At 47.5% G+C, this 72,089-nt stretch overlaps 2 protein-coding genes and 1 long non-coding RNA gene across 3 annotated transcripts in view; all 3 read right to left on the bottom strand.

Moving 5' to 3' along the window:
* Positions 1-9,151, bottom strand: part of LOC139232678 (proteasome subunit beta type-6-like) — a 17,314-nt gene extending 8,163 nt beyond the window's left edge. The window contains exons 1-3 of the mRNA XM_070863147.1: positions 8,989-9,151; positions 6,326-6,393; positions 592-723 (exon numbers count right to left, since the gene is read on the bottom strand). Coding sequence (XP_070719248.1) covers positions 592-723; positions 6,326-6,393; positions 8,989-9,111 — 323 coding nt within the window. The 5' untranslated portion in view covers positions 9,112-9,151. The remainder of the gene's footprint in view (positions 1-591; positions 724-6,325; positions 6,394-8,988) is intronic.
* Positions 9,152-13,499: 4,348 nt separating this feature from the next.
* On the bottom strand, positions 13,500-40,154 carry LOC139232832 (ceramide-1-phosphate transfer protein-like). Its single transcript, XM_070863325.1, has 5 exons — positions 40,091-40,154; positions 29,935-30,075; positions 24,296-24,366; positions 22,309-22,478; positions 13,500-14,025 (listed from the first exon to the last, which is right to left on the bottom strand). The coding sequence occupies exons 1-5, from the start codon at positions 40,152-40,154 to the stop codon at positions 13,500-13,502; spliced, it is 972 nt and encodes a 323-aa protein (XP_070719426.1).
* A 7,850-nt stretch (positions 40,155-48,004) lies between these two features.
* On the bottom strand, positions 48,005-71,596 carry LOC139233006 (uncharacterized). Its single transcript, XR_011588131.1, has 4 exons — positions 71,522-71,596; positions 70,530-70,662; positions 64,722-64,858; positions 48,005-48,024 (listed from the first exon to the last, which is right to left on the bottom strand). It is a non-coding gene; the product is annotated as an uncharacterized lncRNA (long non-coding RNA).
* Positions 71,597-72,089: the final 493 nt, after the last annotated feature.

Below are 72,089 nucleotides of genomic sequence, written 5' to 3' on the forward strand. Positions count from 1 at the left end.
GTGGGGATGTCGCACTTTATCAGGGAGACTTTGAGGGTGTCCCTTGTAACGTTTCCTCTGCCCACCTTTGGCTCGTTTGCCGTGGACGAGTTCCGAGTAGAGCGCTTGCTTTGGGAATCTCGTGTCTGGCATGTGGACTGTGTGGCCCGCCCAGCGGAGCCGAGCGAGTGTGGTCAGTGCTTCAACGCTGGGGATGTTCGCTTGGTCAAGGACGCTAACGTTTGTGCGTCTGTCCTCCCAGGGGATTTGCAAGATTCGACTATATCAGGCAATCCCAAAGTTGGATCCAGAGGAAATGTCCATCTATTCAGAGCCAACCATAGAATTGTATCCCACTCACTACATCAGCATGACAGTGCCACTTCCCATATCAGACCCTTAATGGAGCCACTAAGAATGGAGTGAAGACTGTCCAAGATAAACATTGATTATGTTATTATTACAGCAGGGCAGAGACCGTTCGTCCAGTAGTCTAGATCTGAGCCCTCATCAATTAAAACCCTCGAAACATAAAGTTTCTTTCACTCAGATCCTAGCCTACAGATGATCACATTTACTATGGGACATGAACAATGTTCACATGGGACGGACCTGTGGAAGCCGAGCTGATAAGTCACTGCATCTGCGATTGCCTGGGTGTCTGCGGCAGATCCCGAACGACAACAGAAAATCAGATCGTGAATTGGAGTCAGTTTATCCGTTACCCTATTTGCAATGTATGACCTGAAAAAGAAAAAAATATATATATACCAATCAAGGGAGTAGAACTGACGCTGAATGTCACTGCCACAGATGTGTGGTTATTACATTTGGCGGATTTCACACAGGAACATGTATTGTCTGAAAATTAACATCTCCAGGGAAGCAAGAATGTTCTTATAGCATCTTTCACCACCCCAGGACACCCCAAAACGCTTTACATCCATCGACGTACTTTTGAAGTGTAGTATATAGAGAAACGCAACAGCCATTTGCGTACAGCAAGACACCAGAAAAAGTCATGGCTAGTGTTATGTATGAATAAAGAGTCTGACTGGATACTGTGCGCTCAAAGTAAAGTGTGACCTCAGTCTTTTATTGCAGGTCTCCAGAGTGCCTCTCAGGCCTGTGAGGCCTCCTTAAGTACTTGTGCTCCCAAGGGATTGTGGGATCCCTTGGGACTCCAGGGGGTGAGCCCTCTGGTGGCTATACAAGGTATTTACAGGTTTACATATATAACACCTAGTCGGTTGCTTGTGGTGTTTGTAGGGTTGCCAACTTTGATTGGACTTAATCCTGGAGGTTTGACCACAGGATTGTGATCATGCCGTTTCAATTCTCATTTGGTCTTTTCTCCTCCACCCCTTTTTCTGGAGCGAATGACTCCGTTCCTCCTTATAAACTGTTCACCTGTAATGCCTACATGCAATGCCTGAACACTGGTGTTTCCCTTCCTTACAGATGCTGCCTGACAATGATGAATGTTGCCAGCATTCTCTGCACAGTTGTGTTTATTTGCAGATAGCACTGGATTTGCAGTGATCACGGGATCTCAGAATGAGAGAAAGGGCAACTGTGTCAAAACAGTATCTGCTCCTGTTTAGGAAAGCTGCCCTCCCAGCAATTGATGTTTGCAAGGATATACTTGCTTTGGCAGCAGTTCAGAGAAGGTTCACGAGGTTGATTCCAGAGATGAGGGGATTGACATATGAGGAAAGGTTGAGTAGGTTGGACCTCGAGTTAAGAATGAGAGGTGATCTTATCGAAACGTATAAGATTATAAGGGGGCTTGACAAGGTGGATGCAGAGAGGATGTTTCCACTGATGGGGGAGACTAGAACTAGAGGGCTTAGAATAAGGAGCCGCCCATTTAAAACTGAGAGGAGGAGAAATTTCTTCTCTCGGAGGATTGTAAATCTGTGGAATTTACTGCCTCAGAGAACTGTGGAAGCTGGGTCATTGAATAAACTTAAGACCGAAATAGACAGGTTCTTAAACGATAAGGGAATAAAGGGTTATGGGGAGTGGGCAGAGAAGTGGAGCTGAGTCCATGACCAGATCAGCCATGATCTTATGGCCTACTCCTGCTCCTATTTCTTATGTTCTTATTCCCTATACTGCAAGCCTGCAAAATGGGCAGCAACAGCACAATTTCCCAATGTTGCCCGAGCAGTTCAACATTTGACCTCAAACTCAAAACAATACAGAATGCTCAGACAAGTCTATCATTCTAAATAAAGCAGTTTAATGCTGTGCATTCCTCAGTGCTGGGATTATACAAAGATAGTAATTGATTTTGCTTATTACACATAACTGAAATCACCTCAAGAGTCTCAATCGACTTTAGCAGACCTGGTTTACCAAAGTCACTCCAGAGACTTGAGCACTAAAATCTAAGCTGACACTCCAATGCAGTACCGAGGGAGCACTGCACTGTTGGAGGTGCAGTACCGAGGGAGCGCTACACTGTCAGAGGTGCCATCTTTTGGATGAGACATTAAATGCTCTCAGGTGGATGCAAAAGACCCTGTGGCACGATTGTGAAGAGCAGGACAGTTATCCCCGGTGTCCTGGCCCATATTTATCCCTCAATCATTAAAACAGCCATTATCACACTGCTGTCTGAGAGCTTGCTGTACACAGAATTGGCCGCCGCATTTCCTACATTACAATAGTGACTACACTTCAAAAGGTACTTTATTGGCGGTAAAGCGCTTTGGGATGTTCTATGGTGGTGAAAGGCGCTCGAATACAAGTCGATCTTTCTTTAAATTACAGAACGGCAGACCATCTTCCTCTCTGGTTCCCAGTGATTCATCACAAGAAACACGGAGGAATCCAGCAATGAAGTGTCTAATCTAAATTCAGCAATAAAGTAGAATTGCAGAGTGCATAAAGTAATTAATGCACCAAGCTGCTCCTGCACATCAATTAACATTGAGGCATTTAATAATACACAAGTACCTTTTTTTAAAAAAAGCTCACATGCCTCACTGAAAGCTCACAGATGACACTAAAAGTGGCTGTGTGGTTGATAATGAAGAGGAAAGTCATGGGCTGCAGGAGGGTATCAATCTACTGGTCAGGTGGGCAGAGCAGTGGCAAATGGAATTTAATTCAGAAGTCTGAGGGCTAATAAGGAAAGGGTGTACACATTAAGCGGTAGGCCACTTAATAGTGTAGATGAACAAAGGGACCTTGGAGTGCTTGTCCACAGATCCCTGAAAGTAGGCCAGGTGGATAAGGTGGTTAAGGCAGCATACGGAATGTTTGCCTTTATTGTCCGAGGCATAGAATATAAGAGCAAGGAGGTTATGCTCAAATTGTATAATACTTTGGTTAAGCCATAGCTGGAGTACTGCGTGCAGTTCTGGTCGCCGTATTATAGGAAGGATGTGATTGCACTAAAGAGGGTGCAGAGGAGATTTACTAAGATGCTGCCTGGAATGGAGAATCTTAGTTATGAGGACAGATTGGATAGGCTGGGTTTCTTCTCATTGGAAGAGAGGAGGCTGAGAGGAGACCTCATTGAGGTGTACAAAATATTGAGGGGCCTGGACATAGTGGATAGTAAGGGTCTATTACGAGGGGGCATAGTTTTAAGGTGGTTGGTGGAAGGTTTAGAGGGGATTTGAGGGAGGGGCTTCTTTACGCAGAGGGTTGTGGGGGATCTGGAACTCGCTGCCTGGAAGAGTGGTGGATGCAGAAACCCTCACCACTTTTAAGAGATGGATGGATGGGCACTTGAAGTGCCGTAACCTGCAGGGTTACGGACCTAGAGCTGGTAATTGGGATTATACTGAATGACCTTTTGTTGGACGGCGCAGATATAATGGTAAGTACTGCAGAGAATAGAATACGGCCAGGGTGATCTCCTGGACTAGTTTCAATCGCCTGGATAGGTCGGAGAGGAATTTTCCCAGATTTGTTTTTCCCTAAATTGGTCTGGGTTTGTAATCTGGTTTTTGCCTCTCCCAGAAGATCACATGGCTCCGGTTGCGGTGGAGAGTCGAATGTTTTAGTACAAGGGGTGTTGCAGTGGTGTGTGGTGGACTGGGTGCTCTTTGCCTTTCCGACATTGTTCATAGGTTTGTATGTAACCTTTAGGGCTGCTGATCAAGGACCATGCGACTGTCGGCCGGTGCGGGCACAATGAGCCGAAATGGCCTCCTTCTGCGCCGTAAAATTCTATGTTTCTGTTACTGGAATTTCCATTTTGTTCAATACGCTATACCCTACTAACAAAATACTCAATAGCACAATGCTATTTCATTCAGTTGCAGTCCAGTTACACAAGAAGTGAAGAGAACGTCTCCATTGTTCTGATATTGAATCCCCTCGATCAGGAAGAAACCAAAGCTGGCACAGAATTTCCTGGTGGCTCCACCACAGTAACCTCACTGCAGTGCAGCAAGGCAGGAAGATGCAGCCACAAGGACATTCCAGCAGGGAATAGCTGGATTCAGGAGGCAGGAAGACTGGTGCAAGTCGGGAATTCAGAGTATAGGCTGTGGTGGTGCCCAGAGAGTGCTGGCTGCACCCGGGCGAGCAGGGTGGTCAACCCCTAGTTTGTGAGGGATAGATATTGGCCATGACATGATAACCAGCTGCTATCATTCGAATAGTGACACAGGATATTTTACAACCACCTGAGGGGGCACCGAGGAATGCACAGCACTAAACTGCTTTACTTAAATGATACATGTCTGCGATATGTGTGCGTACTTGGTCTGTGCAACAGAGCTGGTCTCCAGTTAGTCTTGGGTAACCCTTGCCACTGGACCAAGACCTAGCTCTGTCAAGCCCGTGTGGTGGCTGGTGTGCAACGGCCACCCCACGTTAAAAAAATCCACGCACAGGCATCTTCCACCCTTCAGGATGTAGTTCGGGATCCAGTTCGCGATCCGGAATATTAGGTCCTTCATTGAAACAGCTGTGAACTCATCCCTTTTTGGCGTGGAAGCAAGTCATCCTCGATACGAGGGACTGCCGATGATGATGATGACGACATGTCTGAGCATTCGATAATGTTTTGAGATTGAGGTCAAGCTTTGAACCCGAGAGGGCAGACGTGGCCTCAGTTTAATGGCTCATTCAAAAGACGGCACCTCCGACAGTGCAGCACTCCTTCAGTGCTGCACTGGAATGTCAGCCTCAATCATTTGCTCAAGTCACAGGAGTGGGGCGTGATCCCATATCCTTCTGACTCGGGGGCAAGAGCGAAAGGAAAGTACCGGGCAAATGCCAAGATCTTCCCCAAGAGGGATTTAATGCAAACCTCTCCTATGGACGCCACCAAGCCTATACTCTGAATTCCCGACTTGCATCAGTCTTCCTGCCTCCAGCATCCAGACATTCCCTGCTGAATGTCCTCGTGGCTGTCCTGAAGGAGTGCTGCACTGTCGGAGGTGCCGTCTTTTGAATGAGACATTAAACTGAGGTTCAAAGCTTGACCTCAATCTCAAAACATTATAAAGTGCTCAGACATGTCATCATTCTAAGTAAAGCAGTTTAGTGCTGTGCATTCCTGATGCCTGTTACACAGCAAGTCATTTCTTAACTTTTCAACAGGAGACCAAAGCACAGGCACTGGACATGGGGGAAGAAAAGAACTTAACTTGTATTTATATGACGCCTTTAACATAGTAAAACATCTAAGGCACTTCACTGGGGTGCGTTATCAACCAAAATTTTAAATCGAGTCACAGGAGATACAAGAGCCGATTGGTTAAAGAGGTAGGGTTTAAGGAGCAGCTTAAAAGGAGGAGAGGTGGACAGCTTTAGGGAGGGAATTCCAGAGCTTAGGGCCTTAGCAGCTGAAGGCACGGCCGCCAATGGTGGAGCGATTAAAATCAGGGATGCTGAAGAGGCAGGAGGAGCACGGATATTGAAAACAGACGATGGGAGGGAGGGAAAGAAACAAAGGAAGGTGGGACCCTAAAGTAACTCAGCTAGGCTTTGTTCAATATTCAAACAAGAATCTCGGTGCCAGTTTGGTTTCTGAAAAGTTTTCAGTACATTTAATCAGGGATGGGTGATGCCTCCGGGATAGTGTACACGAGTTAAATTAATCACCACAAGATAGATTTTTAACCAATAAGGGAATTAAGGGTTATGGGGAGCAGGCGGGTAAGTGGAGCTGAGCCCATGGCCAGATCAGCCATGATCTTGTTGAATGGCGGAGCAGGCTCGAGGGGCTAGATGGCCTACTCCTGTTCCTAATTCTTATGTTCTTATACAATAAACACTCTGGGTATCTGAACCAGCTTAGAGTAACGAATGCATAAATTCAGCTCCCTGCACCGTCAGTCAGGCTCATTCTGTTCCCTAAACCAAACAGCCTTACCCTGTGGTAGTTCGAGAATCTGCACCAATGACGACTCCACCATCAAATTCCACAGCCATAATGGTTGTCTGTATAGAAAAAAAGATTTTACATAGGAATATATACATGAGCATAATATAAGAAATAGGAGCATAGAAACATAGAAACTAGGTGCAGGAGTAGGCCATTCGGCCCTTCGAGCCTGCACCACCATTCAATGTGATCATGGCTGATCATGCAACTTCAGTACCCCATTCCTGTTTTCTCTCCATACCCCTTGATCCCTTTAGCTGTAAGGGCCACATCTAACTCCCTTTTGCTGTAAGGGCCACATCTAACTCCCTTTTGAATATATCTAACGACCTGGCCTGAACAGCTTTCTGTTGTAGAGAATTCCACAGGTTCAAAATTCTCGGAGTGAAGAAGTTTCTCCTCATCTCGGTCCTAAATGGCTTACCCCCTTATCCTTAGACTGTGACCCCTGGTTCTGGACTTCCCCAACATCGGAAACATTCTTCCTGCATCTAACCTGTCCAGTCCCGTCAGAATTTTATATGTTTCAACGAGATTACCACTAGGAAATATAGGCCTACTATACTGAATGAAATTTATCCACAGCAGGTATGGAGACGGAATCACAGAAATTTACAGCACGGAAAGAAGCCATTTCAGCCCATCCCGTGTTCGTGCTGGCTGACCAAGCGCTATCTAGCCTAATCCCACTTTCCAGCTCTCGGTCCGTAGCCCTGTAGGTTACGGCACTTCAGGTGCACATCCAAGTAGTTTTTAAAATGTGGTGAGGGTTTCTGCCTCTACCACCCTTTCAGGCAGTGAGTTCCAGACCCCCACCACCCTCTGGGTGAAGAAATTTCCCCTCCTATCTCCTCTAAACCTCTCCCCAATTACTTTAAATCGATGCCCCCTGGTTGTTGACCCCTCTGCTAAGGGAAACATGTCTTCCTATCCACTCTATCCAGGCCCCTCATAATTTTATACACCTCAATCAGGTCTCCCCTCAGCCTCCTCTGTTCCAAAGAAAGCAGACCCAGCATCTCCAATCTTTCCTCTTGGCCAAAATTCTCCAGTCCAGGCAACATCCTGGTAAATCTCCTCTGTACCCTCTCTAGTGCAATCACATCTTTCCTGTAATGTGGTGACCAGAACTGCACGCAGTATTCCAGCTGTAGCTTAACCAGTTCAAGCATAACCCCCCCTGCTCTTTTATTCCATGCCTCGACTAATAAAGGCAAGTGTTCTGTATGTCTCCTTAACCACCTTATCTACCAGTCATCTTGGTTAATCCTTGCCATTGGACCAAGGCCTAGCTCTGTCAAGCCCGTGTGGTGGCTGGTGTGCAACGGCCACCCCACGGTAAAAAAATCCACGCACAGGCATCTTCCACCCTACACTATGTAGTTCAGGACCTGGAATATTAGGTCCTTCACCTGTGAACTCATCCTTTTTTGGCGTGGGAGCAAGTCATCCTCACTTCGACGGACCGCATATGATGATCTACCTGGCCTGCTACCTTCAGGGATCTGTGGACCTGCACTCCAAAGTCCCTTTGTTCTGCTACACTCCAGTATCATCCTATTTAATGTGTGTTCCCTTTCCCTTGCCTTGTTGGCCCTCCCCAGATGCATTGCCTCACATCTGAGAATTAGAAGGCAGAGGAAAGCAGAGCTAAATAGACCGAGTAAATATAATCACAGTGCCAATGAATGATATATACTGCCGTTTACCACTTTCAATGCAGATTAAATTTAAACCTAACGGATGTCTGTCACCTTGGGAGGCAAGAATGAGCCTGGTGGCAAATTATGAGTCTGATGAGAATGATTTTAACCACAGACCAAATGTAATATTACACTTGGCAAACACAAGAATTCATTCAAACTTAAAGTACATTCTAAACCAAACCAAAACATTTTCATCGAATTTTCTGCTCTACACCTTCTCGCTGATGCCACTGACAAAAGCTGGGCCACAATTGCTGCCATGGCCGCTTCCCAACGGTCACTAGGGGGTGGGGGAGTCCCAGGGGGTGATGGAGGGGAGAGAGAGAATGGGGCCCGGGAGGGGAGGAGACGGGGGGGGAAAGGGAGGGAGGGAGGAGACGGGGGGGGGGGAAAGGGAGGGAGGGAGGAGACGGGGGGGGGGAAAGGGAGGAGACGGGGGGGGGAAAGGGAGGAGACGGGGGGGGGAAAGGGAGGGAGGGAGGAGACGGGGGGGGGGAAAGGGAGGGAGGGAGGAGACGGGGGGGGGGAAAGGGAGGGAGGGAGGAGACGGGGGGGGGGAAAGGGAGGGAGGGAGGAGACGGGGGGGGGGAAAGGGAGGGAGGGAGGAGACGGGGGGGGGAAAGGGAGGGAGGGAGGAGACGGGGGGGGGAGAAAGGGAGGGAGGGAGGAGACGGGGGGGGAAAGGGAGGAGACGGGGGGGGAAAGGGAGGAGACGGGGGGGGAGAGGGAGGAGACGGGGGGGGAGAGGGAGGAGACGGGGGGAAAGAGAGAGAGGAGATGGGGGGAAGAGAGAGGGCGAGGGGAGAGACTGGGGCCCCGGGGAGATTGAGCCGGGAGCCTGGGGCCCCGGGGGGATTGAGCCGGGAGCCTGTCGCTCAGGCCCCAAACCTGCTGCATGCCCGGGGGCCGGACGCTCCCTCACACGGAGCCGCCTCCCTCACTTACCCCGGTGCTGACTTCTCGGCTCATCCAGTCGGGGTGGAGGCTGCAGTCGCTGGGGACAGGGCCGGGGGCCGGCCCCAACCCCCGGCTCTCAAAGTGCGGCATCACCGGCAACAGCAGCTCCATCTTCAGCGGCCCTCGCACAGAATGCAGGGAAGGTGGAGGAGCGAGTGCGGCGGGGCATGCCGGGATGTTGGAGGAGTGAGTGTGGAGGGAGTCCCTGGGGAGGAGGTGAGTATGTCACCAGCATCATCACAGGCAGTCCCTCGAAATCGAGGAAGACTTGCTTCCACTCTAAAAGTGAGTTCTCAGGTGATTGAACAGTCCAATACGGGAATTACAGTCTCTGTCACAGGTGGGACAGACAGTGGTTGAGGGAAAGGGAGGGTGGGACTGGTTTGCCGCACGCTCCTTCCGCTGCCTGCGCTTGCTTTCTGCACGTTCTCGGCGACGAGACTCGAGGTGCTCAGCGCCCTCCCGGATGCACTTCCTCCACTTGGGGCGGACTGGTCTTTGGCCCAGGGGACACCCAGGTGTCGGTGGGGATGTCGCACTTTATCAAGGGAGGCTTTGAGGATGTCCCTTGTAACGTTTCCTCTGCCCACCGTTGCCTCGTTTGCCGTGTAGGAGCTCTGCGTAGAGCAATTGCTTTGGGAGTCTTGTGCCTGGCATGCAGACGATGTGGCCCGCCCAGCGGAGCTGATCAAATGTGGTCAGTGCTCCGCTGCTGGAGATGTTGGCCTGGACGAGGACGCGAATGTTGGCGCGCCTGTCCTCCCAGGGGATTTGCAGGATCTTGCGGAGACATCGTTGGTGATATCTCTCCAGCGAATTGAGGTGGAGTGGGCAGGTTAGATGCAGGAAGAATGTTCCCGATGTCGGGGAAGTCCAGAACCAGGGGACACAGTCTAAGGATAAGGGGTAAGCCATTTAGGACGGAGATGAGGAGCAACTTCTTCACTCAAAGGGTTGTTAACCTGTGGAATTCGCTACCGCAGAGAGTTGTTGATGCCAGTTCGTTAGATATATTCAAGAGGGAGTTAGATATGGCCCTTATGGCTAAAGGGATCAAGGGGTATGGAGAGAAAACAGGAAAGGGGTACTGAAGTGAATGATCAGCCATGATCATATTGAATGGTGGTGCAGGCTCGAACGGCCGAATGGCCTACTCCTGCACCTATTTTCTATGTTTCTATGTGCCTTCTATACATCGTCCATGCCTCTGATCCATACAGGACTGGGGGAATTACTACAGCCCTGTAGACCATGAGCTTGGTGATAGGTTTGAGGGCCTGGTCTTCGAAAACTCTTTTCCTCAGACGGCATCAAGATTCACGGCAAGGCCCTCGACAACGTGGACCATTTCCCATATCTCGGGAGCCTCCTATCAGCAGACATTGATGCGGAGATTCAACATCGCCTCCAGTGCACCAGTGACTATGTCAGGTTAATGGTGATTTGGGGGCCAGAACTTCCGAGATCGGAAGTGGTCAGGCCACGGAGGGATTTAAACACAGGCTGGACAATTTTAAATTTAAGACATTGGGAGCCACTGACCATCCTCAGTCATCTAAAGTCATTGTTCTCAGTCCCTGCCACAAACTCCATTCCCCAGCCACTGACTCCATCCCTCTCCCAACTCCTGTCTGAGGCTGAACCAGACTGTTCGCAACCTTGGTGTCATATTTGACCCTGAAGTGAGCTTCTGGCCACATATCCGCAGCGTAACCAAGACAGCCTATTTCCGCCTCAGTAACATCACCCATCTCCGCCCCCTGCTTCAGCTCATCCACTGCTGAAGCCCTCATCCATGCCTTTGTTTCCTCCAGACTTGATTATTCCAACGCACTCCTGGCTGGCCTCCCACATTCTATCCTACTTAAACTAGAGAAGATCCAAAGCTCGGCTGCCCCGTGTCCTAACTCGCACCGAGTCTCGTTCACCCATCACCCCCTGTGCTCGCTGACTCCGCGTCCTAACTCGCACCGAGTCCCGCTCACCCATCACCCCCTGTGCTCGCTGACCCCGCGTCCTAACTCGCACCGAGTCTCGTTCACCCATCACCCCCTGTGCTCGCTGACCCCGCGTCCTAACTCGCACCGAGTCCTGCTCACCCATCACCCCCTGTGCTCGCTGCCCCGTGTCCTAACTCACACCGAGTCCCGCTCACCCATCACCCTGTGCTCGCTGCCCCGTGTCCTAACTCGCACCGAGTCCTGCTCACCCATCACCCCCTGTGCTCGCTGACCTACATTGGCTTCTGGTTAAGCAACGCCTCGATTTCAAAATTCTCATCCGGGTTTTCAGATTTCTCCATGGCCTCATCCTTCCCTAGCTCTGTAATCTCCTTTAGCCACACAATTCCCATACCAACCACCCCCCCCGAGATATCTGTGCTCCTTGAATTCTGCCCTCTTTAGCATCCCTGATTATAATCGCGCAATCATTGGTGGCCTTGCCTTCTGTTGCCTGGGTCCTAAGTTCTGGAATTCCCCCCCAAAACCTCTCCGCTTCTCTTTCCTCATTCAAGACGCTCCTTAAAACCTACCTCTTTAACCAAATTTTTGGTCACCTGCCCTACTTTCTTCTTTAGTGGCTCGGTGTCAAAAAAAATTTTTTCAACGCTTGGGACATTTTACTACATTAAAGGAGCTATATAAATACAAGTGGTTGTTGTTGATGGGATTGTTGGATGAGCAGGACATGGGTGTGGGACAGGATACTAACAGCAGTGTAATAATAAGTTCGATAAACAGAGATGCTGCAGCAGATCTGCTGAAGTACAGGACTGGAATATCGGGCCTGTTGTGTCTTGAATAAAGAATTTGACCAGCTACTGTAAGCTCAAAGTAATGTGTGACCGTAGTCCTTTATTGTGGGATCGCTTGGGTCTCCAGGGGATGAGCCCTCTGGTGGTTAAACATGGTATTTACAGGTTTACATATATAACAGGGTCCTTCATTGAAACATCGATTAACTTATTCCTTTTGGTGTGAAGCAAGTAATCCTCATTCGAGGGACCACCTATGATGACCTGCAGCTGGTCAGCGATCGCTATTGGACAATACTGCTCTAAATAAGTCTTTCCCACAAGCCTCAAAATTGTAGAGCTTCATGCTTCTCACAATATTCCTTCCCACCTACAAACTATAGACTTTGAGAATACAATCTTGGTGTTATCCGACCACTCATTCCTAACTTGCTTCTGTTGTGGTGTCTGCATTGGTCTTTGCATACAGTTTTTGTTTCCATATTTAAGAAAGGATATACTTGCTTTGGAGGCAGTTCAGAGAAAGTTCACTCGGTTGATTCCGGGGATGAGGGGGTTGACTTATGAGGAAAGGTTGAGTAGGTTGGGCCTCTACTCATTGGAATTCAGAAGAATGAGAGGTGATCTTATCGAAACGTATAAGATTATGAGGGGGGCTTGACGAGGTGGATGCAGAGAGGATGTTTCCACTGATCAGGGAGACTAGAGCTAGAGGGCATAATCTTAGAATAAGGGGCCGCCCATTTAAAACTGAGGAGAGGAGGAATTTCTTCTCTCAAGAGGGTTGTAAATCTGTGGAATTCGCTGCCTCCGAGAGCGGTGGAAGCCGGGACATTGAATAAATTGAAGACCGAGATAGTCAGTTTCTCAGAAAGTGGACCTCAATCCATGATCGGATCAGCCATAATCGTATTAAGTGGCAGAGCAGTCTCGAGGGGCCGTATGGCCTGCTCCTGCTCCTATTTCTTATGATCCTCTGTTCCTTTGGTCCTTGGGGGAAAAAAATTGTAAAAGTGAGGATACAAAAAGACCAGCTGTGGTGAAGCAGTCACAGTTGGATTGAACGTGGATTGCCAAGAACAGTGGTGTGTGGTGTTGAGACCCAGCAATTGTGTCATGTATTTATATGTGTATATATAGCAACAGTTGGTGTGAGCACTCTGATTCTCCTTGAACACGGGGTAAAAGATGGTCACAGAAATGTAGTCCGTCTGTAAAATGTAAAGCGAGAAGGTGAAATCAGGAAAATTACAAGTCAGTGTGCTGCATCGAGGCGAATTACCTTAAGGCCTGGAAACTCATCTTTGTTGGCTGTGGGACAAGGTAAAAAAAAAATGCAAAATCTGATGGTAAACATGCTGCCTGTGGGGAAATCGGGGCTAATTGTTTATTGCAAATTATTTCTACAGCTGCAATTTCGGAAGTCTGCCTGAATCGGAGCTCTCGCTCAGAGAGCAGACCAGCAAGACTCGCTGAAGCCAATGGGGAGAATTAAACTGGCCACATCACTGCACTGGGACCCCTAATTCCCGAGTAACTCGTTCACTTGCTGCATGTCACTCAGTGCCTCCATGCTGTGCAGCACAATACTTCTCGTATGTTGAGCCAAGGACAAGGTGTATAATATTGCAACCGCTGATTTTTGAAATGTAAACATTTTATTGCCTTTAAAAGCGGTTTCAACGAATGCCATTCAATCGCTGTGCCACACTGCGTTCGTCTTGCCTGACGTAGCACTCTGGGGCTATGGTAATGCAAGCATCCTATGCTGTGCGTACATGCGTTGTGTTATATCGAAAACCCTTTCAATCGCGTTCACGGCGCGCCGCAGTTTGGCTTTGGTTTCCTCGCTGTCTTCCACGCACAGTATATGAAGGAAGCCTGTGCGTGATGGAAGGGCAAGGAATGCAAGTCCAGCAGCTTTCTGCACCAACCAGCTGTGGTGCTTGGCAAGGGACTGCTGGTAGGCATCAGCACACATGGCAGACATGGAGTCATTCTCCGAGCCGGTCCGTAACTTATCAAGGAAGAGCTGCAGCCACTGTAATGCCCGGTGGAGACGCAGTAAAGTGCGGCAGCCTGACGACAGGCGGTCACTGGGAAGCTGACTGAAGTTCACCACGTCGTTTGTCAATTCATAATTAATCATGGACTGCACGGAGGTGTATTCCGTCCCGTGCACGCCCTGCTGATGTTGCATGATTATCTTCGTTTTACTGGTGACCTCTTCCGATATAAAGCCAAAGATGGTGCCAAGCGCATTCATAAATCTGCAAAGACACGATCCAGAATGAGTTACAGTCAGAGACCTGCCTCCCCCGCCACCCCTCGCCAGCATGGTTCTGGAGCGAGGCTATTGCAAGGAGGGTTAGGCCAGTGCATATACCTGTACTTGGAGGGAGTAGCGTTCGGCGGCCCGGCCCGGAAATCGACGCGGTCCCGGCCTGCAAGACCATCAGCAGGCCGGAGCCATCGGAGGGAGCAGCGTGCGGCGGCATACCTCTGCACGGAGCAACCCGTGCTGCTGCAGGAGGGCGACGGCTGCGAAGCCAGGTCGCCGATTGCAGTGCGGGCAGGCACAGCAGGAGGGGCGAAGGAGCGGCAAAAAGTACGTAGAGGGAAGTGACCGGGGCCCCAGGAGAGGCGAGAGTTCGGGGCCCAGAAGAGGCGAGGGGCCCAGGGGCAGCACGGGCCAGCCCCACACACTGCGATATGTGTGCGCACTAGGTCCATGCAGCAGAGCTGGTCTCCACTTAGCCTTGGGTAACCCTTGCCACTGGACCAAGACCTCGCTCTGTCAAGCCCGTGTGGTGGCTGGTGTGCAACGGCCACCCCACGTTAAAATAATCCACGCACAGGCATCTTCCGCCCTTCAGGGTGTAGTTCGGGATCTGGAATATTAGGTCCTTCATTGAAACACCTGTGAACTCATCCCTTTTTGGCGGGGAGCAAGTCAGCCTATAATGATGATAACGATACCTGTACTCATTATGGTGTTGGAAGTAGGAAAGCAGGTGTCTGGAATGTCTTGCTAGGAATTTGCCACATAGAATCATAGAATAGTATAGCTCAGATGGAGGCCATTTGGCCCATCAAGACTGCTCCGACTCTTTGGAAGAGTAACCCAGTTAGACTCACCCTCCTGCTCTTTCCCCATAACCCTGCAACTTTTTCTCCTTCAAGTATTTATCCAACTCCCTTGTAAAGGCTTCTATTAAATCTGTTTCCACCGCCCTATCAGGCAGTGCACTCCAAATCCTAACCACTCGTTGCGTGAAAAATATTTTTCCTCATGTTGTCTCTGGATCTGCGCCCTCTGGTTATCGACCCTGCAGTTTGTCTTACTCTATCCAAACCCTTCATAATTTTAAACACCTCTATCACATCTCCTCTGAGCCTTGTATTCTCTAAAGAGAACAGCCCCAGCTTCTCCAGTCTAGCCACGTAATCCCTCAGCTCTAGAACCATTCTAATAAATCTCTTCTGTACCCTCTTCAAAGCTTTCATGCCTTTCCTAATGTGTGGTGCCCAGAATTAGATACGATACTGCAGTTGGGACTGAACTAGTGTTTTATGTAGGTTGAACTTAACTTCCATAAAATTCTCTTATCTGAGAATCAACTACTGCAGATTGAATCTTTATTTTGTGTATCCAATGTCCGCACAAGTGCTCCCGGGTCAGGTATTACATGGGTTAGATACAGAGTAAAGCTCCCTCTACACTGTCCCATCAAACACTCCCAGGTCAGGTACAGCACGGGGTTAGATACAGAGTAAAACTCTACACTGTCCCATCAAACACTCCCAGGTCAGGTACAGCACGGGGTTAGATACAGAGTAAAGCTCCCTCTACACTGTCCCATCAAACACTCCCAGGTCAGGTACAGCACGGGGTTAGATACAGAGTAAAACTCTACACTGTCCCATCAAACACTCCCAGGCCAGGTACAGCATGGGTTAGATACAGAGTAAAACTCGATTACACTGTCCTACAATGTTCCCAGGCTCAAACTCTGAAGTACCGTTCGTCCTACGCACAACAGTGGTGTGTTTCTCCATTTCACACACCAGCCTCTGAGTCACGCTGTATCTACCCAATCTGCAAATTCGGGGCACTTTTGCTGTGATCTGTATATATGCGAATTGCTCTAGTCACTTTGTATATCAACATCATAGATAAAGATTTGCTTTGTTTGGTGTTAGCTCGTGTAAATATAAATAATATTCTTTTAGGTAATCTTCAAAAGCACATTTATGATCTCAGTATAGAAAGCTCCACGTGGGTTAAGGCTCCTTTAAAATCATTCCATGTACAGCCATCACAACTCACAATGAAAGAGCATCTGCTCTGACGACGACGCCTTACACACTAGTGCCGCTGACATGTCTTCCTTTTTCCTCAACTGCCGTGGTTAACATGGCCCTCGAACATTTCCGTTCTATTCCCCGCACCTCAGCTCTTCTCCCTTCCCCTCCCTCTCAGAACCATGATCGTGTTCCCCTTGTCCTCACCTTTCACCCCACCGGCCTCCACGTTCAACGGATCATCCTCCGCCATTTCCGCCACCTCCAGCGTGACCCCACCACCGATCACGTCTTCCCCTCCCCTCCCCGCTCAGCGTTCCGAAGGGAACGCCCCCTCCGCGGCACCCTGGTCCATTCCGCAGCCACCCCCAGCACCCCCTCCCCCTTCCCTTGGCACAGGAGATGCAACACCTGCCCTTTGACCTCCTCCCTCCCCACTATCCAGGGCCCCAAACACTCCTTCCAGGTGAAACAGCGATCTACTTGTACTTCTTTCAACTTGGTATACTGTATTCGCTGCTCACGATGCAGTCTCCTCTACGTTGGGGAGACCAAGTGTGGATCGGGTGACCGCTTTGCTGAACACCTCTGTTCCGTTCACAAGTGTGACCCCGAGCTTCCGGTTGCCCGTCACTTTAATTCCCCGCTCCACTCCCACTCTGACCTCTCCGTCACTGTTTCAACTTCAACTCAACGAGGAACAGCACCTCATCTTTTGTTTAGGCATTTTACAGCCTTCCGGACTCAACATCGAGTTCAACAATTTCAGAGCATAACCGCTGCCAGTCTTTGGCTCCCCCCCCCCCCCCCCCCGTCTTGTGTCTCCTTTTTTTTCTCTTTGTCTATAATGGCAGCTTGGTCATTACTACCCCATTTAGACCCTATTCGGATTAACCTTTTGCTGACTTCCATAATTTCCTTTTCGATTCGGCCCATCGTCCCCTTTGTCGCTCTAATCTCTCCTGCCTTCCACCCGATCACTGACCTTCCCTCTTGTTCATCCCCTCCCCCTTTCAGTGCTCCTTAAGAATGTGTTCTTTCGGCAGTTCTGACCAGGGGCCGTCGACCCGAAACGTTAACTCTGTTTCCCTCTTCGCAGATGCTGCCCGACCCGCTGAGCACTTCCAGTGTTCTCTGTTTCTTTCAGATTCCAGCAGCCGCAGTATTTTGCTTTTAGGGAAAGGAGATTATTAGCCCACCCACCCCGCCCCCGCCCCAGCTTTTTCCCGCAGGACAATCTCCCCATCCCACATACTCGGGAGAGGTAAGCAGTCAGTGCCCTGAGAAACACTGTCATTGGGAACAAGCTGGCATGTCGCTGGAGTTAATTACACAAGATGGGTGGTCTTAATCAGGAACTAGGGGGGCGTTAAGGAACTTAGAAGGGGGATTAGACGAGGCAAAAGACACTGGCATAGACTTTAGTGGGCCAAATCGCCTGATTTTGTCCGGGAACATACTTTGTATTGCTGGGTACCAGGAGTTTCAGCACTGACGTTACAGCGTCAGTGTCATATCCATCATCATCATCATAGGCGGTCCCTCGAAACGAGGATGACTTGCTTCCACACCAAAAAGGGACGAGTTCACAGGTGTTTCAATGAGCGACCTGACATTCTAGGTCCCAAACTACATCCTGAAGGGTGGAAGATGCCTGTGCGTGGATTTTTTTTGACGTGGGGTGGCCGTTGCACACCAGCCACCACACGGGGCTTGACAGAGCGAGGTCTTGGTCCAGTGGCAAGGGTTACCCAAGACTTAACTGGAGACCAGCTCTGCTGCACGGACCGAGCGCGCGCACATATCGCACAGTGTGGGGCTGGGCCCGTGCTGCCCCTGGGCCCCAGACTCGCTCCTCTCCTGGGGCCCCGATCACTTCCCTCTACGGACTCTTCGCCCCTCCTGCTGTGCCTGCCCGCACTGCAATCTGCACCTGATTTGGCAGCCGTCGCCCTCCTGCAGTGGTATGCCGCCACAAGGCTGCTCCCTCCGATGGCCCCGGCCTGCTGATGGCACCAGCAGAGGGCACCATTGAATTCCATAACCAGGTCAATGAAGAGGAGGGATCTCCTTAAAACGCTCCACAAACGGTGAGAGACTCTCCTTAAAAGGATCCCAATGGCGAAACACACGCCTTAAGGAGGCTTGATGTTGATTTTGGGAAGACCAAAGCTATCGTCTGCAGTCCCTGCCAAAAGTACCATTCCCAAGCCACCGACTCTATCCATCTCCTTGGCCACGGTCTGTGACTGAACCAGACTATTCGCAACCTGGCCATCCTATTTGACCGTGAGCTGAGATTCCAACCCCATAGCCTCTCCATCACCAATACCACCCACTGTCAACTCCGTAACATTTCCTGTCTTCGCTCCTGCCTCAGTCCATCAGCTGCTAAACTACTCGTCCTTTCCATTGTTACCTCTAGACTCGACAATTCCCATTTTCCGCCCTCGATAAATTTGAGCTCATCCAGAATTCTGCTGTATCATAACTCCTGGTTCACCAATCACCCCAGTGCTCACTGATCCGGCTACACCTCCAATTTAAAATTCTCAATCTCGTGCCCATGCCTCGACCCTCCCTATCTCTAACCTCCTCCCGCCCCTACACCCTCCCTATCTCTGTAACCTCCTCCAGCCCCTACACCTCTCCCTATCTCTGTAACCTCCTCCAGCCCCTACACTCGTCACTATCTCTGTAACCTCCTCCAACCCCTACACCCTCCCTATCTCTGTAACCTCCTCCCGCCCTGCACCACACCCTATCTCTGTAACCTCCTCCCGCCCCTACACCCCTCCCTATCTCTGTAACCTCCTCCCGCCCCTACACCCCTCCCTATCTCTGTAACCTCCTCCAGCCCCTACACTCGTCCCTATCTCTGTAACCTCCTCCAACCCCTACACCCTCCCTATCTCTGTAACCTCCTCCCGCCCCTACACCCCTCCCTATCTCTGTAACCTCCTCCAGCCCCTACAATCGTCCCTATCTCTGTAACCTCCTCCAGCCCCTACACCCGTCCCTATCTCTGTAATCTCCTCCCGCCCGACATCCCTCCCTAGCTCTGTAACCACCTCCAGCCCTACAATCCTCCATATCTCTAACCTCCTCCAGCCCCTACACCCGTCCCTATCTCTGTAATCTCCACCAACCCCTACACCCGTCCCTATCGCTGTAACCTCCTCCAGCCCAACACCCCTCCCTATCTCTGTAACCACATCCAGCCCTACACTCCTCCCTATCTCTGTAACCTCCTCCAGCCCTACACCTCTCCCTATCTCTGCAACCTCCTCCAGCTCCTACACCCCTCCCTATCTAACCTGCAGTCCCCAAACCCCTCCCTATCTCTGTAACCTCCCGCCCTGCACCCCTCCCTATCTCTATAACCCCCTCTAGCCCCTACACTCCTCCCTATCTCTGTAACCCCCTCCAGCCATACACACCTCCCTATCTCCTAAACCTCCTCCAGTCCCTACAACACTCCCTATCTCTGTAATCTCCTCCAGCACCTACACCCCTCCCTATCTCTGTAACCTCCTCCAGCCCTCCCTATCCCTGGAATCCTCTCCAGCCCCTACACCCCTCCCTATCTCTGTAACCTCCTCCAGCCCTACAACCGTCTGAGAATTATTATGTTCTCCAATTGAAGCCTCTTACACATCCCCATTCCCTTCGTCCCCCCATTGGCTGCCATACCTTCAACTGCCTAGGACCCAAGCTCTGGAATTCTCTCGATAAATCTCTCTTCTTTCAATAGCCCCTTAAAATTTACCACTTCAACCAAACTTTTGGTTACCTGTCCTAATATCCCCTTATTTGGTGTTAATATTTGGCTAGTTATGCCTCTGTCTTGTATGTTAATAGCAATGCAAATGAAATGTCAATATCTCAATCCAATATTCAGGCCAAAGCTTCCGGTGTAACAGCGTGGATATCCTGTCGGCTGCCTGCGAATTCCCTCTGAGGGCAGTGCTCGATGCTGTGCTCCAGGGTCTGATTAGGAGCTCCGCAGTCGCATAATGGGGAGGCTTTAACCTTCCATCTATGGAGAAGGTGGCAGCATAAGAAATAGGAGCAGGAGTAGGCCATACGGCCCCTCGAGCCTGCTCCACCATTTAATACGATCGTGGCTGATCTGATCACGGACTCAGCTCCATTTCCCTGCCCTATCCCCTTATCGTTTAACAAATTTCTGTCTTAAATTTATTCAATGTCCCAGCTTCCACAGCTCTCTGAGGCAGCGAACATCTACCATGACCAGTTGTGAGACGGTCGATGGTTGTCCACTGTTTGCAAGGAAAGGTTGATCCTTCTGAAGCGCCTTGGGACTTTTCCCTATGTCACAGGTGCTAAATAAATGTAAATTGTTGCGGTTGCAATTCTACTCCTTGATTCAGAGTTGATCTTCCTCCCCCACATTCGCTGTGTTGACAAGACTCTTCTTGTTGAGCTGGTGCTGTGCATGTGGTGACCACATGATAGATTGAGTAGACTGGGTCTTTACTCGTTGGAGTTCAGAAGGATGAGGGGGTGATCTTATAGAAACATTTAAAATCATGAAAGGTATAGACAAGATAGAGGCGGAGAGATTGTTTCCACTGGTCGGGGAGACTAGAACTAGGGGGCACATACGGGGGAGCCAATTTAAAACCGAGTTGAGAAGGAATTTCTTCTCCCAGAGGGTTGTGAATCTGTGGAATTCTCTGCCCAAGGAAGCAGTTGAGGCTAGCTCATTGAATGTATTCCAGTCACAGATGGATAGATTTTTAACCAATAATGGAATTAAGTGTTACGGGGAGAGGGCGGGTAAGTGGAGCTGAGTCCACAGCCAGATCAGCCATGATCTCGTTGAATGGCGGAGCAGTCTCGAGGGGCTAGATGGCCTCCTCCTAATTCTTATGTTCTTATGTTCTTCCATTTCCACAATGATACCCGCCTCCATTGCTATTTCTGTCCTAATCTACTGCTGAAACCCTGGTCCATACGTGATCACTTGAGTATTGACTTTTCTAACGATCTCCTAGCTAGCACCTCTCTGCCTCGATTCAACACAAACATGGTGTTCTCACGCCCCTCCCCCCCTCCCTCCTGGATCCACTAGCTCCCCTTGGCCCTGCATGTTGACTTCAGAATATTTGTCCTTTGAAATTCCACCAGAGTCTTGTCCATACTACTTCAGTGATCTTTCCTGCCTTACATCCCATAGATAATCTTGACTTCCATAGAGGGAAGTGACCGGGGCCCAGGAGAGGCGTAAATCTGGAGCCCAGAAGAGGCGAGGGCCCAGGGGCAGCACGGGCCCAGCCCACACTGCGATATGTGCGCACGCTCGGTCTGTGCAGCAGAGCTGGTCTCCAGTCGTCTTGGGTAATCCTTGCCACTGGACCAAGACTTCGCTCTGTCAAGCCCGTGTGGTGGCTGGTGTGCAACGGTCACCCCACGTTAAAAAAATCCACGCACTGGCATCTTCCACCCTTCACGATGGAGTTCGGGATCTGGAATATTAGTTCCTTCATTGAAACACCTGTAAACTCATCCCATTTTGGCACGGAAGCAAGTCATCCTCGCTTCGAGGGACTGCCTATGATAGAAGCATAGAAAGTAGGTGCAGGAGTAGGCCATTCGGCCCTTTGAGCCTGCACCACCATTCAATATGATCGTGGCTGATCATTCAACCTCAGTACCCCTTTCCTGCTTTCTCTCCATACCCCTTGATCCTTTTAGCCGTAAGGGCCATATCTAACTCTCTTTTGAATATATCCAACGAACTGGCCTCAACAACCTTCTGCGGTAGAAAATTCCACAGGTTCACAACTCTCTGAGTGAAGAAGTTTCTCCTCATCTCGGTCCTAATTGGCTTACCCCTTATCCTTAGACTGTGTCCCCTGGTTCTGGACTTCCCCAACATCAGGAACATTCTTCCTGCAGCTAACCTGTCCAATCCCGTCAGAATTTTATATGTTTCTATGAGATCCCCTCTCATTCTTCTAAACTCCAGTGAATACAGGCCCAGTCGATCCAGTCTCTCCTTATATGTCAGTCCCGGGAATCAGTCTGGTGAACCTTCCCTCAAATCCCCTATGATGACCCTTGACTCCTCTAACCCCAGGCTTCTTGTCCCGTGCTCTCGCTCTCCATCACTGGTACTCTCCTGTCCTCTCGAGTTCCCTGCCCAGTTCCCTCTGAGTTGTCAACTCCACCTTTATTGTCAAATGAAGATGATTTGCATCATTTTTTTTTTGCTTGCTTACTTTTGGAGTTCCGCCCATCCTTCAAGGTAACTTTTAAGTAAAATATCTTCATCCTTTGTCACGCAAGCCTGGAACGCAGCTTGGACCCGCTTGAACTGGAAATTGCTGCTGTCACACTCCTCTCCTTGATTTTGATCCACAGGATTCACTGTGTCTGAAGCATCAATGAGCTATTCCCATTCACAAAGGACACAAGAAACAGGAGAAAGCAATTAAAACGGAGTCAGTTATCCTTAACACCAGATATCTCCTGGAATGTATTATCCACAGCAGTATGCTCTTTCCCTCCTTCCTCATTTTCCTTTATATCTCTACTCCCGTGTCCATTTGAAGAAGATCTTTGGTGTGTGAGTTGTGGAAAACTTGTTGTATCCAGGTCACAGTTATAGATACAAGGCTGTAGTAATACCCGCCCTCCTGTATGGCTCAGAGACGTGGACCATGTACAGTAGACACCTCAAGTCGCTGGAGAAATATCACCAACGATGTCTCCGCAAGATCCTACAAATCTCCTGGGAGGACAGGCGCACCAACGTAGGCGTCCTCGTCCAGGCCAACATCCCCAGCATTGAAGCACTGACCACACTCGATCAGCTCCGTTGGGCAGGCCACACAGTTCGCATTGCCAGACGCGAGACTCCCAAAGCAAGTGCTCTATGCAGAGCTCCTTCATGGCAAACGAACCAAAGGTGGGCAGCGGAAACGTTACAAGGACACCCTCAAAGCCTCTCTGATAAAGTGCGACATTCCCACCGACACCTGGGAGTCCCTGGCCAAAAACCGCCCGAGGTGGAGAAAGTGCATCCAGGAGGGCGCTGAGCACCTCGAGTCTCGTCGCCAAAAGCGTGCAGAAATCAAGCGCAGGCAGCGGAAGGAGCGTGCGGCAAACCAGTCCCACCCTCCCTTTCCCTCAACGACTATCTGTCCCACCTGTGACAGGGACTGTGGCTCTCGTATCGGACTGTTCAGCCACCAAAGAACTCACTTCAGGAGTGGAAGCAAGTCTTCCTCGATCCCGAGGGACTGCCTATGATGATGATGGAGACACTCACACTGACATGGCTTGTACTGCCTGGGCCCCCAGGCCACTTAATTCTGTATCTTATAATGTGGATAGAACAGAAAGACCTAGCTATTCTTTCATGACGCTAGGACATACTAAAGCGTTTCACAGTCAATGAAGCACTTGTGCAGTGTCACCACTTTTGTAATGTAGGGAAACGCAGCAACCAATGTGTGCATAGCAAGATCCCACAAACAGCAACACGATAAATGACTGGTTTTGGTGGTGGTGATTGCGGAATAAATGTTGGCTGGGATATTTGATTTATTAGTGTCTATCTTATATTTATGGACCTTAGTTTTGGTCTCCCGCACAAGTGGAAAAATCTATCAAACCCATTCATAATTTTAAAGACCCCTATTAGGTCACCCCTCTCTGCCTTCTTGTTTCTAGAGAAATGTGAACCCCAGCCTGGTGAATCTTTTCTGATCGTTGTAACCTCTCAGTTATGGTATAATTCTTGTTAATTTTTGTAACCTCTCCAGTGCCTCAATATTCTTTTTACAATATGGCGACCAGAACTATTCACAGTACTCAAGTATCGTCTAACCAAGGATTGAGACAAGTTTAACATAACTGCTCTGCTTTTCAATTCTATTCCGCTAGAAATGAACCCCAATGCTTTATTTGCTTTTTTATGGTCTGGTTAAGCTATAATTAATTTTAGAGTAAATTAAATTCGATCTATGATTCTATAACAGGCTCGAAGGGCTGCATGGCCTTATCCTCTTCCTATGTAAAATGGCATCTCCTCAGGACCCTACAGACACAGACACACACACGCACACGGACACACACACACACGGACACAGACACATGCACACAAGGACACAGACACACACACACACCCATCAGAGGATGGTATTCACTGTGGGTGGGGGTCTGATATCGGAGGATGGTATTCACTGTGGGTGGGGGTCTTACCTTGTTTTCATGATGCTCCTTCTCCCACTTTTCGGTGTCAGATTCCTGACGGTTTATCTGGTGAAATTGGGCTGCAGGAAATAATAAAATACTGAAAACAATTGTTGGACCTGGGTTTGCAGTAGAGTCTGGGTACAACTGGTGCTATTGAGGGAGTGCAGCGAAGGTTCACCAGACTGATTCCCGGGATGGCGGGACTGACATATCAAGAAAGACTGGATCAACTGGGCTTGTATTCACTGGAGTTCAGAAGAATGAGAGGGGATCTCATAGAAACGTTTAAAATTCTGACGGGTTTAGACAGGTTAGATGCAGGAAGAATGTTCCCAATGTTGGGGAAGTCCAGAACCAGGGGTCACAGTCTAAGGATAAGGGGTAAGCCATTTAGGACTGAGATGAGGAGAAACTTCTTCACCCAGAGAGTGGTGAACCTGTGGAATTCTCTACCACAGAAAGTTGTTGAGGCCAATTCACAAAATATATTCAAAATGGAGTTAGATATAGTCCTTACTACTAGGGGGATCAAGGGGTATGGCGAGAAAGCAGGAATGGGGTACTGAGGTTGCATGTTCAGCCATGAACTCATTGAATGGCGGTGCAGGCTCGAAGGGCCGAATGGCCTACTCCTGCACCTTTTTTCTATGTTTCTAAAGTGGGCATTGCTTCACATGGCACTAAGGCCTGCAAACGATTGATGTGGCGTGCTAGTATTTCACATTGAAATGCCAGAGGTACTCTACACAGGTGATTTACAGTAAAAAGCCAGGTCGTGTTCCAACACTTTACACTTTATTAACCTGCAAAAATAATTGTTTTCTGTGGTGACTCATCATTTGCCCTCTGCAAACAGGGCAAACATAGAAAATAGGTGCAGGAGTAGGCCATTTGGCCTTTTGAGCCTGCACCACCATTCAGTAAGATCATGGCTGATCATTCACCTCAGTACCCTTTTCCTGCTTTCTCTCCATACCCCTTGACCCCTTTAGCTGTAAGGGTCATATCTAACTCCCTCTTGAATATATCTAACAAACTGGCATCAACAACTCTGCGGTAGAGAATTCCACAGGTTCACAACTCTGAGTGAAGAAATTTCTCCTCATCTCGGTCCTAAATGGCTTACCCCTTATCCTTAGACTGTGACCCCTGGTTCTGGACTTCCCCAACATCGGGAACATTTTTCCTGCATCTAACCTGTCCAGTCCCGTCAGAATTTTATATGTTTCTATGAGATCCCCTCTCATTCTTTTAAACTCCAGTGAATACAGGCCCAGTCGATCCAGTCTCTCCTCATATGTCAGTCATGCCATCCCGGGAATCAGTCTGGTGAACCTTCGCTGCACTCCCTCAATAGCAAGAACATCCTTCCTCAGATTAGGAGACCAGAACTGTACACAATATTTCAGGTGAGGCCTCACCAAGGGCCCTGTACAATTGTAGTAAGACCTCCCTGCTCCTATATGCAATTTCAATAATTTACAAGTGGTTTTCTTTCGGCTGGGGAATATGATTTACAAGCTGAGGCCTGGAGCTTGCCTCAATCAATGTTAATACTATTTGGACAGTAGGTAAATTACTGTTTCTTGGTAATCCCGGGAGCACTGAGTGAGGTCAATGCCTAAACCTTGCAACATCCTCAAAAGGTCTCAAGAAATTTTTAAGAATCAGTGGGGATTTAGTTGCAAACAGAGAGCAGCCAAATGCTATCCGGCTAAAACATATTTGCTATAATTGTTCATAGGTTAGTTCGTATCCTTTTGCAGTTTTACACTTTCTTGTCAATTAAAATGGCATTGTGTCCAGATAACATGCGTGTTGAATAATGGAGGATATTTGAACTCCTGGCCAGGAAAGCAACCAAATCACATCGACCCGTCCGGAGCAACAGTGGCTCACCTGGAAAGGTCTCTTTGGTCTTCAGATCTGGGTGTAGCTGGTTGGGTGGCCACTGCGAGCACCCCATTCTCTGTTGGGTTAAGATGGCATCGGGATCCTACTGATGCAATAAATGACTTGGGCAAAATAAGAACGAGGAGAAATTTCTTCTCTCAGAGGGTTGCAAATCTGTGGAATTCGCTGCCTCAGAAAGCTGTGGAAGCTGGGACATTGAATAAATTTAAGACAGAAATAGACAGTTTCTTAAACGATAAGGGGTTATGGGGAGCGGGCGGGGAAGTGGAGCTGAGTCCATGATCGGATCAGCCATGATCTTATTAAATGGCAGAGCAGGCTCGAGGGGCCGTATGGCCTACTCTTGCTCCTATTTCTTATGTTCCTTCTAAGTGCCTGATTGTCCACCCAGTTGGGGAGAGTTAAAAGTTCCTCAGTGTATCAGAAGGTAACAGGAATGGGACTCGTAGTTGAGTAGGGGCTAATGGTGATGTAGGTGAAAGTCAGACTAAAGATCAAAGCATGGATTTGTGTAAGATAGGTCATGCCTGACAAAGCTGATTGAATCTTTTGAAGAGGTGACTAAAGTAGTGGACATGCCTATTCAATGTTATTTATATGGACTTCTGGAAAACATTTGATAAATCCCACCTCATCATCATCATAGGCAGTCACTCGGAATCGAGGAAAACTTGCTTCCACTCCTGAAGTGAGTTCTTTGGTGGCTGAACAGTCCACTACGAGAGCCACAGACTCTGTCACAGGTAGGACAGATAGTCGTTGAGGGAAGGGGTGGGTGGGACTGGTTTGCCGCGCGCTCTTTCCGCTGCCTGCGCTTGATTTCTGCATGCTCTCGGCATTGAGACTCGAGGTGCTCAGCGCCCTCCCAGATGCTCTTCCCCCACTTAGGCCGGTCTTTGGCCAGGGACTCCCAGGTGTCGGTGGGGATGTTGCACTTTATCAGGGAGGCTTTGAGGGTGCCCTTGTAATGTTTCCGCTGCCCACCTTTGGCTTGTTTGCTGTGGACGAGTTCCGAGTAGAGCGCTTGCTTTGGGAGTCTCGTGAATGGCATGCGGAATTTGTGACCTGCCCAGCGGAGCTGATCGAGTGTGGTCAGTGCTTCAATGCTGGGGATGTTGGCCTGGACGAGGACGCTAACGTTGGTGTGTCTGTCCTCCCAGGGGATTTGTAGGATCTTGCGGAGATATCGTTGGTGGTATTTCTCCAGCGACTTGAGGGGTCTACTGTACATGGTCCACGTCTCTGAGCCATACAGGAGGGCGGGTATTACTACGGCCCTGTAGACCATGAGCTTGGTGGCAGTATCAGAAGGTAACAGGAATGGCACTCGCAGTTGAGTAGGGGCTAATGGTGATGTAGGTGAAAGACAGGATAAAGATCAAAGCATGGTTTCGTGTAAGATAGGTCATGCCTGACAAAGCTGATTGAAGAGGTGACTAAAGTAGTGGGCATGCCTATTGGATGTTATTTATATGGACTTCCTGAAAGCATGTGATAAATCCCACTTAAGAGCCTGTTAATTAAGGTAGAAGCTGACAGAGCGGCAGGAGACAGAGAGGGCTGGTACTCTAATTGGCAGGATATGACTAGTGGTGTCCCGGGGCCTCATCTATTCACAGTATTTATTAATGATTTAGATGATGGCATAAAAAGTTATATATCCAAATTTGCTGATGGCACAAAGATAGGCAGCATTGTCGATGAAAGCATAAAATCAGAAACAGGCCGTCCCTCGGAATCGAGGAAGACTTGCTTCCATTCTTAAAATGAGTCCTTAGGTGGCTGAACAGTCCAATACGAGAACCACAGTACCCGTCACAGGTGGGATAGATAGTCGTTGAGGGAAAGGGTGGGTGGGACAGGTTTGCCACACGCTCTTTCCGCTGCCGACACTTGATCTCTGTATGCTCTCGGCAATGAGACTCAAGGTGCTCAGCGCCCTCCCGGATGCACTTGCTCCACTTAGGGCGGACTGGTCTTTGGCCAGGGATTCCCAGGTGTCGTTGGGAATGTTGCACTTTATCAGGGAGGCTTTGAGGGTGTCCTTGTAACGTTTCCTCTGCCCACCTTTGGCTCGTTTCCCATGAAGGAGTTCCGAGTAGAGTGCTTGCTTTGGGAGTCTCGTGTCTGGCATGCGAACAATGTGGCCTGCCCAGCGGAGCTGGTCGTGTGTGGTAATGCTGGGGATGTTGGCCTGGACAATGGGCAGAACCCACCCTCACACCACACCACCCTCCACGCCCCATTGTATGGGTTGTGGGAGCCAATAAAACCCTGCCGCAATATAAGTCTAACCTCCTATCAGCTGGTATAAAGATGGCCATGGAAGAAGCGTTGGCCAGTCAGACTGTTAATCAGCCTGCGAATATTCTTCCAAAAGGAACAGCGAGAAGACATAAAAAGAACAACAATGTCACAGAGTCCCTCCACTGAAAATCAGAGAGAGACTGACGGGTAAAACTGGGATGTTCCCTATGGCAATGGAGAGGAAAAAATAAAACAATGGGCAAGTCCCACACAAGAGATTAGTGTGCAAAATTAAGGCACATGGCATTGGGGGTAATGTATTGACATTGATAGAGAACTGGTTGACACACAGGAAGCAAAGAGTAGGAATAAATGGGTCCTTTTCAGAATGGCAGGCAGTGACTAGTGGGGTGCCGCAGGGTTCAGTGCTGGGACCCCAGCTATTTACAATATACATTAATGATGTAGACGGAGGAATTGAATGCAATATCTCCAAGTTTGCAGATGACACTAAGCTGGGTGGTAGTGTGAGCTGTGAGGAGGATGTGAAGAGCCTGCAGGAGGGTGACTTGGACAGGTTAGGTGAGTGGGCAAATGCATGGCAGATGTAGTATAATGTAGATAAATGTGAGGTTATCCACTTTGGTGGTAAAAACAGGAAGGCAGAATATTATCTGAATGGTGACAGATTAGGAAAAGGGGAGGTGCAATGAGACCTGGGTGTCATGGTACATCAGTCATTGAAAGTTGGCATGCAGGTGCAGCAGGCGGTGAAGAAGGCAAATGGCATGTTGGCCTTCATAGCGAGGGGATTTGAGTATAGGAGCAGGGAGGTCTTATTGCAGTTGTACAGGGCCTTGGTGAGACCACACCTTGAATATTGTGTACAGTTTTGGTCTCCTAATCTGAGGAAGGACATTCTTGCTATTGAGGGAGTGCAACGAAGGTTCACCAGACTGATTCCCGGGATGGCAGGACTGACATATGAAGAAAGACTGGATCGACTAGGCTTATATTCACCGGAATTTAGAAGAATGAGAGGAGATCTCATAGAAACATATAAAATACTAACGGGATTGAACAGGTTAGAGGCAGGAAGAATATTCCTGAATGTTGGGGAAGTCCAGAACCATGGGACACAGTCTAAGGATAAGGGGTAGGCCATTTAGGACCGAGATGAGGAGAAACTTCTTCACTCAGAGAATTGTGAACCTGTGGAATTCTCTACCACAGAAAGTTGTTGATGCCAGTTCGTTAGATATATTCCTTTCCTGTTTTCTCTCCATCCCCTTGATCCCTTACGGCTAAAGGGATCAAGGGGTATGGAGAGAAAGCAGGAAAGGGGTACTGAGGTGAATGATCAGCCATGATCTTATTGAATGCTGGTGCAGGCTCGAAGGGCCGATTGGCCTACTCCTGCACCTATTTTCTATGTTCCTATCAGCCCCCAACTAATATGCACTTTGACAATCCTTTGTACTTACAGAGGTGGGAACTGGTTAGGTAGAGAAGCAGCAGCAGAAGCACTAGAAGCGGCAGAAACCGGAGAGTCTTCCCTTTACTGCACGGCAATCCTGCCGTGTTCATTGTGCGTAGATTTCTCGAATACGTATCAGGTTTGCAGACTTAATGTACTGTCAGGCCGTGTCCCATCTTCTCACTGGCTGCGAACAGAGCCCCCATTGACAGCTTTCAAAGTCAAGCCTTTGTTCCCTCTTGTGAAATGTTTAGTCAATGCTGTGGATTATCACTGCAAACACAGAGGTTCCAAAGTACTGTTTCACTCAGCAATCACTCAGACAACAAACCAGAATCTTAAAAGGGAAATATCTCACTGCACCGTTGAAGTAGCAAAGTTGCGCTTTACATAGAATAATGTAGTTCTAGAACTCCTCTGTATGTAGGCTGTGTTACTCAATATTGGTGGTTTATGATATAAATGAACTGTAATCCGGACTTTTCTGGACCAGATCATTGCATGGGGGTTGCTGCCTTAGCCCGTGCAGTTAGAGTGCTGAAGGTGGCTTGGTGGCCGAGATTTTCCTCTTGATGTTTATGCAGTTGTAGGTGTGGTGGGAAATCCGTTTACTTGGCAACCAGTGCAAAGTCTAGTAGTGGAGAACAAATTCATCACCCCATGATCAATCGCACTCCAGGGCTAATCTTCTAGCCACAGTAACATAGAAAATAGGTGCACGAGTAGGCCATTCGGCCCTTCAAGCCTGCAGCACCATTCAATAATATCATGGCTGATCATTCACCTCAGTACCCCTTTCCTGCTTTCTCTCCATACCCCTTGGTCCCTTTAGCCGTAAGGGCCATATCTAACTCCCTCTTGAATATATCCAATGAACTGGCATCAACTACTCTCTGCGGTAGGGAATTCCACAGCTTAACAACTCTCTGAGTGAAGAAGTTTCTCCTCATCTCGGTCCTAAATGGCTTACCCCTTATCCTTAGACTATGTCCCCGGGTTCTGGACTTCCCCAACATTGGGAGCATTCTTCCTGCATCTAACCTGTCCAATCCCGTCAGAATTTTATATGTTTCTATGAGATCCCCTCTCGTTCTTCTAAATTCCAGTGAATATAAGTCTAGTCGATCCAGTCTTTCTTCATATGTCAGTCCTGCCATCCTGGGAATCAGTCTGGTGAACCTTTGCTGCACTCTCTCAATAGTAAGAATGTCCTTCCTCAGATTAGGAGACCAAAACTGAACACAATATTCTAGGTGAGGCCTCACTAAGGCCCTGTACAACTGCAGTAAGACCTCCCTGCTCCTATACTCAAATCCTCTCGCTATGAAGGCCAACATGCCATTTGCCTTCTTCACCGCCTGCTGAACCTGCATGCCAACTTTCAGTGACTGATATACCATGACACCCAGGTCTCATTGCACCTCCCCTTTTCCTAATCTATCACCATTCAAATAATATTCTGCCTTCCTATTTTTGCCACCAATGTGGATAACCTCACATTTATCTACATCATACTGCATCTGCCATGTATTTGCCCACTCACCTAACCTGTCCAAGTGACCCTGCAGCCTCTTCGCATCCTCCTCACAGCTCACACTGCCACCCAGCTTAATGTCATCTGCAAACTTGGAGATATTACATTCAATTCCTTCATCTAAATCATTAATGTATATTGTAAATAGCTGGGGTACCCCACTAGTCACTGCCTGCCATTCTGAAAAGGACCCGTTTATTCCTACTCTTTGCTTCCTGTCTGCAAACCAGTTCTCTATCCACGTCAATACATTACCCCCAATACTATGTGCTTTAATTTTGCACACTAATCTCTTGTGTGAGACCTTGTCAAAGGCCTTTTGAAAGTCCAAATACACCACATCCACTGTTTCTTTCCGTTTATGATATAAAGCAACTGCCTAGTGTAATCTGGACTTTTCTGGAGAAGGACATTGCATGGGGTTTGCTGCGTTAGCCTATGCAGCTAGAGTGCTGGAAGTGGCTTGGTGGCCGAGATTCTCCTCATGATGTTTATGCAGTTATAGGTGTGGTGGGAAATCCGTTTACCTGGCAACCAGTGCAAAGTGTAATAGTGGAGAACAAATTCATCACCCCATGATCAATCGCACTCCAGGGCTAGTCTACTCACCACAGTAACACTCTGGGTCATTAATGGAATGCCTGCCCTGTGATGTTACTGTCTTATTCAATTACACCTGGAATTAATGGCAAAAGGTCGCTATAGGGCCAGAAATGGACAAACCTGAAAGAACTTGTCCACTTCATTTTCCACTTTCGTCCAAATAAATGGCACCGCTAAACTAGCGTAACTCTAGGTGAAAATCTTCTTTTGTATTTCTGGAAGTGAATATTTGCCAGAGTTCCTGCTTCTGATCAATATCCCGTCACCTCTACTGAAAAGAGAATGCGTGAATGTCAAATGACGAGCATATTGGAGAAATGGTAGAACCAGTTTGCATCGATTCATTCATATGCAAAGTAGATCAATCACAGGTGGTCCCTCGAACAAGCATGACTTGCTTCCACATGAGTTCACAGATGTTTCAATGAAGGACCTGATGTTCCAGTCCTGAACTCCAGTTGAGGGGGTGGAAGATGCCTGTGTGTGGATTTTTTAACATGTGGTGACCGTTGCACATCAGCCACCACACGGGCTTGACAGAGCTCGGCCTTTATCCAGTGGCAAGGATTAACTAGGATGACTGGAGACCTGCTCTGCTGCACGGACCTAGTGCAGCGCTAAAGGTTGGTGCAGTCGCCGCAAAGGCACGATGCACGATGGGGAAGGCCCACGGTTTAAAGCCCTTCTGCCACGGTAAACCCAGGGGATGGAATCAGAACCCCCCTCGGGCTGTACTTGTTAATCTGCTTGTATACATAGAGCACCATGTACTGAAAAACACCTGTGTTGTGCCATGTATAATTACAAATTACTAAACAGTGCAGAAATGTCAAGAAATGTAAATGTCTTCCCACCCGTTCTGTGTTCTACTTTAATCTGTAGAGTGCTACATGTAATGTGATTCGTGATCGGTATTGAAATGTATCCTGGAATGTAATGTAAAACTGTTCTTACCTGCTCCATGTAACACCCTTATTTGCACAGTATTACATGTAACGTGATTTGCGGATTGTACTAAACTGTACCTTGAAATGAAATGTACGGAAGTGTATTGTATGGAACTGGTGTCAGCATCCAAATGAATTGTATGGAATTGCTGACTGCTATGTACTGAACTATTTTCCAATGTATTGTGAAAATGTTATGTGTAAAGTATATTTTTGGGGGGAAAAATCAATACAGTGCTATCAAGTGGCACTTATTCACCAAAAACATGCTAACTAATGTCAGAGCCTCATTCCAGCCTTGGTCCAAACATGGACAAAAGAGCTGAATTCCAGAGGTGAGGTGAGAGTGACTGCCCTTGACATCAAGGAAGCATTTGACTGAGTGTGGCATCAAGGAGCCCGAGTAAAATTGAAGTCAATGTGAATCAGAGTGAAAACGCTCTACTGGTTGGAGCCATACCGAGCACAAAGGAAGTTGGTTGTGGTTGTTACAGAGCAATCATCACAGCCCCAGGACATCGCTGCAGGAGTTCCTCAGGACCAAGGCCCAACCATCTTCAACTGCTTCATCAATGACCTTCCCACCACTGGCCTCAGGGATGGGAAAAGTATTGGAAAAAATCTGGAGGGACAGGATAAATCTTCATTTGAAAAGACATGGATTAATCAAGGACAGTCAGCATGGATTTGTTAAGGGAATGTCATGTCTTCACCAGTAGAGGCGAGGGCACAGGGGCAGCACGGGCCAGGCCACACTGCGATATGTGTGCACACTCGGTCGGTGCAGCAGAGCTGGTCTCCAGTCGTCTTGGTTAATCCTTGCTACTGGACCAAAACCTGGCTTTGTCAAGCCCGTGTGGTGGCTGGTGTGCAACGGTCAACCCACGTTAAAAAAATCCATGCACAGGCATCTTCCACCCTTCAAGATTTAGTTCGGGACCTGAAATTTTAGGTCCTTCATTGAAACACCTGTGAACTCATCCTTTTTTGGCATGGAAGCAAGTCATCCTCGATTCGAGGGACTGCCTAGGATGGTCATGTCTGACTAACTTGCTTGAATTTTTTGAGGAGGTGACCAAGAGGGTCGATGAGGGCAGTGCAAATGATGTAGTATACATTGATTTTAGCAAGGCTTTGATAAGGTCCCACATGGCAGCCTGGTCATGAAAGTAAAAGCGCATGGGATCCAGGGCAAAATGGCAAGTTGGATCCAAAATTTGCTCAAAGGCAGGAAGCAAAGAGTAATGGTTGATGGGTGTTTTTGTGACTGGAAGGCTGTTTCCAGTGGGGTTCCGCAGGGCTCAGTGCAGGGGCACTTGCTTTTTGTGGTATATATCAATGACTTGGACTTGAATGTTGGGGGTATGAATAAGAAGTTTGCAGATGACATTAAAATCAGCTGAGTGGTTGATTATGAAGAAGAAAGATTGCAGGAAGATATCAATGTACTGGTCAGGTGGGCAGAACAGTGGCAAATGAAATTCAATCTGGATAAGCATGAGGTGATACATTTGGGGGGGTTTAATAAGTCAAGGGAATACACATTAAATGGTACGACACTGAAAAGTGTAGAGGAACAAAGGGACCTTGGAGTGCAGGGCCACAGATCCCTGAAGGTTGCAGGCCAGGTAGATAAGGTGGTGAAGGCAGCATATGCAATACTTGCCTTTATTAGTCGAGGCATGGACTACAAGAGCAGGGAGGTTATGCTTGAACTGTGTAAAAGACTGGTTAGGCTGCAGCTGGAGTACTGCGTGCAGTTCTGGTCACCACATTACAGGAATGATGTGATTGCACTGGAAAGGGTACAGAGGAGATTTACAAGAATGTTGCCTAGACTGGAGAATTTTGGCTACGAGGAAAGATTGGAGATGCTGGGTCTGTTTTCTTTGGAACAGAGGAGGCTGAGGCTGAGGCTAGACCTGATTGAGCTGCATAAAATTATGAGGGGCCTGGGTAGAATGGGTAGGAAGGACCTGCTTCCATTGGCAGAGGGGGTCAACAACCAGGGGACATAGATTTAAAGTAATTGGGGAGAGGTTTAGAGGAGATAGGAGGGGAAATTTCTTCACCCAGAGGGTGGTGGGGGTCTGGAACTCACTGCCTGAAAGGGTGGTAGAGGCAGAAACCCTCGCCACATTTAAAAAGTACTTGGATGTGCACTTGAAGTGCCGTAACCTACAGGGCTATGGACCAAGAGCTGGAAAGTGGGATTAGGCTGGATAGCTCTTAGTCAACCGGCACGGACATGATGGGCCAAGATAGCCTCCTTCCGTGCTGTAAATTTCTAAGATTCTGTGATTCCCTCCATCATAAGGTCAGAAGTGGGGATCTTCGCTGATAATTGCAGTGTTCAGTGCCATTTGCAACTCCTCAGATAATGAAGCAGTCCATGCCCACATGCAGCAAGACCTGGACGACATTCAGGCTCGGACTGATAAGTGGCAAGTAACATTCATACCACACAAGTGTCAGGCAATGACTATCTCCAGCAAGCGAGAGTCTAACCACCTCCCCTTGATATTCAACGGCGTTATCATCACCGAATTCCCCCACCATCAACATCCTGGGGGTCACCATTGACCAGAAACTTAACTGGACCAGCCACATAAATACCGTGGCAACAAGAACGGGTCACAGGCTGGGCATTCTGCGACAAGTGTCTCACCTCCTGACTCCCTAAAGCCTTTCCACCATCTATAAAAGGCACAAGATAGGAGTGTGATGGAATACCCTACTAGTTGAGTGCAGCTCCAACAAAACTCGACACCATCCAGGAGCTGCCCATCACCTTCAACATTCACTCCCTCCACCACCGGTGACCCTGGCTGCAGTGTGCACCATCGACAAGATGCACTGCAGCAACTCGCCAAGGCTTCTTCGGCAGCACCTCCCAAACCCGCGACCTCTACCACCTAGAAGGGCAGCAGGCGCATGAGAGCACCATCACCTCCAAGTTTCTCTCCAAGTCACACACCATGCTGACTTGGAAATAAATCGCCTTTCATTGTTGCTGGGTCAAAATCCTGAAACTCCCTCCCTAAAAAAAAGCACAGTGGGAGTACCTTCACCATATGGACTGCAACAGTTCAAGAAAGCAGCTCACCACTTGCTTCTCATGGACAATTAGGGAGGGGCAATAAATAGTTGCGTTGCCAGCGATGCCCAAAACCCGGAACAATTTTTTAAGAAATCATAAATAACAGATACAGTATGAGTAATTTGAGACATAACGTGTCGAGTGTAGCGTGCTCGGGAGGAACAGATGATTTTGGACTATGGTTCGGGATAAATGGTTCAATCTCTGGTTGGCAACCAGTAACTAGTGGGGTGCCGCAAGGATCAGTGCTGGGACCCCAACTATTTACAATCTATATTAACGACTTGGAAGAAGGGACTGAGTGTAACGTAGCCAACTTTGCCGACGATACAAAGATGGGAGGAAAAGCAATGTGTGATGAGGACACAACAAATCTGCAAAAGGACATAGACAGGCTAGTGAGTGGGCAAACCTTTGGCAGATGGAGTATAATGTTGGAAAGTGTGAGATCATGCACTTTGGCAGAAAAAAAATCAAAGAGCAAGTTATTATTTAAGTGGAGAAAGATTGCAAAGTGTCGCAGTACAGCGGGACCTGGGGGTGCTTGTGCATGAAGCACAAAAGGATAGTATACAGGTACAGCAAGTGATCAGGAAGGCCAATGGTATCTTGGCGTTTACTGCAAAGGGGATGGAGTATAAAAGCAGTGAAGTCTTACTACAATTGTACAGGGTATTGGTGAGGCCACACCTGGAATACTGCGTGCAGTTTTGCTTTCCATATTTACGAAAGGATATACTTGCTTTGGAGGCAGTTCAAAGAAGATTCACTAAGTTGATTCCGGGGATGAGGGGGTTGACTTATGAGGAAAGGTTGAGTAGGTTGGGCCTCTACTCATTGGAATTCAGGTGATCTTATCGAGACGTATAAGATTATGAGGGGGCTTGACAAGGTGGATGCAGAGAGGATGTTTCCACTGATGGGGGAGACTCGAATTAGAGGGCACGATCTTAGAATAAGGGGCCACCCATTTAAAACAGAGATGAGGAGAAATTTCATCTCTCAGAGGGTTGTAAATCTGTGGAATTCGCTACCTCAGAGAGCTGTGGAAGCTGGGTCATTAAATAAATTTAAGACAGAAATAGATAGATTTTTAACCAATAAGGGAATTAAGGGTTACGGGGAGCGGGCGGGTAAGTGGAGCTGAGTCCACGGCCAGATCAGCCATGATCTTGTTGAATGGCGGAGCAGGCTCGAGGGGCTAGATGGCCTACTCCTGTTCCTAATTCTTATGTTCTTATGATGTTCTTATGTTAATCGATAAGGGGTTATGGGGAGCGGGTGAGGCCATATGGCCTACTCCTACTCCTATTTCTTATGCTGTTATGTTCACAAAGCTCACCACTACTGGGGTTTTTCTCATCTCAACAATTTTTAAATAATACAATTCAACCACTAGAACCGGCAAATTAACAAGTAACGTTAAAGGGAACCTTAAGAAATCAAATTAAAATGCTGTTTCCTGTTGTAATGATGCACTCCGGTGCCCACTGGTCACGGAAGGCCTCGACCGTTTCCTCACCTCAGGTCTCGGACTGTTGTAGACTCATTGATCGAGATTGCTATGATTAGTCAACACTCCATTATCATTGTATCATGTGACTACCAGAATGGTAGAAGGTAAACTACATGGACCTTGGACTTAAGTCATCCTCCACTCGAGGGACTGCCTAGGATGGACTTTCATCATTGAGCAATTCATTTGCTCCCAGCTGATGAGTTCAAAGAATGGAGCATTGTGGGGCGAAGACGATACATTATTCTGCTGCGCAAACAGCCAGCGATTAATCAGACTCTTGTACAACGGGCAACAAACTGACCTTTTGCACCTGCAGTTTATGCAGAACATGATGTGATAGAAAGGCTGACCCCAATTAAAATACGTTATCAAGTTTGTGACATCTTTATCTGGATTCAGCACCTTCACCACGGGCTGCAGCGGTTACATAAGAACATAAGAATTAGGAACAGGAGTAGGCCATCTAGCCCCTCGAGCCTGCTCCGCCATTCAATAAGATCATGGCTGATCAGATTCAGAGCAACAGCTCACCACCACCCTCGAAAGGGCAATTAGGGATGAGCAATAAATTCTGGCTTTGCCAGCGACACCTACACCTCATAATATAACTTTTTAAAAAGTTATATTAACAAAAAAAAAGTGTTTGGAGTTCCTAATACGCCAGCACTGGTCGTCAAAGATTAACAATTTGGCTAATGAATACAAAAACTTTTCTCCAAAGTGGAGTTTAATGAAAGAACCTTTGGAACATATGGAGGTAACTGAACTCCTTTGACGGTGAACAACCCAACAGGTCATTCTCCTCCAGTTATCCACACCACTCAAACTGCTAATTCAAGCACAAGGGGATATTTCACTTGGTAAAATGCTTCTTCTAGGCTATATGAAGAGAACGGATTAGTAGTCTCTCTCGGAGCCTATAGGTTCTCAGTGGAAAGATGCAATACTGAGCCATTTGTACACAGAGAAACTATGCATTATCACATCTCTGGGACAGCCGCTGGGTTATCACAAGGGCTTGAAATGGAAAAATCCATTAGCGTTCCCTGATGGAAGTGCGTGTGTGTGTGGAGATCAGGGGAGAACAAGGCGATGAAAACCCAATGATGGCAAAATCTACCGACATTCCCTGTCAGCTCACACACAGAAACGGGCCATTCGGCCCAACCAATTCACGTTGTTCATCCTCCACAGGAGCAGCATCCCAATCCCATGTCCCCTGCCCTATTCCCAGATCCCTTTATCCCACTTTCCTTCACCCAGCTATGACTCCAATCTGCTGTGAAAACACTCAACGCATTTAAAATCGGGCTCCCATAGTGCAATTGGGAGCCGAGGTTGAAGTTCACTGTTACCAAGGGTTGGGAACCTCGGCACTGAAATGGAGGTGAGAGCTGTTGGCTCCACAGGGTAGGTGGCTGTTTCAGCACTGCTTATAGGTCAGGAGGAGCAGCAATCATCATCATCATAGGCAGTCCCTCAGAATCGAGGAAGACTTGCTTCCATTCTTAAAATGAGTTATTTAATGGCTGAACAGTCCAATACGAGAGCCACAGACCCTGTCACAGGTGGGACAGACATTCGTCGAGGGAAGGGGTGGGTGGGGCTGGTTTGCCGCGCGCTCCTTCCGCTGCCTGCGCCTGACCTCTTCACGCTCTTTGCGCTGAGACTCGAAGAGCTCAACGCCCTCCCGGATGCACTTTCTCCACCTCGGGCGGTCTTCGGCCAGGGTCTCCCAGGTGTCGGTGGTGATGTCGCACTTTACCAGGGAGGCTTTGAGGGTGTCCCGATAACGTTTTCGCTGTCCTCCTTTGGCTCGTTTACCACGAAGGAGCTCCGCATAAAGCATTTGCTTAGGGAGTCTTGTATCTGGCATGCATACTATGTGGCCTGCCCAGCGAAGCTGATCGAGTGTGGTCAGTGCTTCAATACTGGGGATGTTGGCCTGGTCGAGGACACTGATGTTGGTCTGCCTGTCCTCCCAGGGGATTTGCAGGATCTTGCGGAGACATCGTTGGTGATATATCTTCAGTGACTTGAGGTGCCTTCTATACATCGTCCATGCCTCAGTATAGTCAGTCAATGTATTCACTGAGGAACATGAAAGCATGGGCCTTACGCTTAACATCCGTAAGACAAAGGTCCTCCACCAGCCTGTCCTCGCCGCACAGCGCTGCCTTCCAATCATCAAGATTCACGACGCGGCCCACGACAACGTGGACCATTTCCCATATCTCGGGAGCCTCTTAACAAAGGCAGACATTGATGCGGAGATTCAACATCACCTCCAGTGCAGCCTTCGGCCGCCTGAGGAAAAGAGTGTTTGAAGACTATGCCCTCAAATCTACCACCAAGCTCATGGTCTACAGGGCTGTAGTAATACCTGCCCTCCTTCATGGAGCATCAATGCTTCCCCCCGGCCCCTGAAGGAAGCCTTCGGCCTCCCCCAGCCCCGATTACCAACCTCCTCCCTCCCAATCGTGGCCTCTCGCTTCCCGATCACAGGCCTCCAGCTGCTTTCCATCACCGCCCTCCCAATTTCCAGGGACCATCTCCAAGGGTCCCCAGCTGCAGCCTCCTTCCCAGTGACATTCCCACTATTGCTTATTTTCTTTGATGCCTGTAACTGATGGAACTACTCGGGTTCAAATATTCCATACCCATAACAAAGTTATAAAGACCCATCAGGACGCCCTTCATCCTCCCTTTTTCTAGAATTCAGAGTAGTTCATTTTTCTTCTAGCCCTCCTCTGCACCCTCCCCAATAATTCTCTTTCAGTTCTATAATCCAGAACCGTAGACAGGGACAGTCGGTGCATGTGAAACATAGAAAAATAGGTGCAGGAGTAGGCCATTCGGCCCTTAAAGCCTGCACCACCATTCAATATGATCATGGCTGATCAATCACCTCAGTACCCCTTTCCTGCTTTCGCTCCATACCCCTTGATCCCTTTAGCCGTAAGGGCCACATCTAACTCCCTCTTGAATATATCTAACGAACTGGCATCAGCAACTCTACGGTAGAGAATTCCACAGGTTAACAACTCTGAGTGAAGAAGTTTCTCCTCATCTCGGTCCTAAATGGCTTACCCCTTAGCCTTAGACTGTGACCCCGGGTTCTGGACTTCCCCAACATCGGGAACATTCTTCCTGCATCTAGCCTGTCCAGTCCCGTCAGAATTTTATATGTTTCTATGAGATCCCCGCTCGTCCTTCTAAACTCGAGTGAATACAGGCCCAGTCGATCCAGTCTCTCCTCATATGTCAGTTCTGCCATCCTGGGAACCAGTCTGTTGAACCTTCGCTGCACTCCCTCAATAGCAAGAACGTTCTTCCTCTGATGTGAAGAGTCTTGACCTCCATCGACAGGGACTGAACCATGACTGCTCTTGGCCAAAGCTTGAGGATTGGGGGGACCTTGTAAAATATTGGTACTTGGACAAGGTTGGGGTCCTCAAGACTTAACAGTGTCAGGGTGGTGAGTTATTCACTTGTAAATCAGCCTGAACTGATCATGTGGTTTGGTCAACTTCAGTGCTACGTGACCTCTTTTGAGATTAATGAATGGATTTTCAGAACCTACTTACATATTCAATCCTGATCCCTTATGTGAGACACAATTAATGAGCCCGGACTCCATTCTGAAATTATATTTTGAATTAATCGCAATATCAACAAACAAATTTACCTTGAATGAGAGGCGAGGGAGACTGAATGTGAGAGAGAAACAAATGAAAGGGAAAAAAGAGGGTGAGGGAATGATAAAGACAGGGAAGGAGGGACAAGAGAAAAGGGAGAGAATGATGGAATTAGAAGAAGGTGGAAAGATTGAGCAGGGTTAGAGGAATAAGAGGGAACAGAAAGGAACAAGAGATATTTTAACTCCAGTAAAATAGAAACGAGTCACATTACGGCCTAGGTTTAAACATCCTTTCAATGGGCGACGTCATCCTTTTCTGGATTTAGACTGCAAAGATGGCCACACTTGCTCCTCAGTATCGTGCTCCGATCCGGGCAACTGAAGCTACGACTACAGCAATTGTTTAACCTCAGTTCTCTTTGAACCAAACTCTGCCATGCCCCCCCCAGCCTGGCACTAATTCATTCTCCCCAAACAGTAAAATACTTCGTGATTCTTCCAAATTTGATAATGATTCCAAGATTCAGTCAATTCATGATTTCCAGCATTCAGTTCATTTAATTCGAGCAGGAAAGATCCATCTGGGAAAATAAAATCTGGCATCTGTTGCTTGGTGAGGAGAGTCCGAGCACAAACTGGTCGGAACATCAGACTCCAAGCTACTCGACGATAAAATTGATGGAGCAAATTCTCGGAATGGACGAGCTCTGTGAAGTGCCTATGGGCGTTTTACTAGGTTAAAGGCGCTCTATAAATGCAAGTTTGCTTTGTTGATTTATTTTTAAATTGATAGGTTTATTCTCTGGGCCGTATGGCAACATGATTACTGGCGAGGCATGCAGTGTGGACTGGATTGTGACCATCATTTACTATGGCAGGATGACTGGCTTCAGGCTTTAAATGTTCTGTTCAGAGAACAGGGCAGCGTGTCTGAATTTTTTAATCTGTTAAATGAAAAAAAAGAGACAATTTCAGAAGCTTGCAGGCAGTAAAACCAATTATTACTGCACGGATAGATCATACATTTCAGGTTCTTAGTGAGAAAACCCAGGTTAAATTGTGTCATGTGTGTACATGCTGCTTGTAGCCACCAGATGGTGGCATTGTTGGAGGCCACTGAGCAGCACGCACATGGTGCTGCTCTGGTATAAAAGGCCAGCCATTTTGAGAGTCAGGCACTTTGGGCCAAAATAAAGCAAAGCAAGGTTGTACCTTGCTTAGTTAAACAGTACTCAGTTTGAACCTTTATTGCATACATAACAAATTGCAAAGCTGATATCAGGAGACCCCCCCAAGATTCGAGAGTGTCGGTTGCGGTTGTGGGCGCAGGGGAGAGGGGGGAGGTCAGGCTTCTAATAGGATCATGGGAAAGTACAGAACTGGACAAGATTCTGCAGTCTATCTGACCATCTCAGAAACTAATATTTATTAATTGCACACTGCCTCAAATATCAAATTACATTTTTCTACCTCCCTTCCTGGACAATTGGTTAAAGACATTCACCACCCACTGGGTAACAAAACTAAAATCAAAATTATATGAGATGCTTTCCTTCGTTAAGATTGAACCTTTGTCCCTATAGTTCTCGAGTTTAGTAATCTCACATTTATTAGTAGGATCTGTAGATGTTAGGTAAAAGCAAAGACCGAGAGAGGGGAGGGATTCTACAATTTTAAGACAATGATTCTTGACATCAACTCATGATAGTTGTGGTTCAGTGATCATATATTCTGAAAGATCCTTTGCTTGTGAAAGTAGATTTTAAAGTAGTGCATGCAGGACATTTGGAAAAGCAAAATTTGGTCAGGCAGAGTCAGCATGGATTTATGAAGGGGAAATCATGTTTGACAAATATGCTGGAGTTCTTTGGAGGATGTAATGAACAGGGTGGATAAAGGGGAACCAGTGGGTGTGGTGTATTTGAACTTCCAGAAGGCATTTAACAAGTTACTGCACAAGATAAAAGTTCACAGGATTGGGGGTAATATATTAGCATGAATAGAGAGGATTGGCTAACTAACAGAAAACAGTCAGGATAAATGGTTCATTCTCGAGTTGGCAATCAGTAACTAGTGGGGTGCCGCAGGGATCAGTGCTGGGACCTCAACTATTTATAATCTATATTAATGACTTGAAAGAAGGGACTGAGTGTAACGAAGCCAAGTTTTCTGACAATACAAAGATGGGAGGAAAAGCAATGTGTGAGGAGGACACAAAAAATCTGCATAAGGATATAGACAAGCTAAGTGAGTGGGCAAAAATTTGGCAGATGGAATATAATGTTGGAAAGTGTGAGGTCATGCACTTTGGCAGAAAAAAAATCAAAGTATTATTTAAATGGAGAAAGATTGAAAAATGCTGCAGTACAGCAGGACCTGGGGGTTCTTCGAAACATATAAACTAGGTGCAGGAGTAGGTCATTCGGCCCTTCAAGCCTGCACCACCATTCAATAAGATCATGGCTGATCATTCACCTCAGTACCCCTTTCCTGCTTTCCCTCCATACCCCTTAATCCCTTTAGCCGTAAGGGCCATATCTAACTCCCTCTTGAATATATCCAATGAACTGGCATCAGCAACTCTCTGCGGTAGAGAATTCCACAGGTTAATAACTCTCTGAGTGAAGAAGTTTCTCCTCATCTCAGTCCTAAATGGCTTACCCCTTATCCTTAGGCTATGTCCCCTGGTTCTGGACTTCCCCAACATCGGGACCATTCTTCCTGTATCTAACCTGTCCAGTCCCGTCAGAATTTTATATGTTGCTATGCGACCCCCTCTCATCCTTCTAAACTCCAGTGAATACAGGCCCAGTCGATCCAGTCTCTCCTCATATGTCAATCCTGCCATCTCGGGAATCAGTCTGGTGAACCTTCGCTGCACTCCCTCAATAGCAAGAACATCCTTCCTTAGATTAGGAGACCAAAACTGAACACAATATTCCAGGTGAGGACTCACTAAAGCCTTGTACAACTGCAGTAAGACCTCCCTGCTCCTGTACTCAAATCTTGTAGCTATGAAGGCCAACGTACCATTTGCCTTCTTCACCACCTGCTGTACCTGCATGCCAACTTTCAATGACTGATGTACCATGACACACAGGTCTCGTTGCACTTCCCCTTTTCAGATAATATTTTGCCTTCATGTTTTTGCCACCAAAGTGGATAACCTCACATTATACTGCATTTGCCCACTCACGTAACCTGTCCAAGTCACCCTGCAGCCTCTTAGCATCCACCTCACACCGCCAGCCAGCTTAGTGTAATCTGCAAACTTGGAGATATTACACTCAATTCCTTCATCTAAATCATTAATCTATATTGTAAATAGCTGGCGTCCCAGCACTGAGCCCTGCTGCACCCCACTAGTCACTGCCAGCCATTCTGAAAAGGATCCGTTTGTCCCGACTCTCTGCTTCCTGTCTACCAACCAGTTCTCGATCCATGTCAGTACATTATCCCCAATACCATGTGCTTTAATTTTACACATCAATTTCTTGTATGGGACCTTGTCAAAGGCCTTTTGAAAGTCCAAATACACCACATCCACTGGTTCTCCCTTATCTACTCTACCAGTTACATCCTCAAAAAATTCTAGAAGATTTGTCAAGCATGATTTCCCTTTCATAAATCCATGCTGACTTGGACCGATCCTGTCACTGCTTTCCAAATGCGCTGCTATTTCATCTTTAATAATTGATTCCAACATTTTCCCCACTACTGATGTCAGGCTAACCGGTCTATAATTACTTCTTTTCTCTCTCCCAGCTTTCTTAAAAAGTGGTGTTACATTAGCTACCCTCCAGTCCATAGGAACTGATCCAGAGTCGATAGACTGTTGGAAAATGATCACCAATGCATCCACTATTTCTAGGGCCATTTCCTTAAGTACTCTGGGATGCAGACTATCAGGCCTTGGTGATTTATCGGCATTCAATCCCATCAATTTTCCTAACACAATTTCCTGTCCAATAAGGATTTCCTTCAGTTCCTCCTTCTCACTAGATCCTCGGTCCTCTAGTATTTCCGGAAGGTTATTTGTGTCTTCCTTCGTGAAGACAGAACCAAAGTATTTGTTTAACTGGTCCGCCATTTATTTGTTCCCCATTATAAATTCACTTGAATCTGATTGCAAGGGACCTACGTTTGTCTTCACTAATCTTTTTCTCTTCACATATCTATGAAAGCTTTTGCAGTCAGTTTTTATGTTCCCAGCAAGCTTCCTTTTATCTTCTATTTTCCCCCTCCAAATTAAACCCTTTGTCTTCCTCTGCTGAATTATAAAATTCTCCCAGTCCTCAGGTTTGCTGCTTTTTCTGGCTAATTTATATACCTGTTCCATGGATTTAACACCATCCTTAATTTCCCTTGTTAGCCATGGTTGAGCCACCTTTTCCATTTAATTTTTAATCCAGACAGGGATGTACAATTGTTGAAGTTCATCCACGTGATCATTAAATGTTTGCCATTGCCAATTCACCATCAACCCTTTGTGCATGAAACACAAAAGGATAGTATGCAGGTACAGCAAGTGATCAGGAAGGCCAATGGAATCTTGGCCTTTATTGCAAAGGGGATGGAGTATAAAAGCAGAGAAGTCTTACTACAGCTATTCAGGGTATTGGTAAGGCCACACTTGGAATACTGCGTACAGTTTTGGTTTCCATATTTAAGAAAGGATATACTTGCTTTGGAGGCAGTTCAGAGAAGGTTCACGAGGTTGATTCCGGAGATGAGGGGGTTGACTTATGAGGAAAGGTTGAATAGGTTGGGCCTCTACTCATTGGAATTCAGAAGAATGAGGTGTGATCTTATCGAAACGTATAAGGTTAGGAGGGGGCTTGACAAGGTGGATGCAGAGAGGATGTTTCCACTGATGGGGGAGACTAGAACTAGAGGGCATGGTCTTAGTTTTAAATGGGCAGCCCCGTATTCTGAGATGAGGAGAAATTTCTTCTCTGAGGGTTGTAAATCTGTGGAATTCGCTGCCTCAGAGAGCTGTGGAAGTTGGGACATTGAATAAATCTAAGACAGAAATAGACAGTTTCTTGAGTGATAAGGGGATAAGGGGTTATGGGGAGCGGGCGGGGAAGTGGACCCGAGTCCATGATCAGGTCAGCCATGATCTTATTGAATGGTGGAGCAGGCTCGAGGGGCTGTATAGCCTACTCCTGCTCCTATTTCTTATGTTCTTATGATGGTTTTGTTTTATGTCCTCTGCTGATAGTGCTCAAAGAATCATAGAATCCTACAGAGACCATTCAGCCCATCGTGCCAGTGCTCAGCCGGACATTGGATAGATGGCTGACCAGTCATGTCTAACTATAAACAAAATGTCTGAAGTATTTAGCTTGTTTCCCCACTCTGTGATATATCTACAGTCTGAAAGAGAGAGAATTTTATATTAATTGAGGCTGAGTTTACCCATTTTACATCACGAGGGTGGAACTGATTTGCAACTTGCAGTGATTATAGAGCAGTTTCCCCTTCACCCAGCATCAAAGGTACGGTCTGTCTCTATTAACCCGAACTGAACAATCCCATTGTGATGCCGGGAAAGAAACGGACAAGAGAGTCATATATTGAGCTACAAACAAAGCTGGCTGTCACTGTTGTATATGCAGACTATGGATGTACTCTATGTGTAGTCACTGTGAGATTGTATAAGATGGAGACTTGTTTACCTGATGTACTATCAATAAGGTTCACACCGTGTACATACATGCTGGCACCACTAGAGGGTGCAACTGGTGGAGACCAGAGATTTCCTGCCCTGGTGGCAGGGCCCTATATAAAAGGCTGCACACCACACTTGCACAGCACTCTGGAGTTGGAATAAAGGACCAAGGTCACTACAGTTCAAGTACAACACATTGCCTTGTGGAGTCATTCATAAGTACATCATCATAGGCAGTCCCTCGGAATCGAAGAAGACTTGCTTCCACTCCTGAAGAGTTCGTTGGTGACTGAACAGTCCAATACAAGAGCCACAGACTCGGTCGCAGGTGGGACAGATAGTCGTTGAGGGAAGGGGAGGGTGGGAATGGTTTGCCGCACGCTCTTTTCGCTGTCTGCCCTTGATTTCTGCATGCTCTCGGCCATGAGACTCGAGGTGCTCAGCGCCCTCTCGGATGCACTTCCTCCACTTAGGGCAGTCTTGGGCCAGGAACTCCCAGGTGTCAGTGGGAATGTCGCAATTTATCAGGGAGGCTTTGACGGTGTCCTTGTCGCCCACCTTTGGCTCGTTTGCCGTGAGGGAGCTCAGAGTAGAGCACTTGCTTTGGGAGTCTCATGGCCGAGAGCATGCGAATTATGTGGCCTGCCCAGCGGAGCTGATCGAGTGTGGTCAGTGATTCAATGCTGGGGATGTTAGCCTGAATGAGGATGCTGATGTTGCTGCGTCTGTAGACATAACAGTCACAGGCCAGGATAGATGAGCATTGTGATCTATGATAATCCAGTCAGTGATTTCAGCAGACACAACTGGAGCAAAAATCTGAGAATCAGGAATGTAAAGAGTTTGACAAGTAATTCGAAATATTAATTACAATGAAGTTAATAATAAAAGGAAACCTCTAAATATTGGCTCACTTTTGCTGTCCTTTTTCCCCTTTGGTTTTCTTTATATTGAAGACTTGCGATCAGTGCTGAATTTCCCTGCAGCAGTTGCTGCCGATGGATTCGAAGGCTTCCCATGCAGTGATTGCACTCGGCCATGTCGAGCCACATTCTCTTGGCCCGTATTTAACCACTGGTTCTGAAAAAAAGAGAGTGTGTGTAAGTACTAGTTATGTAATAACCCTCGACATGCTATCTGTTGGGGGCCGCTGCGTTCTGATATAAACACCGCCCATTGCACACACATCAGTCAGGTTATACCACTTTTACCTTACTCCCAAGGTGTGAAGAACATTACTGCATCCAGTAGTTGGTACAGCGTGGGTTAGATACAGGATAAAGCTCCCTCTACACTATCCCATCACACTCTCCCAGGGCAGGTACAGCACAGGTTAGATACAGAGTAAAGCTCCCTCTACACTGCCCCATCAAACATTCCCAAGGCAGGTACAGCACAGGTTAGATACAGAGTAAAGCTCCCTCTACACTGTCCCATCAAACACTCCCAGGGCAGGTACAGCACGGGGTTAGATACAGAGTAAAGCTCCCTCTACACTGTCCCATCAAACACTCCCAGGGCAGGTACAGCACGGGTTAGATACAGAGTAAAGCTCTCTCTACACTGTCCCATCAAACACTCCCATGTCCTCAGGAACATCCTTCTATTTTGGCCCAACAAGTGGGATCAGCCTCAAGCTTTGGTGAGGACTGTAATTGTGTACATTCGTTATTTGTTGAGAAAGCTAGGAGGGAGTGATGTCCAAATTTTCAGACAATATTAAAATGGAAGGCAGAGTAAAACTGCAAGGGGACATTGATAAGATGGTGGAATGGATAAAACCACAGCAAATGGAATTCCATGTCAGTAAATAGGAGGTGGCACATTTTGGTAAAAAATTAAAAGTATTTGGTTACGTCTTGAATGGGGGAATGTTGGTTGATGTGGGGAGCAGAGAGATTTGGGGGGTTGAGATTCACAAGACATTAAAAGTGTTATGTATGCATGTTAATGTATGTACTGTAACACTTGACCACTGAATGTACCTTCACCCTGTATACACTATACCTGTACTACCAGAGGGTGCTGCTGCTGGAGACCCAAGGGTCACCTGCACACTGCAGGTAACCCAGTATAAAAGGGAGCTCACCTCTTGGTGTCCTCACTCAAGGAGCTGCAATAAAGGACTAAAGTCACTACAATTCAAGTACTATATCCTCACCTCGTGGAGTCGTTATTAGCGAGATTTAGCATTGTTGTTGCTTATCTAAGGGTTAAGTCATGGCAGGACAGCTCGGTCATGTGTTATGCTCCTCCTGTACCATGTGGGAACTCAGGGACGACACCAATGTTCCTGACAACTACGTGTGCGGAGTTGGAGCTGAGGGTGGATTCACTCTGGAGCATCCACGATGCTGAGAATGACGTGAGTAGCACGTGTAGCGAGTTGGTCTTACTGCAGGAGAAGGGTCCACAGCCAGATAGGGAATGGGAGACCAGCAGGAAGAGCAGTGCAAGGAAGGTAGTGCAGGGGTCCCCTGTGGTCATCCCCCTGCAAAACAGATACACTGCTTTGGGTACTGTTGGGGGGAAATGACTCATCAGGGGAGGGCAGCAGCAGCCAAGTTCATGGCACCGTGGCTGGCTCTGTTGCACAGGAGGGCAGGAAAAAGAGTGGGAGAGCGATAGTGATAGGGGATTCAATTGTAAGGGGAATAGATAGGCGTTTCTGCGGCCGCAACCTAGACTCCAGGATGGTATGTTGTCTCCCTGGTGCAAGGGTCAAGGATGTCTCGGAGCGGGTGCAGGACATTCTAAAAAGGGAGGGAGAACAGCCAGTTGTCGTGGTGCACATTGGTACCAACGATATAGGTAAAAAACGGGATGAGGTCCTACGAAACGAATTTAAGGAGCTAGGAGCTAAATTAAAAAGTAGGACCTCAAAAGTAGTAATCTCGGGATTGCTACCAGTGCCACGTGCTAGTCAGAGTAGGAATCGCAGGATAGCGCAGATGAATACGTGGCTTGAGCAGTGGTGCAGCAGGGAGGGATTCAAATTCCTGGGGCATTGGAACCGGTTCTGGGGGAGGTGGGACCAGTACAAACCGGACAGTCTGCACCTGGGCAAGACCAGAACCAATGTCCTAGGGAGAGTGTTTGCTAGTGCTGTTGGGGAGGAGTTAAACTAATATGGCAGGGGGATGGGAACCAATGCAGGGAGACAGAGGGAAACAAAAAGGAGACAAAAGCAAAAGACAGAAAGGAGATGAGGAAAAGTGGAGGGCAAAGAAACCCAAGGCAAAGAACAAAAAGGGCCACTGTACAGCAAAATTCTAAAAGGAAAAAGGGTGTTAAAAAAACAAGCTTGAAGGCTTTGTGTCTTAATGCAAGGAGTATCCGTAATGAGGTGGATGAATTAACTGTGCAAATAGATGTTAACAAATATGTGATTGGGATTACGGAGACGTGGCTCCAGGATGATCAGGGCTGTGAACTCAACATCCAGGGATATTCAACATTCAGGAAGGATAGAATAAAAGGAAAAGGAGGTGGGGTAGCATTGCTGGTTAAGGAGGAGATTAATGCAATAGTTAGGAAGGACATTAGCTTGGATGATGTAGAATCTATATGGGTAGAGCTGCAGAACACCAAAGGGCAAAAAACGTTAGTGGGAGTTGTGTACAGACCTCCAAACAGTAGTAGTGATGTTGGGGAGGGCATCAAACAGGAAATTAGGGGTGCATGCAATAAAGGTGCAGCAGTTATAATGGGTGACTTTAATATGCACATAGATTGGGCTAACCAAACTGGAAGCAATATGGTGGAGGAGGATTTCCTGGAGTGCATAAGGGATGGTTTTCTAGACCAATATGTCGAGGAACCAACTAGGGGGGAGGCCATCTTAGACTGGGTTTTGTGTAATGAGAGAGGATTAATTAGCAATCTCGTTGTGCGAGGCCCCTTGGGGAAGAGTGACCATAATATGGTGGAATTCTGCATTAGGATGGAGAATGAAACAGTTAATTCAGAGACCATGGTCCAGAACTTAAAGAAGGGTAACTTTGAAGGTATGAGGCATGAATTGGCTAGGATAGATTGGCGAAAGATACTTAAGGGGTTGACTGTGGATGGGCAATGGCAGACATTTAGAGACCGCATGGATGAACTACAACAATTGTACATTCCTGTCTGGCGTAAAAATAAAAAAGGGAAGGTGGCTCAACCGTGGCTATCAAGGGAAATCAGGGATAGTATTAAAGCCAAGGAAGTGGCATACAAATTGGCCAGAAATAGCAGCGAACCTGGGGACTGGGAGAAATTTAGAACTCAGCAGAGGAGGACAAAGGGTTTGATTAGGGCAGGGAAAATGGAGTACGAGAAGAAGCTTGCAGGGAACATTAAGACGGATTGCAAAAGTTTCTATAGATATATAAAGAGAAAAAGGTTAGTAAAGACAAACGTAGGTCCCCTGCGGTCAGAATCAGGGAAAGTCATAACGGGGAACAAAGAAATGGCGGACCAATTGAACAAGTACTTTGGTTCGGTATTCACTAAGGAGGACACAAACAACCTTCTGGATATAAAAGGGGTCAGAGGGTCTAGTAAGGAGGAGGAACTGAGGGAAATCCTTATTAGTCGGGAAATTGTGTTGGGGAAATTGATGGGATTGAAGGCCGATAAATCCCCAGGGCCTGATGGACTGCAGCCCAGAGTACTTAAGGAGGTGGCCTTGGAAATAGCGGATGCATTGGCAATCATTTTCCAACATTCCATTGACTCTGGATCAGTTCCTATCGAGTGGAGGGTAGCCAATGTAACCCCACTTTTTAAAAAAAGGAGGGAGAGAGAAAACAGGGAATTACAGACCAGTCAGCCTGACATCGGTAGTGGGTAAAATGATGGAATCAATTATTAAGGATGTCATAGCAGTGCATTTGGAAAGAGGTGACATGATAGGTCCAAGTCAGCATGGATTTGTGAAAGGGAAATCATGCTTGACAAATCTTCTGGAATTTTTTGAGGATGTTTCCAGTAGAGTGGACAAGGGAGAACCAGTTGATGTGGTGTATTTGGACTTTCAGAAGGCTTTCGACAAGGTCCCACACAAGAAATTAATGTGCAAAGTTAAAGCACATGGGATTGGGTGTAGCGTGTTGACATGGATTGAGAACTGGTTGTCAGACAGGAAGCAAAGAGTAGGAGTAAATGGGGACTTTTCAGAATGGCAGGCAGTGACTAGTGGGGTACCGCAAGGTTCTGTGCTGGGGCCCCAGTTGTTTACACTGTACATTAATGATTTAGACGAGGGGATTAAATGTAGTATCTCCAAATTTGCGGATGACACTAAGTTGGGTGGCAGTGTGAGCTGCGAGGAGGATGCTATGAGGCTGCAGAGCAACTTGGATAGGTTAGGTGAGTGGGCAAATGCATGGCAGATGAAGTATAATGTGGATAAATGTGAGGTTATCCACTTTGGTGGTAAAAACAGAGAGACAGACTATTATCTGAATGGTGACAGATTAGGAAAAGAGGAGGTGCAACGAGACCTGGGTGTCATGGTACATCAGTCATTGAAGGTTGGCATGCAGGTACAGCAGGCGGTTAAGAAAGCAAATGGCATGTTGGCCTTCATAGCGAGGGGATTTGAGTACAGGGGCAGGGAGGTGTTGCTACAGTTGTACAGGGCCTTGGTGAGGCCACACCTGGAGTATTGTGTACAGTTTTGGTCTCCTAACCTGAGGAAGGACATTCTTGCTATTGAGGGAGTGCAGCGAAAGTTCACCAGACTGATTCCTGGGATGGCGGGACTGACCTATCAAGGAAGACTGGATCAACTGGGCTTGTATTCACTGGAGTTCAGAAGAATGAGAGGGGACCTCATAGAAACGTTTAAAATTCTGATGGGTTTAGACAGGTTAGATGCAGGAAGAATGTTCCCAATGTTGGGGAAGTCCAGAACCAGGGGACACAGTCTAAGGATAAGGGGTAAGCCATTTAGGACCGAGATGAGGAGAAACTTCTTCACCCAGAGAGTGGTGAACCTGTGGAATTCTCTACCACAGAAAGTTGTTGAGGCCAATTCACTAAATATATTCAAAAAGGAGTTAGATGAAGTCCTTACTACTAGGGGGGATCAAGGGGTATGGCGAGAAAGCAGGAATGGGGTACTGAAGTTGCATGTTCAGCCATGAACTCATTGAATGGCGGTGCAGGCAAGAAGGGCCGAATGGCCTACTCCTGCACCTATTTTCTATGTTTCTATGTTTCTCAGAGTGCTTGCATATACAACAAAAAGCAGCTTCTCAATTTGGTAAAGCTAATGGAATCCTGAGCTTTATGGCGAGAGATTTAGAATAGAAGGTGAATGTAATGGTGAATCTACATAAAACCGCCGTAAAATCATGGTTGGAGACTGTGTAGTTTGGGATTGACACTACAGGATGTTGAGTTGATGGACAGGGAACAGTACAGAGTCACTTGGATGCTGCCTGGTACGAGGGTGTTGCGTATGCAATAACTCAATAGGCTTAGTACCGTGAACTCTGACTCTACTTTATTAGCTCTCAAAGTGAGGATTAAACATGGAGGCTTTCTTTAAATACAGAAGGGCTGTGCGTGTGTGTCTGTGGCCCAATGACCTCCGACGGTCGCTGCCCCTGGTGGCAGGTAAACCCAGGCATACATACGTTACAGAGGGAAAACAGTCAGAAGGCAAGACTTGAAAATGGGGCTGCTTTTGTTAGAACAGAAGAGATTATGGGATGATTTGATAGGTCCGTGCAGCAGAGCTGGTCTCCAGTTGTCTTGGGTAAACCTTGCCACTGGACCAAGACCTAGCTCTGTCAAGCCCGTGTGGTGACTGATGGCCAAAGGCCATCACACGGTTAAAAAAAATGCACGCGCAGGCATCTTCCACCCTTCAACATGTAGTTCGGGTCCTTCACCTGTGAAGTCGTTCGTTTTTTGGCGTAGAAGCAAGTCATCATTTCGAGGGACCGCCTATGATGAACATTATGAGGAGATGGGACAGAGTAGATAGAAGCATATAGTTTATGGGGTCCAGAATGATGAGGTACAGACCCAGGATTAAATGTACGAGATTTAGGACAGGGAAGAGGAGAATTATTTGAGAGTTGTATTACAAAGTACACGGGCCATTCAGGCCAACATGTCCGTGCCGGTGTTTATGCTCCTCACCAGCCTCCTCCCACCCTCTTTACCTCACCCCATCAGCATATCCCTCTATCCTTTCTCCTTCATTTATGTATCTCGATTCCCCTTAAATGCACCTCTGCGATTCACTTCAACTACGCCCTGGTGGCGGATTCCACATTCGAACCACTGGGTAAAGAAGTTTCTTCTGAATTCCCTGCTGGATTTATTCATTCGTGACTCTCTGATATTTATGGCCCTTAGATCTGGTCGGCCCTGTGAGTGGCAACATCTCATCTACCCTGTCAAACCCTTTCATAACCTTAACGATCTCGATCAGGTTACCCCTCGGCCTTCTCTTTTCTAGATCAAAGTGCCACAGCCTGTTTAACCTTTCCCGATGGGTAAAGCCCCTCAGTTCTGGTATCATTCTAGTACACCTCTTTTGGTGCCTTCTAGATCCTTTTTATAACGTGGAGACCTAACTATTCACAGTACTCCAAAGTGCGGTCTAACCAAGGTTCTGTACAAGTTTAACATAACTTCTCTGCTTTTCAGTTCTATTCCACTAGAAACAAGCCCCAATGCCTGGTTTGCATTTTTTAATGGCGTGGTTACTTTTAGTGAGCTGTGTATCTGTACCCCCAGATCCCTCTGTTCCTCGACCCCATTTAAGACATTTATTTTCCATGCAGTATGTGGCCTCCTTACTCTTCCTGCCAAAATGTACCACCTCACACTTATCTATATTGAAGTTAATTTGCCAATTACACGCCCATTCTGCAAGCTTATAAATGCCTGTGTGTACTAGAGGGAGCAGCGTGCAGCGGCCCGGAAATTGCCACGGTCCCGGCCTGCAAGACCATCAGCAGGCCGGGGCCATCAGAGGGAGCAGCGTGCGGCGACATACCACTGCAGGAAGGAGACGGCTGCAAAGTGAGGTCGCTGATTGCAGTGCGGGCAGGCACAGCAGGAGGGACATAGGAGCGGCAAGAGTTTGTAGAGGGAGGTGACCGGGGCCCAGGAGAGGCGGGAGTCTGGGGCCCAGAAGGGACAAGGGCCCAGGGACAGCATGGACCAGCCCACACTGCGATATCACTAGGGGGGATAGTGCTGGACAGGCTAATGGGACTCAAGGTAGACAAGTCCCCTGGTCCTGATGAAATGCAACCCAGGGTATTAAAAGAGATGGCGGAAGTTATAGCAGATGCATTAATTATTAATCTACCAAAATTCTCTGGACTCTGGGGAGGTACCAGTGGATTGGAAAGCAGCTAATGTAACTCCTCTGTTTAAAAAAGGGGCAGACAAAAGGCAGGTAACTATAGGCCGGTTAGTTTAACATCTGTAGTGGGGAAAATGCTTGAAACTATCATTAAGGAAGAAATAGTGGGACATCTAGATAGGAATAGTGCAATCAAGCAGACGCAACATGGATTCATGAAGGGGAAATCATGTTTAACTAATTTACTGGAATTCTTTGAGGATATAACGAGCATGGTGGATAGAGGTGTACCGATGGATGTGGTGTATTTAGATTTCCAAAAGGCATTCGATAAGGTGCCACACAAAAGATTATTGCAGAAGATAAAGGTTCGCGGAATCAGAGGAAATGTATTAGCATGGATAGAGAATTGGCTGGCTAACAGAAAGCAGAGAGTCGGGATAAATGGGTCCTTTTCGGGTTGGAAATCAGTGGTTAGTGGTGTGCCACAGGGATTGGTGCTGGGACCACAACTGTTTACAATATACATAGATGACCTGGAAGAGGGGACAGAGTGTACTGTAACAAAATTTGCAGATGACACAAAGATTAGTGGGAAAGCGGGTTGTGTAGAGGACAGAGAGAGGCTGCAAAGAGATTTAAATAGGTTAAGCGAATGGGCTAAGGTTTGGCAGATGGAATACAATGTGGGAAAGTGTGATGTCATCCACCTTGGGGGAAAAAAAACCCGTAAAAGTGAATATTATTTGAATGGGGAGAAATTACAACATGCTGCGGTGCAGAGGGACCTGGGGGTCCTTGTGCATGAAACTCTTTTGAGTTTATCTGTGAAAACATAAAATATTAAACGGTGCCACCCGACCTGGGTGACACTCCAGACATTTACAAGGCCCATTTTTTTTTTTTTTTTTTTTTGGTGTTTTTTCTTTTTTTTTGTTTTTTTTTTGGGCACTAAAATCACAATTTTTCCCCAGTGCCCCCTATAAAAGGGAAGGGGACACTAAAAGCACCGGCAATTAAAACAAATTAACTTTAAAACGTAAAATCAAATTAAAATTTGGTTGCCGGGCGTGATGATGCACTCCAGTCCCTCCGGTGCCCACCTCTCGCGGAAGGCCGCGAGCGTACCGGTGGACACCGCGTGCTCCATCTCCAAGGACACCCTGGACCGGATGTAAGAGCGGAAGAGAGGCAGGCAGTCAGGTTGAACGACCCCCTCGACCGCCCGCTGCCTGGACCGGCTGATGGCACCCTTGGCCGTGCCCAGGAGCAGTCCTACGAGGAGGCCTTCGGACCTACCCGCTCCCCTCCGCACAGGGTGCCCAAAGATCAGGAGAGTGGGACTGAAGTGCAGCCAGAATTTCAGGAGCAGCCCCTTCAAATAATGGAACAGGGGCTGCAACCTTGTGCACTCAATAAAAACATGGAACACGGACTCCTCCAGACCGCAGAAATTGCAGGCGGCCTGGGAGTCCGTGAACCGGCTTAAAAATTTGTTGCACGGCACTGCTCCGTGCACCACCCTCCAGGCCAAGTCCCCGATGAATAGTGGGAGGACCCCTGCGTAGAGTGCCCTCCATCGGGGACCCCCGCCTCCTCCGGACGGCAAGATGGTACGCCATGGCGTGTCCGGACGGCCGGCGAGGATGGCAAAGTTGAGGGTGTGCATGAGCAGCCCGTACAGGAAACCCCTCCGCGCGGAACTGAAAGGCACGGAGGGGATTTCCCCGAGGCGGCTCAAGTTGTGAGGCGCCGGCCCCCGAGGGAGGTTCCGGGGTTTGGCGCCGATGAGGAATTCCGTCCGGACGGGGGTCAGTTCGGACGGGATCTCCCCACGTGCTTGAGCCTCCTCGATACACCTAACGGAGTCAGGGCCCAGAGCTGTTTTTAGCGACTCGATGGCATCGGCCGCGTGGCGGACGTTGGCAGAATTTAGACGCCGCGCTCCTTGTGCATGAATCCCAAAAAGTTAGTTTGCAGGTGCAGCAGGTAATCAGGAAGGCGAATGGAATGTTGGCCTTCATTGCGAGAGGGATGGAATACAAAAGCAGGGAGGTCCTGCTGCAACTGTATAGGGTATTGGTGGCCGCACCTGGAGTACTGCGTGCAGTTTTGGTCACCTTACTTAAGGAAGGATATACTAGCTTTGGAGAGGGTACAGAGACGATTCACTAGGCCGATTCCGGAGATGAGGGGGTTACCTTATGATGATAGATTGAGTAGACTGGGTCTTTACTCGTTGGAGTTCAGAAGGATGAGGGGTGATCTTATAGAAACATTTAAAATAATGAAAGGGATAGACAAGATAGAGGCAGAGAGGTTGTTTCCACTGGTCGGAGAGACTAGAACTAGGGGGCACAGCCTCAAAATACGGGGGAGCCAATTTAAAACCGAGTTGAGAAGGAATTTCTTCTCCCAGAGGGTTGTGAATCTGTGGAATTCTCTGCCCAAGAAAGCAGTTGAGGCTAGCTCATTGAATGTATTCAAGTCACGGATAGATAGATTTTTAACCAATAAGGGAATTAAGGGTTACAGGGAGCGGGCGGGTAAATGGAGCTGAGTCCACGGCCAGATCAGCCATGATCTTGTTGAATGGCGGAGCAGGCTCGAGGGGCTAGATGGCCTACTCCTGTTCTTAATTCTTATGTTTCGAGGGACTATCTATGATGATGATGTACTTGTGGGGCCGTGGAATGCAAAACCAGAGTTAGAGATTGAAGCAGAAACCATGCCAACGGTTATGTATGCAACACCTTGTAACCATTCTACCGCCACCAGAGGGTGCATCTGTTGGAGTCCCAAGGAAAAGCAGGCCTCCCATGCTGTGCCAGCACTCTGGAGTTAGAATAAAGAGGCTAAGGTCACACTTACTCAAGTCTACAGTACTCAGTCACATTGCTTTATTTGAGACATAACACCAACCAAATTAAACATCCGTGGTTGATCAGCTACATCTCTCTGGGCCTTATTATGCATTATATCTGCTCTCAGTTTCCCCTGTCTAATGAGGAATCCCAGTTTTTTTTGATTGGATGGTCCTTACTTATTTCCCTCATCATTCTGGGGACTCTTCTAAAACATAAGAAATAGGAGCAGGAGTAGGCCCCTCGAGCCTGCGCTGTGTACCTTTTTCAGCTCAACGACATCCTGTTGAAGATAGAGGAATAAGAATAAAAAACGATAAAATCCTTAGAGTGGATAGAGGGATGAGAATAGAGCTGAGGATACAGGGATGAGTAGGATAGAGAGGAGAGGATCAAATGCCAAGGCCAGAGAGATTATCCGTGGTGTAATGACACAGGCCTTGGGCATATTTCAGCTGCGAACCACCTGCTCTAAACAAAGAAATTTACAGCGCAGAAGGAGGCCATTGCGACCCATCGTGTTCGGGCCGGCCGACAAAGAGCCGCACGGCCCTCGGTCAGCAGCCCTAAAGGTTACATATAAACCTATGAACAATGACGGAAAGGCAAAGAGCACCCAGCCTAACCAGTCCGCCTCACACAACTGCAACACTCCTTATACTGAAACATTCTACACTCCACCCCAACCGGAGCCATGTGATCTCCTGGGAGAGGCAAAAACCAGATAAAAACCCAGGCCAATTTAGGGAGGAAAAAATCTGGGAAAATTCCTCTCCGACCCATCCAGACGATCGAAACTACTCTCGGAGATCACCCTGGCTGTATTCGATTCCCTGCAGTACTTACCATTATATCTGCTCCGTCCAACAAAAAGTCATCTAGTCTAATCCCAATTACCAGCTCTAGGTCCGTAACCCTGCAGGTTACTGCACTTTAAGTGCCCATCCAACCATCTCTTAAAAGTGGTCAGGGTTTCTGCATCCATCACTCTTCCAGGCAGCGAGTTCCAGATCCCCATGATCCTCTGCGTAAAGAAGCCCCCCCTCAAATCTCCTCTAAACCTTCCACCAACCACGTTAAAACTATGCCCCCTCATAATAGACCCCTTGACCAATGGAAATAGACCTTTACTATCCACTATGTCCAGTGGAAACAAAATAGCAGCAATTACACAGTGAGCCATCACCATGTATCATCATAGCTGGTCCCTCATGTCATAGAAACATAGAAAATAGGTGCAGGAGTAGGCCATTCGGCCCTTCAAGCTTGCACCACCATTCAATATGATCATGCAACTTCAGTACCCCACTCCTGCTTTCTCTCCATACCCCCGATCCCTTTAGCCGTAAGGGCCACATCTAACTCCCTCTTCAATATATCCAACGAACTGGCCTCAACAACTCTGTGGTAGAGAATTCCACAGGTTCACCACTCTCTGGATGAAGAAGTTTCTCCTCATCTCGGTCCTATATGGCTTATCCCTTATCCTTAGATGGTGACCCCTGATTCTGGACTTCCCCAACATCGGGAACATTATTCCTGCATCTAACCTGTCTAATCCCATCAGAATTGTATATGTTTCTATGAGATCCCCTCTCATTCTTCTAAATTCAAGTGAATATAAGCCTAGTCGATCCAGTCTTTCTTCATATGTCAGTCCTGCCATCCCTGGAATCAGTCTGGTGAACCTTTGCTGCACCCCCTCAATAGCAAGAATGTCCTTCCTCAGATTAGGAGACCAAAACTGCACACAATACTCAAGGTGTGGTCTCACCAAGGCCCTGTACAACTGCAGTAAGACCTTCCTGCTCCTATACGCAAATCCAGGATGACTTGCTTCCACGTCAAAAAGGAATGAGTTCACAGGTGTTTCAATGAAGGACCTAATATTCCGGATCCTGAACTATAATTCTGAAGGGTGGAAGATGCCTGTGCGTGGATTGACAGAGCTAGGTCTTGGTCCAGTGGCAAGGGTTAACCAAGACGACTGGAGACCAGCTCTGCTGCACGGACCTAGTGCACACACATGTCGCAGTGTGGGCTGGGCCCGTGCTGCCCCTGGGCCCTCGCCTCTTCTGGGCCCCGAACTCTCGCCTTTCCTGGGCCCCAATCACGTCGCTCTACGAACTCTCGCCGCTCCCTCGCACCAACCTCGCTGCTCCAGCTGTACCTGCCCACGGTTTTGGTGATGTCCAGTCCAGTCTTCAAAAGGAGCATACCACTTCAAGGTGCAGCGCATGCTGGAGAGTGACGGCTGTGAAGAGGGTGACTGAAGTAGACAACACTAGTTAGGCAACAGCTGGAGTACTGCCTGCAGATCTGGTCACCACATTACAGGAAGAATGCGATTGCACTAGAAAGGGTGCAGAGGAGATTTACGAGGTTGCCAGGACTGGAAAACTTTAACTCTGATGAAAGATTGGAAAGGCTGAGGTTGTTTTTTTTGGAACAGAGGAGTCCGAGGGGAGATTTAATGGAGGTGTATAAAATTATGAGGGGCCTCGATAGGGTGGATAGAAAGGACCTAATTCCCTTAGCAGGGGCAATAACCAGGGAGCATAGATTTAAAGTAATTGGTGGAACGATTAGAGGGGAGAGGAGGAAATATTTCTTCACTCAGAGGGTGGTGGGGGTCTGGAACTCACTGCCTGAAAGGGTGGTAGAGGCAGAAACCCTCACCACATTTAAAAAGTACTTGGATGTGCACTTGAAGTGCCGTAACCCACAAGGCTACGGACCAAGAGCTGGAAAGTGGGATTAGGCTGGGTGGCTCTTGGTCGACCAGCGCAGACACGATGGGCCGAAATGGCCTCCTTCCGTGCTGTAAATTTCTGTGATTCTATGTTGGTGAACTCGGCATCTGCCTTTCACAATTTTAAAATCACCGATGTCAGAAAAAAAACGAAAGAAAAACCGAAGGAGCTAGGAACTGAAATTGACCCGGGTCACCAGTTCCGTCCAGGAACTAGTTCTCTGGGAACGGCCCGTGTTTATGGCAGTCAACAGACCCTACATAGAAACATAAGCCACGTAATTCTTCAATTTTGTTCCCTCTTCCCTCCTTTAATTCCTTCTGAAATGCTGTTGGTCTGTAATATCATCCAGCTGTGAGGAACGGGTCGTAGCTGAAACGTTAACTGACCTGTTTGTCCACAGATGCTGCCTGATCTGCTGAATGTCTCCAGCGTTTTCTGTTTTTAGTGGATAAGTCCCCAGGCCCTGATGAAATGCATCCCAGGCTGGTGGGCGAAGCAAAAGAGGAAATAGCAGAGGCCTTGACCATCATTTTCCAGTCCTCTTTGGATTTGGGCATGGTACCGAAAGACTGCTAATGTGGTACCTTGTTTAAGAGAGAGAGAGAAAGGGCTAGGCCAAGTAATTACAGGCCTGTCGGCCTAACCTCAGTTAGGGAAAATTATTAGAAAAACTCCTGAAGGTTAATGTTAGTGTTAAGAATCGAATAACTCCACGAGGCTAAGTACGGTGAGCTAGTTCAGGCCTGACCTTACTCTAGTTTATTTATTCTCAGTGAGGATTGAACATGGCTGCCAATATTATATACACTGCTTGCACGTGTCTGCCAGTGACCATTAGGACTCCGACTGTTGTGCCCTTTGGTGGCAGGTAAAACCCAATTAACATACATAACAGTTAGGGTTAGGGTCCCTTCCTTTTCTTTTTGTGGTATACATCAATGATCTAGATCCCCAGCATTGAAGCACTGACCACACTTGATCAGCTCCGCTGGGCGGGCCACATTGTCCGCATGCCAGACATTGAGACTCCCAAAGCAAGCGCTCTACTCGGAGCTCCTCCACGGCAAATGAGCCAAAGATCGACAGCGGAAACGTTACAAGGACACACTCAGAGCCTCCCTGATAAAGTGCAACTGACACCTGGGAGTCCCTGGCCAAAGACCTTCCTAAGTGGAGGAAGTGCGTCCGGGAGGGCGCTGAGCACCTCGAGTCTCGTCGCCGAGAGCATGCAGAAAGCAAGCGCAGGCAGCGGAAAGAGAATGCGACAAACCTGTCCCACTCACCCTTTCCCTCAACGACTATCTGTCCCACCTGTGACAGGGACTGTGGTTCCCGTATTGGACTGTTCAGCCACCTGAGGACTCATGTTTAGAGTGGAAGCAAGTCTTCCTTGATTCCAAGGGGCTGCCTATAATGATATTTGAATATAGGGGGTATATTTAAGAAGTTTGCAGTTAACACTAAAATTGGCCGTGTGGTTGATAATGAAGAGGAAAGTCATGGGCTGCAGGAGGATATTAATCTACTGGTCAAGTGGGCAGAACAGTGGCAAATGGAATTTAATTTGGAATAGTGTGAGGTGATGCACTTGGGGAGGGCTAATAAGGAAAGGGTATTCACATTAAGTGGTAGGCCACTTAGTAGTGTAGATGAACAAAGGGACCTCGGAGTGCTTGTCCACAGATCCCTGAAAGTAGCAGGCCAGGTGGATAAGGCATACCTTTATTTTTTGCCGAGGCATAGAATACAAGAGCAGGGAGGTCATGCTTAAATTGTATAATATTCTAGATAGGCCACAGCTGGAATACTGCGTGCAGTTCTGGTCACCATATTATAGGAAGGACGTGATTGTATTGGAGAGGGTGCAGAGGAGATTTACCAGGATGTTGACGGGAGTGGAGAATCTTAGCTATGAGGACAGATTGGATAGGTTGGCTTTGTTCTCCTTGGAACAGAGGAGGCTGAGAGGAGACCTCATTGAGCTGCACAACATTTTGAGAGACCTGGATATAGTGGATAGCAAGTGCCTGTTTCCCATGTTGGAGGGGTCAATTACAAGGGGGCATAGTTTTAAAGGTGGTTGGTGGAAGGTTCAGAGGGGATTTGAGGGGAAGCTTCTTCACCCAGAGGGTTGTGAGGGTCTGGAACTCACTGCCTGGAAGGGTGGTAGAGGCAGAAACCCTCACCACATTTAACACTAGACCATTCACAATTTCGGTGTCCTTTTGACCTGGAGATGAGCCTCCGAACCCATAACCTCTCCATCACAAAAACCACCGATTTCCACCTCCACAATATTGCCTCTGCTAATTTGCTGCTGAAACCGTCATCCATGCTTGTGTTACCTCTAGACCCAACTATTCCAATGCTCCCCTGGCCAATCTCCCACCCTCCATAGACTTCAGCTGGGTATCTGCAGCGAGTGACTCACCTCCTGACTCCCCAAAGCCTCTCCACCATCTACAAGGCACAAGTCAGGAGTGTGATGGAATACTCTGCACTTACCTGGATGAGTGCAGCTCCAACAACACTCAAGAGGCTCAACACCATCCGGCTTGTCCAGGGACAGAGCAGCCCACACGATTGGCACCCCATCCTCCACCACCAGCGCACCGTGGCTGCAGTGTGTACTGTTACACTCATAATAAAGTGATACAACTGAGTACTGTATACAATGAGTAAGTGTGACCTTAGCTCCTTTAATTAATTAAACGCTAGAGTGTTGGTACAGTGTTGGAGGCCTGCTTTTCTACAATGCTCCCAAGGGATGCTGGGATTCCTTGGGACTCCAACAGGTGGGCCCTCTGGTGGTGGTGGTGGTGGTGGTGTGATACAGGTTGCCAAGGGTTACATACATAACATGTACCATCTACAAGATGCACTGCAGCAACTCACCAAGGCCTCTTCGGCAGCACCACCCAAACCCCCAACTTCTACCACCTAGGGCAGCAGACACAAGTTCCCCAAGACACAAACCATCCTGACTATATATCACCATTCCTTCATCATCGGTGGGTCGAAATCCCTAACTGCACTGTGGGAGATCCTTCACCCCAAGAATTGCAGCAGTTCAAGGCAGCGGCTCACCACCAAGTTCTCAAGGGAAATTAGGGGCAGGCAATAAATGCCAGCTTTGCCAGCAATGCCCACATCCCATGCAAAACTGTGCTGCTGTGTCCTAACTCGCACCAAGTCCCACGCACCCATCACTCCTGTGCTCACTGAACTACATTGCCTCCCGATTTTAAATTCCTCCATGGCCTCTATTGTGTATGTAAGCACTCTGTCAATGACACCACAAGGCAGGGGTACGGCACTTGAACTGTACAGATTGTAGTCCTTTATTGCAGCTCCTTGAGTGAGGACACCAAGAGGTGAGCTCCTTTTATACTGGGTTACCTGCAGTGTGCAGGTGACCCTTAGGTCTCCAGCAGCAGCACCCTCTGGTGTACAGGCAAGGTATATACAGGGTGAAGGTACATTCAAGTCTCGTGTTACAGTACATCATTGGCATGCATACATAACAGCCTCATCCCTCCCTATCTCTGTAATCTGCTCCAGCCCTACAATCCTCCAAGATCTCTGTCTCCTCGAATTCTGGTCTTTTAGGCATCCCCAATTTTAAATCGCTCCACCGTTGGCGGCCGTGTCTTCAGCTACCTAGACACTAAATTCTGGAATTCCCTCCCTAAACCCCTCTCTCTCTCTCTCTCTTCCTTTAAGATGCTCCCAGTCACCTGTCCCAATATGTGGCTTGGTGTCAAACTTTGTTTGATAAAGCATCTTGGACCATTATAGATGCTATATAAATGCAAATCGTTGTTGTTGCTATCCACTCACATTTCTTCCACTGCCAGAGAATATGGTGGTCAAGCCTTTAGTCTGTTGTGTTGGTCTCAGGACCTTTCCAGCCTTCAGCTCACCCAGAAGATCTTGGTTACTTGAAGAAGGAGAGGTCATGTTGAAAAACGTCGGTTCTGCAAAGCCAGTGAAATATGATATTATAGCCAGACAGACATTAGCGAACCTGGCTAGTGACATGTGGAAAACTGCACTCAGCTACTAGCTAAATGTTCACACTCAATAACTGGGTATAAGGCAGAGTAAAGGCTGATTCTGTTGGTTACTGTCAGCACCGAGAAAGGCACGTCACACCGAGCAAAGCTGCAGTAATCTTTGTCCACCAAGTACTGGTTAAAACTGCATTTGTTGGTGGCCAAGTGATACAGCAGACAGGGAGCAAAGAGTCGGAATAAACGGGTCCTTTACAGAATGGCAGGCAGTGATTAGTGGGGTACCGCAAGGTTCAGTGCTGGGACCCCAGCTATTTACAATATACATTAATGATTTAGACGAAGGAATTGAATGTAATATCTCCAAGTTTGCAGATTACACTAAGTTGGGTGGCAGTGTGAACTGTGAGGAGAATGCTAAGATGCTGCAGGGTAACTTGGACAGGTTAGGTGAGTGGGCAAATGCATGGCAGATGCAGTATAATGTAGGTAAATGTGAGGTTATCCACTTTGGTGGCAAAAACAGGAAGGCAGAATATTATCTGAATGGTGACAGATTAGGAAAAGGGGAGGTGCAATGAGACCTGGGTGTCATGGTTCATCAGTCATTGAAAGATGGCATGCAGGTTTAGCAGGCGATGAAGGCGGCAAATGGTATGTTGGCCTTCACAGCGAAAGGATTTGAGTATAGGAGCAGGGAGGTCTTGCTGCAGTTGTACAGGGCCTTGGTGAGGCCACACCTTGAATATTGTGTACAATTTTGGTCTCCTAATCTGAGGAAGGACATTCTTGCTATTGAAGGAGTGTAGCGAAGGTTCACCAGACTAATTCCCGGGATGGCAGGACTAACATGAAGAAAGACTAGATCAACTAGGCTTATATTCACTGGAATTTAGAAGAATGAGAGGGGATCTCATAGAAACATAAAATTTTGACAGGATTGGACAGGTTAGATGCAGGAAGAATGTTCCCGATGTTGGGAAAGTCCAGAGCCAGGGGTCACAGTCTGAGGATAAGGGGTAAGCCATTTAAGACCGAGATGAGGAGAAACTTCTTCACTCAGAATTGTGAACCTGTGGAATTCTCTACCGCAGAAAGTTGTTGAGGCCAGTTTGTTAGATATATTCAAAAGGGAGTTAGATGTGGCCCTTACGGCTAAAGGGATCAAGAGGAATGGAGGGAAAGCAGGAGTGGGGTACTGAAGTTGAATGATCAGCCATGATCTTACTGAATGGAGGTGTACGCTCGAAGGGCCGAATGGCCTACTCCTGCACCTATTTTCTATGTTTCTATGAATCGCAGAGTAGAAAGGTCTCGGGATTGATCCTGGCTTGACCGAGCTGCTATTGGGCACGATGGTGGTAGGGGCATCAAATCAGCCTATGTACCCCTGGGCTAGGAAGGAACATACAGCCATGGTTCCCACTCCTGATTATCCATCATCTGCCAGCAAGTGTGGGGGTGAGTGGGGTGAGTGGGGTGAGTGGGGTGAGTGGGGTGAGTGGGGTGAGTGGGGTGAGTGGGGTGAGTGGGGTGAGTGGGGTGAGTGGGCGTATACATGGGTAATAAGTAATAAAAAGACTTGCATTTCTATAGCACCTTTCACGACCACACAACCAAAGCGCTTTACAGCCAATGAAATACTCTTCGAAATGTAGCCACTGTTGTAATGTGGGAAACACACCAGCCAATTTTCACACAGCAAGCGCCCACAAAATGCAATGTGATAACGAGATCATTTGTTTTAGTGATGTTGGCTGAGGAATAAAATATTGGACCAAGACACTGGGGATAACTCCTCTGCTCTTCTGAAATAGTGCCATGGGATGTTTTACATCCACCCAAGGGGCCAGATGAGTCTCAGATTTAATAGCTCATCCGAAAGACGGCACTATTTATCCCTCAACCAACATCACTATCTGGGCATTATCTCTGGTGTTTATGGGAGCTTGCTGTGCGCAAATTGGCTACTGCATTTACTTCATTGCAACAATGACTACACTTCAAAAGTACTTTGTTTTCTGTAAAAGGCGCTATTTAAATGCAGATTCTTTATTTTATGTTGCACATTTTTTAAACCCATATTTTATATTATCCGTATATTGGTACTGGTAAACATTGAATATTATAAATAAATGTCCTTTTTAAATTAGAACGTGCACAATAAGCTATTAGATTAGGTGTAACCAGAAAAGAGAGATCAGGCAACTGTTTACATCTCCTCTGTCAATGCTGGCCTTTGGCCGTTAGCAAGTGTAAAAGTCAAGATAAATTGTAATGATTAGTTGATGCCAAGATTGAGTAATAAAAACTCTAGAAGGTAGGGTGAAATTCCATAGGTTCAAACTTCTGGAGAAAACTGGTTAGTGGAGACGACAGATTGATGAGTCAGAGGACAAGTAGCAGAATGGATAGCTAGCTGGCTTCAAAACAGAAAGCAGAGAGAGTAGGGGTAACGGGTAGTGATTCACAGTGGCAGTAGGTGGGTTGTGGTGTTCCACAAGGATCAGTGCTGAGACCACGGTTGTTCACAATTTACATTAACGATTTAGACCGTGGAATTAAAAACACAATTTCTAAATTTGCGGATGACACCAAATTGGGGAGATCGTCAATACTGAGGAGGACTGCACCAAATTACAGGGGGACATTAATAAACTTGCAGAATGGGCATATAATTGGCAAATGAATTTCAACAGAGATAAATGTGAGGTGTTACATTTTGGTGGGAAGAATAGGGAGGTCACTTATTACTGGGAGGGTGTGAGTCTGGGTGGGGTAAAAGAATAAAAAAGGGATCTCGGAGTACAAATAAACAAATTACTAAAAGTTGCAACACAGGTGAGCAAGGCCATAAAAAAAGGCAAACCAAGAACTAGGGTTTATTTTAAGAGGTATAGAATTGAAAAGTAGGGAAGTTATGCTAAACCTGTATCGAACCTTGGTTAGACCACACTTGGAGCACTGCGTACAGTTCTGGTCGCCATATTATAAAAAGGATATAGAGGCACTGGAGAGAGTGCGGAGAAGATTTACAAGGATGATGCCAGAAATGCGAGGGTATACATATCAGAAAAGGATGAACAGGCTGGGTCTCTTTTCTCTCAAAAAAAGGCTAAGGGGTAACCTAATAGGAGGTCTTTAAAATGATGAAAGGTTTTGATCGAGTGAATACAGAGAGAGTGTTTCCACTTGTGGGGAAGTGCATAACAAGAGGCCATCAATATAAGATAATCACCAAGAAATCCAATGGGGAATTCAGGAGAAACTTCTTTACCCAGAGAGTGGTGAGAATGTGGAACTTGCTGCCACAGGGAGGGGTTGAGGTGAATAGTATCGATGTATTTAAGGGGAGGCTAGACAAGCATATGGGGGAGAAGGGAATAGAGGGTTATGCTGATAGATTTAGATGAGGAAAGACGGGAGGAGGCTCGAGTGGAGCATAAACACCGGGTTGGGCTGAATGAATATGCAGTTCAGAAAGCGGCCAATGTAAATAATTTATTTCTAGAATAAACTTGGATACAAGTCAAGTAAAATAACTCCACCCCAGACTCGGGGAAAGCTCCCTCAGTGAGACGACCATTTATGGTGAAATGTGAATAGATTTGTGGACATATGGTCAAGATGTGCAGAGTTGAGACTGTCCAAACACATTCCATGTAGGACCCTTACAACAAACAAATAGGGACATTCATCCCATTAATCAGGCTTGGATTTGAATTTAGGTTCTCGATACGAAGGCCGCGATTTCGCCTACTGGGTCGGGAGCTAGATGGGAGACGTTGTGGACAGGTTCCAGCCCCGCTTCTGGCCCCATGCCGGCTTCCCCCACGACTTTCCCCTGATTGGGCTCGTTAAGCTCACCCAGCAAGGTTCCCGGCCAATTAAAAAGAAGCGGGTCTGATGACGTCATTTGATGATGCGTCATCAGCCGGTTTCCTTAAAAAGGGACCGCGGCCAAATTTATTTTGACAGTTGTGCTGTCAGTGTTCTACAGCGTGGAGGTGCTGCAGACACTGCCAATCACGGCACAGAGGGGCACGGCTACACCCAGGCTCTCCCACGCCTCCCTCCATATGTTTATGGAGGGAGTCACAGCACGTGGGAAGGTTCTCTTCCCTTCCAATGGAGCAGAAGAGACCTCCCCAGGACACCAACGCAGCCTGGTTGCACGTTGCACAGGAGGGCACAAGCAGGGATGTGGTCAGGGTGACCTGGCTGCAGTGGTACAAACCTTTCAATGATCTCAGTAGATCGCGAAACGTTACTGCAAAGCCCCACTCAACCTCATCCTGCTGTGCCACGCAGCACATCCCCATCACTCTGCCTTCCCTACCCTACTCCTGCACATCCTTACTCACACCAGCTTACCTTGCACCTCCACCCATCCCTCTGATAAGCTTATAACAACAGATAAAACTGAGTACAGTGTACAATGAGCAAGTGTGGCCTTGGCTCCTTTAATGCGACTCCAGAGTGCAGGTACCTCGTGGGTGGCCTGCTTATATACTGTGCTCCCAAGGGATGCTGGGATCCCTTGGAACTCCAACAGGTAGGCCCTCTGGTGGTAGTGTAATATAGGTTCCAAGGGGTTAAATACATAACACACTATCTACATAATCACTTCCCCATCTCACTCGCCACCCCTCGCACTCCCCCCCACCTCATCCTAGTGCATTCATACCAACTAACAACACACAAGGGCAGGCACTTGGGTCTTTTAGCCAATGTTCATGTAAAGTTTCTGTTAATACATTGTCACTGAAATCTTTATTTTCAACACTTGCCCTCCTTCGACAGATTTGCGCACCTTTGGAAGTGGCTTGGTGAATTGTGATGAATGATGAGACATAAGGGTACCCCCCACAATGGTGATTAAGGGTTACGGGGAGCGGGCGGGTAAGTGGAGCCGAGTCCACGGCCAGACCAGCCATGATCTTGTTGAATGGCGGAGCAGACTCGAGGGGCTAGATGGCCTACTCCTGTTCCTAATTCTTATGTTCTTATGTGAGGAGTGTGAATGGACATTGTAGGGACGCTTTATGGTGTTGGTGTAGGGTGATGCCAACCTGGCACATCATGTGGCGTCCCAGGCAGCAATGTAGTCAGGTGCTGAAACCTGGTGTCATCTCCAACATCAGGTGATTGCGGAGAAGATTCGCGTGCGTGCGTGGTGATGTTGGTGCTGACAGTGGTGGGATTCGGAGGACCAAGGTAAGATTTTGTTTTTCCCTCCCAAGGGCACCAACGCTGATGGAATAGATGGCAGCTGAAGTTGAGATGACAGAAGCGATCGGTCAGTGGAGAGAGAGGTTGTTTCAAGGAAGTGACCGTGGAGAGAGCGTTTACTCCAAACACTTCCAAACTGCATAAAACCCCCAGAAAAGTGTGTTCTCCAAGTCCTGAAGGCTCCAGCGTCTAACATTGGAAGTTGAGCAGCTGTGAAATGGCAGCTTTTAGATCACTTTTGCAGCGGTCACCTTTTCAGAAACTTTTATATTTGATATCTTTTATATTTTGACGGCGGACCTGCCCTCTGAGTGACAGCAAAATCCTGCCGAAATGTCAGTATCTAACCCACTGCGCCATCCAGTCCCCATAAATAAAACGTCAACCACAATTCTGTACTGACCTTCATTCGGAGACTGAAGGGGTGACGTCGTCCTGTTACACACTAGAGAACTGGGAAGCGGGGATGTTAGAGAGTTGGGCAGAGGAAGGGATGTAGGTACGGTCCTGTGGCTGCAAGACGAGGGACAAGAATCCTGAAACAAGTAACAACCTTCATTAATGGCACTGCACACAAGGTACACTGAAAAAGAGAGCGCATAGTCCAAACTTTACTTCCCGTGAATTTCAATTCTGTGGCAATTAGGGAAAGCTCACATTTCAACTCTTGAAATCTCCATATTTTAATTACAAGATGTGGCTGGTCACTTTAAATTTGTTTTTCTGCAAACTATTTCCAGGTATCACCTTCATCCACAGGAACTGTTTACAGCAATACTACATTTTTTTTTTTGAACGTAAATATATTTTGATGGCTTTGCCCTGAATTCTATCAGTTGAAAGTAAAGGGCTAGACAACGCGTGCCTTTGGGTTGGTAGTCAAGTATCTCCTGTGTTGCTCAAACCAGGAGCCAGCTGAACTACTTGATGTGGATCAGATGCTGGTGAAAGGTCACTTGGTGTATCGGATTGACCAAGTGTCTTTGTGGGAGGAGTTATCAGCTCATTGAGCCGACTGTTACTGTGCGACAGTTCTGAAGTATTACCTTATCCCTTGTTAATTTAGGACTGTGGTCACTATGGGGTTATGTTATTAGAATGTGTGCATCACTGGCAAGGCCGGTATTATTGCCCATCCCGAATGGTCCTTGAAAGGTGGGGGCGGGAAAATCATCTTGAACTGCTGCAGCCTGTTTGGTTTACACAAATGAGAGGCATGCTCGGCCCTATGAGAAGGGAATTAAGAGTCAATCACATTGTTGAGAGACTGGAGTCACATATCGGGCAAGGATAGCAGATTTTCTTCCCTAAAAAAAGTCATTAATAAACTAGTCGGGTTTCTACATCAGATTCATGGTCACATTTACTGACACCAGTAGCTAGTTATATTCTTACCCTTTCATTATCCATGTTTCTGCTCTGGGCAAATGCTGAGTGATGTGTAGCAATTCCTCCAAACCTGCCCAACACACCTATTCTCCAGTGTAGATATAACCCTTCCAAAAGCAGGCAGCAGTAACTTCCTCTTTTAAAAAAAAACATGTTTAAATACATCAGAAAAGACAGCAATGGTGGTTGCAACAGATAACCAGGGATTACTTCAGGAATTCAGCAACTCATTTAAACAAGAATGCACAATTAGCCTCAAAATGAGAATAGTACATCAAGCCTGCATCGAATGTTGGGGAAGTTCAGAACCAGGGATCACAGTCTAAGGATAAGGGGCAAGTGTATTGTATGGGGTTAATCACATACTGTTAATTATGATATTTAGTCATTTACACAGTGTGTCTCTGTCCCAAGCCCCGTAGAATGTTGTTGCTATAGAGAGAGGGGAAGGAGACCTTGGGACGCACACCAGCTTGTTATGAGACAGTAGGCGCCTCAAGATCTCGTGCTTTGTGGACAAACAGCTGGGGCCTTACAGATTAGGAGTTGGCCATAAGCCACATGCACCCATGTT

This window comes from Pristiophorus japonicus, chromosome 20 (genome assembly GCF_044704955.1).
Source record: "Pristiophorus japonicus isolate sPriJap1 chromosome 20, sPriJap1.hap1, whole genome shotgun sequence".
In the NCBI taxonomy this organism is placed as follows: Eukaryota; Metazoa; Chordata; class Chondrichthyes; family Pristiophoridae; genus Pristiophorus; species Pristiophorus japonicus.

Excerpts from the sequence above, each read along its gene's own strand:
- LOC139232832 (XM_070863325.1), bottom strand. The coding sequence starts at position 40,154 with ATGGAAAGCAGCTGGAGGCCTGTGATCGGGAAGCGAGAGGCCACGATT. Across the intron at positions 30,076-40,090 it reads GATTGGGAGGGAGGAGGTTG|TCTGCAAACCTGATACGTAT; the intron begins GTAATCGGGGCT and ends CAGTACATTAAG. Across the intron at positions 22,479-24,295 it reads AGGAGCATCATGAAAACAAG|CTCATTGATGCTTCAGACAC; the intron begins GTAAGACCCCCA and ends GAATGGGAATAG.